Source organism: Salvelinus fontinalis, unplaced genomic scaffold (genome assembly GCF_029448725.1).
Source record: "Salvelinus fontinalis isolate EN_2023a unplaced genomic scaffold, ASM2944872v1 scaffold_0002, whole genome shotgun sequence".
Taxonomy (NCBI): Eukaryota; Metazoa; Chordata; class Actinopteri; order Salmoniformes; family Salmonidae; genus Salvelinus; species Salvelinus fontinalis.
In genome coordinates, this window is record NW_026600211.1 from 673,915 (window position 1) to 745,730 (window position 71,816).

General features: G+C 44.8%; 3 protein-coding genes across 5 annotated transcripts; all 3 read right to left on the reverse strand.

Annotated features, from left to right (window-relative positions):
• Positions 1-6,156: 6,156 nt before the first annotated feature.
• On the reverse strand, positions 6,157-23,119 carry LOC129841862 (threonine--tRNA ligase 1, cytoplasmic-like). The gene is made up of 18 exons (XM_055910195.1): positions 22,889-23,119; positions 22,161-22,336; positions 21,453-21,567; positions 21,204-21,325; positions 20,646-20,754; positions 20,124-20,188; positions 19,911-19,989; positions 16,212-16,358; positions 15,859-15,957; positions 13,142-13,308; positions 12,891-13,053; positions 12,258-12,395; positions 11,716-11,793; positions 11,513-11,613; positions 8,017-8,118; positions 7,841-7,913; positions 6,900-7,014; positions 6,157-6,753 (listed from the first exon to the last, which is right to left on the reverse strand). Exons 1-18 carry the CDS (start codon positions 22,970-22,972, stop codon positions 6,611-6,613), a joined length of 2,076 nt encoding a protein of 691 aa, XP_055766170.1. The 5' UTR covers positions 22,973-23,119; the 3' UTR covers positions 6,157-6,610.
• Positions 23,120-25,642: 2,523 nt separating this feature from the next.
• Positions 25,643-49,412, reverse strand: LOC129841860 (regulation of nuclear pre-mRNA domain-containing protein 2-like). 3 transcript variants are annotated; one of them, XR_008757382.1, is made up of 11 exons: positions 49,135-49,412; positions 33,448-33,577; positions 33,095-33,234; positions 32,919-32,971; positions 32,280-32,406; positions 31,202-31,377; positions 30,793-31,096; positions 30,411-30,689; positions 30,107-30,283; positions 27,743-29,888; positions 25,643-27,543 (listed from the first exon to the last, which is right to left on the reverse strand). XR_008757382.1 is itself a non-coding variant. In XM_055910192.1 (10 exons), the coding sequence occupies exons 1-10, from the start codon at positions 49,319-49,321 to the stop codon at positions 27,823-27,825; spliced, it is 3,642 nt and encodes a 1,213-aa protein (XP_055766167.1). In that variant the 5' UTR covers positions 49,322-49,412; the 3' UTR covers positions 25,643-27,822. The 3 variants fall into 3 exon arrangements, 1 of the variants encoding a protein (XP_055766167.1); XR_008757381.1 differs by having other exon boundaries at positions 30,107-30,286; positions 49,135-49,411; XM_055910192.1 differs by having other exon boundaries at positions 25,643-29,888; positions 30,107-30,286.
• Positions 49,413-49,623: 211 nt separating this feature from the next.
• LOC129841861 (U4/U6 small nuclear ribonucleoprotein Prp3-like) lies at positions 49,624-59,461 on the reverse strand. The gene is made up of 17 exons (XM_055910194.1): positions 59,275-59,461; positions 58,729-58,876; positions 58,387-58,517; positions 57,787-57,954; positions 57,574-57,657; positions 57,149-57,432; positions 56,904-57,025; positions 56,135-56,322; positions 55,791-55,957; positions 55,563-55,645; positions 54,943-55,089; positions 54,708-54,807; positions 54,371-54,484; positions 54,094-54,212; positions 53,786-53,863; positions 50,908-50,963; positions 49,624-50,702 (listed from the first exon to the last, which is right to left on the reverse strand). The coding sequence occupies exons 2-17, from the start codon at positions 58,871-58,873 to the stop codon at positions 50,553-50,555; spliced, it is 2,136 nt and encodes a 711-aa protein (XP_055766169.1). The 5' UTR covers positions 58,874-58,876; positions 59,275-59,461; the 3' UTR covers positions 49,624-50,552.
• Positions 59,462-71,816: the final 12,355 nt, after the last annotated feature.

Sequence of the window (71,816 nt, forward strand, 5' to 3'; positions counted from 1 at the left end):
TGACACTTAATTTAGTATGATATGTTACGTTAGGTTACATCATGAATGGAATTGCGGTCGTTCCATATCATAACACTTTGAGGACGTATAGTATCATACGTTTTAACCAGTCATACAAAAGCATATGAAGCATAGAAGGACATTCTGATGTGGTTTGGTTGGGCTAGGACATTCTGATGTGGTTTGGTTGGGCTAGGACATTCTGATGTGGTTTGGTTGGGCTAGGACATTCTGATGTGGTTTGGTTGGCTAGGACATTCTGATGTGGTTTGGTTGGGCTAGGACATTCTGATGTGGTTTGGTTGGGCTAGGACATTCTGATGTGGTTTGGTTGAGCTAGGACATTCTGATGTGGTTTGGTTGGGCTAGGACATTCTGATGTGGTTTGGTTGGCTAGAAGGACATAGTGGGAAGTTCACTGTGAAGCGTTGACAGACCACCAGTCAGATCCGTCTCCAAAACTGTTTCCCACTTTCTCTCTTTCTCTGCGCTGTCCCCCTCCCTCCACTTCTCAAAAATGTCCCCCCTCTATAGGTCGATGTCACACATTTCCATCGAATATATTCTGTAGCATTCATACAAGCACTTGTACACACACTGATCACTTGCTCCTGTTTTTACCTCCAACAAATGTGGTTATATTATGTCAAAGGTTAAATATGCAGGTGCAAGTGTGTGCAGGTGTGTTATTTGTGCAGGTCTGTGTTATTTTGTCTTCTCTCACTATTCTGTCCCTCTAATCGCCACATAAATCTCCAGTGTCTCCAGCCACGAGTGTGATTTGGAGAGCGACATGAGAAATATCAGATGTCAGAACACGAGGGCTTTCCACACAGGTTGGCACCAGCTCACACAGCAGAATTCAAAACCGATGGCCGCTCTCCTCTCACTCTCCAGTTCTATCTCTCATTCTCTCTCTCGCTCCTTAACCCTCCACTTCGCTCTTTCTGTCTCTTTCATAAAGCCGGAATGTACCTCCAGCTAGCTGCTTCGAGAGGAGTCATACAGTAAATATTTATAAAGAGGCAGAAAGCAGGTTTATTCTCGCCGTCTCCTAAACTAGTCCAAGCCTCCTTGCCTCCTCACCTTCCTCTGAACTGAGAAGAGAACTCGCTCTCCCTCTTGGCATCATCTCACCACGCTGGGGAGAGAAAATAAACCAAACGCCTCTCTCACAGGGTGGTTGGAAAGAAGAGACAGACGGGCCGACGGACACACACACTTTTCAACTTCGATCCTTGCTCCTGTCAAATCATTCTTTCTTTCCATCTCTCCTCCTCCTCCTCTCTCTCTCTCTCTGCTGAGAAGAGGATAGGAAATCAGGTCAGCTGTGTGTTGTTGAACATAGCAGACATATTTGAGAGCAAAGTGAAGCCAGAGCTAGAACTGTACCTTACTGTACCGAGGTGTGTGTGTGTGTTTGTGTGTGTGTGTGGGTGCATCCATTAATGGCTATATGCAGGGCCTCTCCAGACCTGGCACTTTCATTGGGTTTGTGTGTGTGCAAGCGTAAATATGTGTGTGTGTGTATGCCTCCATGGGCATGAAACCTTCACAGATCATGTGTGTTTGTGTGTGTGTGAGAGTGTGTGAGGGTGCATCCATTATTGGCTACAGTGGCTTGCGAAAGTATTCGCCCCCATGGAATTTTTCCTATTTTGTTGCCTTACAGCCTGGAATTAAAATACATTTTGGGGGGTTTGTATTATTTGATTTGAAGATGCAAAATATTTTTTCTTGTGAAACAAACAATAACTGAAAACTTGAGCGTGCATAACTACTGGGTAAAGGTAGAGCCACCTTTTGCAGCAATTACAGCTGCAAGTCTCTTGGGGTATGTCTCTAAGCTTGACACATCTAGCCACTGGGATTTTGCCCATTCTTCAAGGCAAAGCTGCCCCAGCTCCTTCAAGATGGATGGGTTCCGCTGGTGTACAGCAATCTTTAAGTCATACCACAGATTCTCAATTGGATTGAGGTCTGGGCTTTGACTAGGCCATTCCAAGACATTTAAATGTTTCCCCTTAAACCACTCGAGTGTTGCTTTAGCAGTATGCTTTGGGTCATTGTCCTGCTGGAAGGTGAACCTCCGTCCCAGTCTCAAATCTCTGGAAGATTGAAACAGGTATCCCTCAAGAATTTCCCTGTATTTAGCGCCATTCATCATTTCTTAAATTCTGACCAGTTTCTCAGTCCCTGCCGATGAAAAACATCCTCACAGTATGATGCTGCCACCACCATGCTTCACTGTGGGGATGGTGTTCTCAGGGAGATGAGAGGTGTTGGGTTTGCGCGTTTTCCTTGATGGCCAAAAAGCTCAATTTTAGTCTCATCTGACCAGAGTGCCTTCTTCCATATGTTTGGGGTGTCTCCCACATGCATTTTGGTGAACATCAAACCTGTTTGCTTATTTTTTTCTTTAAGCAATGGCTTTTTTCTGGCCACTCTTCCGTAAAGCCCAGCTCTGTGGAGTGTACGGCTTAAAGTGGTCCTATGGACAGATACTCCAATCTCTGCTGTGGAGCTTTGCAGCTCCTTCAGGGTTATCTTTAGTCTCTTTGTTGCCTCTCTGATTAATGCCCTCCTTGCCTGGTCTGTGAGTTTTGGTGGGCTGCCCTCTCTTGGCAGGTTTGTTATGGTGCCATATTCTTTCCATTTTTTAATAATAGATTTAATGGTGCTCCGTGGGATGTTCAAAGTTTCAGATATTTTTTTATAACCCAACCCTGATCTGTACTTCTCCACAACTTTGTCTCTGATCTGTTTGGAGAGCTCCTTGGTCTTAATGGTGTCACTTGCTTGGTGGTACCCCTTGCTTAGTGGTGTTGCAGACTCTGGAGCCTTTCAGAACAGGTGTATATATACTGAGATCATGTGACACTTAAATAAAGTCCACCTGTGTGCAATCTAACTAATTATGTGACTTCTGAAGGTAATTAGTTGCACCAGATCTTATTTAGGGGCTTCATAGCAAAGGGGGTGAATACATATGCACGCACCACTTTTCCGTGCTAGATTTCTTTTTAAACAAGATATTTTATTAATTTCACTTCACCAATTTGGACTATTTTGTTTATGTCCATTACATGAAATCCAAATTAAAATTATAGGTTGTAATGAAACAAAATAGGAAAAATGCCAAGGGGGGTGAATACTTTTGCAAGGCACTGTATATGCAGGGCCAGATGTAAACAGCTCTAGTGAAAGGTGTGAAGTCCACACAGGAGGATTAGAGAGACGACCAGCTGACTGGGAGAGACGACTGGATCAAATAAAGACTTTAGAAAACCTCCTCAACTACTAGATCAGGACAGAAGTTGGGAAATATTGGGGGGGGGGTGTAGAGGGGAGTTGGCTTGTGTGTGTCTAGTGATCAGTGCGGGTGGGCCCATGGTTTGGTGTATATCCAGCAGAATCCTTACAGCTGATTTATTCCCCCAGTCTGTTTCTCAATGAGGAATTCATTTCAAGGGACTGAAGCTGGTCAACTGGAGCGTGTAACAGTGAGCTATACCGCTCCAACTAAGTGTCTTCCATCCACCACACACACACCCGTCAGAAATAATAATAATATTCCCTTCACTAATTGGCTTACCCCTATCCAAACAATACCAGCAAACCCACACCCACACGAGAGAGAGAGAAGAGAGTGAGAGAGAGGGCTCTAGACTGCTAGGTTGTTGTCACTGTTTGCTGCAAAGGCCAACAGACCTCCTGTTATTGTTTTCAGTGGCTGGACTCTCAGTCCACCTGGCAGCAAACTCTCTCTCTCCCTCTCACACACACACTATTGCATTGCTATCCCCATGAGGACCAAATAATTGATTCCCATCCAAAATCTTAACCCTAAATCTAACAACCTTAATTCTATCCCTAATTATAACCCTGAACCTAACCCCTAAGCCTAAAATAGTATTTTTCCTCAGGGTGCCAGTAAAATGGGGACCGGCAAAATTAATTTTCCTTGTTTTACTATCCTTGCGAGGACTTCTGGTGCTCACAAGGATAGTTAAACATACATACACACAATACAGGAAGGTTCTTTCTACAGAGGTGGAGGGGAAAGGGAGTCCAGGCACAGGGGTCTATTTTCAGGTCCCCATCCCACCAATCATTGTCTGACAGGTTCTCAGTGAAACCAGCAGAACAGAACAATACCACCATGAGGACGTCACACCACCGTTCTGTTTGACTTCCTCTGGTCACGGTTACCCTGCCTCCCGGCCCCCCTCCCACAGAAAGGATGACCTGAAACTGGAGTGTGTTCCATATAGCACCCTATTCCCTGTATAGTGTACTACTTTAGACCAGAACCCACCGGGCTGTGAACTACATAGGGTATTGTGTGCCATTTGGGACAGGTCAAAGGGAACATGGTGCCATTTGGGACAGGTCAACGGGAACATGGTGCCATTTGGGACAGGTCAAGGGGAACATGGTGCCATTTGGGACAGGTTAAGTGGGAATAGGGTGCCGTTTGGGACGGGTCAAATGGGAATAGGGTGCCATTTGGGACAGGTCAGGGTTAATATGGTGCCATTTGGGACAGGTCAAAGGGAATAGGGTGCCATGTGGGACAAGTTGGAGGGAATGGGGTGCCATTAGGGACATGTCAAAGGAAACATGGTGCCATTTGGGACTGGTCAGAATTAATATGGTGCCATTTGGGACAGGTCAAGGGAATAGGGTGCCATTTGGGACAGATCCGAATTAAATATGGTGCCATTTGGGACAGGTCAAGGGAATATGGTGCCATTTGGGACAGGTCAGAATTAATATGGTGCAATTTGGGACAGGTCAGGGGAATAGGGTGTCATTTGGGACACCCTAAACAAATTATTTAATTTCATCCTCCTATAGCCTTATTGACATGTTACATTGTAGCCTATAGGCAGTCCTAGGACTGGAGACAGTGATCTATACCTCCTTCAGCAGCTCCCTTTGTTATTGTCTTTAACTTCAAAAGTTCCGCCTCTCTTTCTGCCCCCCAACCCACCTCTCTCTCAACCCCCTGGCTAAAAATAATTTCAGAATGAACTCTGTGCGACTCGAACTGTCAAATGAAGGATTGCTTTGTGTGTTCAGAGAAAGGAACTAGAGAGTAGTGAGAGAAAGAGTAGGGAGAAAGAGATTAGAGGGAGAGAGATAGGGGGAATGAATGCTGTAAGGAGGGGAGAGTGACCAACTGATGGGCTTGTAGTTATCAGTAACTAATGGTTTTGGGAATGTTCACTGATACTAATGGTCCATGTCACCACTCTGGATCTACTGTGGAACACTTACCGGACCAGACAACTCCCCGACTTTAATCATTTCAGAGAAAAGAAGTCATTCAAGAGGGGGACAAGGAATATAAGGCATTTATCCTGCGTATTAGATATAAGCTTCATTCTTTGGCCTGTTCTAAATCGCCTGACCGTTAATCTGTGTGATTGGAACGTGGAGCCAAGTCCAACCTCTCCTCCTCTGGTAATGCTCACGGTCTGGTCCCCCACTTACAGTGTCTGGCTCTAGGGACCGATACACACCAAAAGCCCCCTGGCCTGAACCCAATTCAACTCCTATCGGCCTCCCTCTCTTTCTGTCTCGGCAGTGAAGTGCTCGCGTAGAACTAAGCACACAAAACCGCCACCTTTGGCCAACAGCCGTTTTGTTGAAGAGGTTCTTTGTCCAGTCTGTTTGATCTGTGACCCCCCCTCCCGGGTTATAATGCCCCCCCTCCTCCCTGTCTCTCCTAGCTGTTCTGTCACTGTTGTGACTCATGTCCTTTCCATTCCGTCGCTCCCTCTCTCAATTAAAAAGAGGGAAAAACTTCAAACCTTCCGACCTTCGTTCTGCCTTTCCTGTTTCCACTAAACACAGGGCTCCCTCTCCTATTTTAGTCAAATCCCCCCACGCTCCCTGCGTATCCTGCCCTTCTTATTCCAGTCTTTTAAAGGTAGTGATGACAGTCTTACGTAACAGGGCTGAGCTGATTTGAATATTAACAACCAATCACAGCTGTTGCCTGAAAACCCTGATAAGACTCCTAAAATGGATGTCTCTCCAACCAGTACTGCACAATTAAACACACCAGCCCCATTAACATGACCATGTCCATAATGTCAGTTACACACACACGCACGCACACACAGACAGAAAAGATGTCCAGAAGAGTTTTATAATTTAAGTTATTATATTTTATTACAAAAGTACAGTGAGCAATTCTTCATCCACAACAGGTGTGTGTGTGTTAGAAGTCATCCTGGTTGCTCCGTGTGTCTCGTAGGTGTGTGTGTGTGTTAGAAGTCATCCTGGTTGCTCCGTGTGTCTCGTAGGTGTGTGTGTGTTAGAAGTCATCCTGGTTGCTCCGTGTGTCTCGTAGGTGTGTGTGTGTTAGAAGTCATCCTGGTTGCTCCGTGTGTCTCGTAGGTGTGTGAGTGTTAGAAGTCATCCTGGTTGCTCCGTGTGTCTCGTAGGTGTGTGTGTGTTAGAAGTCATCCTGGTTGCTCCGTGTGTCTCGTAGGTGTGTGAGTGTTAGAAGTCATCCTGGTTGCTCCGTGTGTCTCGTAGGTGTGTGAGTGTTAGAAGTCATCCTGGTTGCTCCGTGTGTCTCGTAGGTGTGTGAGTGTTAGAAGTCATCCTGGTTGCTCCGTGTGTCTCGTAGGTGTGTGAGTGATGCCAGGACCTCCTCTGTCGGTCTCCTCCCTAGCTGCTTCCCCCCTCTGGTCCTTACACTCACCGTGCCACTCACACACTCCTTCTCACCTACCACTGGACACACACACACACACACACACACACACACACACACACACACACACAGAAATAAACAATTATTGAATCAATATGTTTACAAGCTGTGTCAGTTTATTTTGAATCTACAGTAATCTAATCCGTGTTCACCCACGCACTCTTACCAAATATGTAGTTGTACTGGGCCAGCTGTGCAGAGCGGATCTTCTTATTTAAGGTGGCACCCTGGTCATTATCCGCGTCAGCCATGAAGCCGGCCTCGTGGAACTGTCGGACCACCTTAACAAGAGCAAAACACACATCACTCACAGTGGTGGTAGAGGAGACAGGAACCAGGCTACGGTAGAATAATAGTAAGGACGGCACCTTTTAAATTCCACCCTGAGGGCCGAGACACTGGTGGCTGTATTACCTGGCTATGTATCATCATGACAGACCCCAGATCAGCAGTGTTGATAGATTCTCCTCCCCTGGGGCTACATACGCATTACATACAGGAGGATGTATTGGCAATGTTGTGACTGGCAGACTTTTTACAAGACAAGTCAAGAGAGAAATAGGAGCCGTGTCCTGATAAAGGCCTCAGAAACATTACATGTCATCTCCTGTGTCTGGTCTTACCTGCTGCTGGCTCATTCATCATGTGGCAGATGGAACTTGTAGAATATATTGATATGTGAGTAGTGGCATGTACGTGCGTAGCTTTGTTTCATTGTTGGTTCCCATGTGATAAATAAACGAAAACCTGATCACAAAATTAACCTCAAATCAAGTCCTTTTCAGAGTCATGATGAACCGTGTATGGGTACAGTGTTGGATTAGCCTTCGACCTCTGGGGTCACTGAGGGGTACAGCTTTTGATGTGTGCTGAGTCATGTTGTGTTTGGTCACGTGTGTGGGTGTATGAGGGGGGGGGTTTGATTTCAGCCTGCAGTACAAGGGCCATGTGTATAATGTGTCTCAGAGCAGGAGTGCTGATCTAGGACCAGTTTCCTGCTTTCCATTTAATCTTAAGAATTGAGGTCCAAAACTGACCCTAAATCAGCACTCCAAATCTGAGACGCTTGATACATATGGCCCCAGATCTGATTTTATGAGTCCTAACCTGTTGCGCATATGACTCACTACCTCCCCCTACAGGAATAATCATGACCTGCGCTGGAGACAACCACAGAGGCCTGCAAGAGACCGAAAGGAAAGAGAAACTGAGTGAGCAAGAGAAATGTGGGTAACCAAAACGGTATCATTTTAGATTAATCAAATCACAGACACTCTTCTCACCATTTCCCCCCAAAATTCTCAGCCAATATAGCGATCATGCGTTCCAGTGATCCCAGAACAGCTCTGTGAACCATCACTGGTCTGTGGGTCTCTCCATCCCCCCTGAGAGCGAGAGAAAGGGTGAAAGAGAGCAAGGGAGAGAGAGGGTGAGGGAAGAGAGAAAGATGTGGTGAGAAAGGGCTAGAGGAGAGGAGATCACTTCAGTCTTAAAGCTACAATAACAAAGCGGACATCCCACCTCTGTTTTAGTAAAAAGCTAAGGGATGAACCTGGAGAAATGTAACCACTGTGAAATTCAGAGCTATGGATGCAAGGACTGACCATCCATGATATCAACATTTATTTAACCTTGTTATAAGGCTATACAGTGTTTATTTGTGTTGTTTATTAACATTGTCCAGTGTCTGTTCTTTTGCCCAGTCTGAGATATGGCTTTTTCTTTGCAACTCTGCCTAGAAGGCCAGCATCCCAGAGTCTCCTCTTCACTGCTGACGTTGAGACTGGTGTTTTGCGGGTACTATTTAATGAAACTGCCAGTTGAGGACTTGTGAGGCGTCTGTTTCTCAAACTAGACACTAATGTACTTGTCCTTTTGCTCAGTTGTGCACCGGGGCCTCCCACTCCTCTTTCTATTCTGGTTATAGCCAGATTGTGCTGTTTTGTGAAGGGAGTAGTAAACAGCATTGTACAAGATCTTCCGTTTCTTGGCAATTTCTCACATGGAATAGCCTTCATTCTTCAGACCAAGAATAGACTGACGAGTTTCAGAAGAAAGTTCTTTGTTTCTGGCCATTTTGAGGCTGTAAATCGAACCCACAAATGCTGATGCTCCAGATACTCAACTACTCTAAAGAAGGACAGTTTTATTGCTTCTTTAAATCAGAACAATAGTTTTCAGCTGTTCCAACATACTTGCAAAAGGGTTTTCTAATGATCAATTAGCCTTTTCAAATTATAAACTTGTATTATCTAACACAACGTGCCATTGGAACACAGGAGTGATGGTTGCTGATAATTGGCCTCTGTACACCTATGTAGACATTCCATTATTTATTTTTTAAATCCGCCGTTTCCAGCTACAATAGTCATTTACAACATTAGCAATCTCTACACCCTATTTCTGATCACTTTGATGTTATTTTATGGAAAAATGTTCTTCTTCCAAAAACAAGAACATTTCTAAGTGACCCCAAACTTTTGAACGGTAGTGTGTGTGTGTGTGTGTGTGTATATACAGTTGAAGTTGGAAGTTTACATACAACTTAGCCAAATACATTTTACACAACTCCTGATATTTAATCCTAGAAAAATTCCCTGTCTTAGGTCAGTTAGGATCACCACTTTATTTTAAGAGAATGTGAAATGTCAGAATAATAGTAGAGAATTATTTCTTTCAGCTTTAATTTCTTTCATCACATTCCCAGTGGGTCAAAAGTTCACACACTCAATTAGTAGTTGGTAGCATTGCCTTTAACTTGGGTCAAACATTTTGGGTAGCCTTCCACAAGCTTCCCACAATAAGTTGGGTGAATTTTGGCCTATTCCTCCTGACAGAGCTGGTGTAACTGAGTGAGGTTTGTAGGCCTCCTTGCTCGCACACGCTTTTTCAGTTCTGCCCACAAACTTTCTATAGAATTTAGGTCAGGGCTTTGACTTTGTTGTCCATTTTGCCACAACTTTGGAAGTATGCTTGGGGTCAATGTCCATTTTGAAGAACCATTTGCGACCAAGCTATAACTTCCTGACTGATGTCTTGAGAAGTTGCTTCAATATATCCACATCATTTTCCGTCCTCATGATGCCATCTATTTTGTGAAGTGCACCAGTCCCTCCTGCAGCAAAGTACCCCCACAACATGATGCTGCCACCCCCGTGCGTCACAGTTGGGATGGTGTTCTTCGGCTTGCAAACCTCCCCTTTATTTGCTCCAAACATAACGATGGTCATTATGGCCAAACAGTTCTATTTTTGTTTTATCAGACCAGAGGACATTTCTCCAAAAAGTACGATATTTGTCCCCATGTGCAGTTGCAAACCGTAGTCTGGCTTTTTTATGGTGGTTTTGGAGAAGTGGCTTCTTCCTTGCTGAGCGGCATTTCAGGTTATGTCGATATAAGACTCGTTTTACTGTGGATATAGACTTTTGTACCTGTTTCCTCCAGCATCTTCACAAGGTCCTTTGCTGTTGTTCTGGGATTGATTTGCACTTTTCGCACCAAAGTACGTTCATCTCCTCCTGAGCGGTATGACTGCAACTGAGACAAACTGAACAAGTTCCACAGACATGTGAGTAACAGAAATGGAATAATGTGTCCCTGAACAAAGGGGGGCGTCAAAAGTAACAGTCAGTATCTGGTGTGGCCACCAGCTGCATTAAGTACTGCAGTGCATCTCCTCCTCATGGACTGTACCAGATTTGCCAGTTCTTGCTGTGAGATGTTACCCCACTCCTCCACCAAGGCACCTGCAAGTTCCCGGACATTTCTGTGGGGGGGGGGGGGGGGGGGGGGCCTAGACGCAAATCCGACCATCACCCCCTGGTGAAACAAAACCGCAACTCGTCAGTGAAGAGCACTTTTTGCCAGTCCGGTCCAGCGACGGTGGGTTTGTGCCCAAAGGCGATGTTGTTGCCGGTGATGTCTGGTGAGGACCTGCCTTACAACAGGCCTACCAGCCCTCAGTCCAGCCTCTCTCAGCCTATTGAGGACAGTCTGAGCACTGATGGAGGGATTGTGCGTTCCTGGTGTAACTCGGGCAGTTGTTGTTGCCATCCTGTACCTGTCCCGCAGGTGTGATGTTCAGATGTACCGATCCTGTGCAGGTGTTGTTACACATGGTCTGCCATTGCCACTGCGAGAACGATCAGCTGTCCGTCCTGTCTCCCTGTAGCGCAGTCTTAGGCGTCTCACAGTACGGACATTGCATGTTATTGCCCTCGCCACATCTGCAGTCCTCATGCCTCCTTGCAGCATGCCTACGGCACGTTCACGCAGATGAGCAGGGACCCTGGGCATCTTTCTTTTGGTGTTTTTCAGAGTCAGTAGAAAGGCCTCTTTAGTGTGCTAAGTTTTCATAACTGTGACCTTAATTGCCTACCGTCTGTAAGCTGTTAGCGTCTTAACGACTGTTCCACAGGTGCATGTTCATTAACTGTTTATGGTTCATTGAACAAGCATGGGAAACCGTGTTTAAACCCTTTACAATGAAGATCTGTGAAGTTATTCTGGTTTTTACTAATTATCTTTGAAAGACAGGGTCCTGAAAAAGGGATGTTTCTTTTTTGCTGAGATTGTAATATATATATATATAAAATTCATTTATAAGTCCAAAAATGGATGCAACAAATTAGGATTCTAGCTTTAAATTCCCTCAGTCTAATAACGTTGCCAGCCATGTGCAACCCAATTAAATGTACCATCAGTTAGATAAGAGCAGAAGCTGCATCAGGGAACATCCCAGAACACACAGGTTGAACTGACATAGATGAGTGACTCACCCCACATACTGCAGGTCAAATCTGATTGGTAGCTGGAAGTCCAATTGGATGGTGGCACACTGGTGCTGTCGACCAATGGCGTCCTTGATCTGGATGTCAATCTAGGACAACAGGAAGATGTGTGAGTGTTGATAACATGGCTCTGGTCAGGGCGGGTTGCAGCGTTACACAACGTTCAGACAGAAGGGTCTTGTGTAACTGACCTTTGGCCCGTAGAACGCTCCATCTCCTGGGTTGAGCTGCCAGCGCTCCCCAAACTGCTGCAGACTCCTCTCCAACTGCTGCTCAGAGAGAAAGAGACAGAGAGAGGTAGAGAGAGGAGAGCGGGGGGGACAAGAGGGAGGGGAGTGAAAGAGGGAAGAAAGTGGGAAAGAGAAAAACGGAAAGAAAGGATCTCATTTCTTCATTGAGCTTCTCCTCTCTGTGTTAATTTCCTGAGCTCCACAGAGGAAGAGGCAGGGAGCATAGACAGCAGCCACAGAACAGACAGGGCTTTGAGTTGGTCACATCCACATGGCCATATATCAACACTGATTGGATCAGTGTCCCTCATTACGTGATGTAATTATGATTACAATAGAGGCTGTGTGCTGGGATTTATAGACATCACTTGTGGGACAGTAAACACACATTTACACAGCTGGCTCTGTGTGTGTACATCTGTCTGTATGTTGTGTGTGTGTACATCTGTCTGTATGTTGTGTCTGTATGTTGTGTGTGTGGTGTATCGGTGTGGTGTGTGTACCTGCTCAGCGTGGTCCCACAGTGCAGACTCTCCCAGGCAGGGTGTAGGTCGGGTGGAGAGGAGACAGTGGAAGGAGAATCCAAAAACTCGATACACACTCCTCACAAAGTCCAAACACGCTATGATCTCCTCCTCCAACTGACAGAGAGAGTGTGTGTGTGTGTGGGGGGGGGGGGGTACAGGAAGGGATTGGGGGGCAGGAGTCCAGCCAGAAAAGGAGGACAGAGTGATGGAGACAGAATAGAGAATGTAAATCCAATATTGTAAAAGACAGTATAAATAAACAGATGTGAAACTGGAGAGTCCAGGGCTTTCGGGGTTAAGGGTTAACTTAGAGATGAGTCCAGAGGTTAAGGGTTAACTCAGAGATGAGTGAGGAGGAACAGTTGATGTATAGACTTGCACCAGTGATTGGATTAGCCAAAGTGGAAAACAAACCTCACAATATCATGTGAATCAGTGTGTGTATAAGCATAAGTGTGTGTGGTTTAATGGGAAAGGGAATCATTGGGGGAGTCAGGGATACAATCCCACTTTCTGCTGTCCTAGGAATTCCAGGGTGGAAAATGTGAGACAAAAATCCCAAAAGGTTCAAATGACAGGAATCGTGTGTGTGTGTGTGTGTGTACACACCTGCTCAGGAGTGCAGAAGATGTGTGCGTCGTCCTGGCAGAACCTGCGGACCCGGGTGAGACCACCCAGAGCGCCGGACAGCTCGTTCCGATGCAGTGCCCCGAAATCGGCCCAACGCAACGGGAGCTCCCTCCATGACCTTACACGCTGCTCAAACATCAGACTGGAACAGAGAGAGCTGTTATTGAGATGTCCTGAACAGTGTGTGGGGCAGCGTATGAGAGAGAATGTAGGGGTGTGTGTGTTCTCACCAGTGTGCAGGGCAGTTCATGGGTTTGAGTGCATAGGTGTGTGTGTCACCGGTCACAGTAAACATGTTTTCACTGTAGTGTTCCCAGTGACCCGAACGCTCCCACAGTGCAGTGCTGTATAGAGTAGGGGTCACAACCTCATGGAAGCCACGCCTCCTGTACTCAGTCTGGGGGGGGGGATGGAGAGAAAGGGAGGAACAGAGGGATGTAACAACTTAATAATTACAGACAGAATTCTTCTCTGTGCGTGTCATCCAGGGTTATTTGGAAAACAGACAGTCACAGTGTAGTAATTGGGGTGATTTCCTGACTACAACAGGAGTGTCCTGAGGTCACCGTCAGGGTAAAGATGTCTGAATGAGCGACTGTGTGTGTGTGTGTGTGTGTGTGTGTGTGAGTACACACGGAAGCGTACTTGGCTGATTGTCTTGGCCATTATATTCTAAAATCATAAAAATTACAAAGGGGGTGTTAATAAATTCACTCTGGAGTTCCAGTGTGCTCAGAGAGTGTTGTCAGATTCTCCATTCGTAAATTCAGAGTGTTGTCAGATTCTCCATTCGTAAATTCAGAGTGTTGTCAGATTCTCCATGCGTAAATTCAGAGTGTTGTCAGATTCTCCATTCGTAAATTCAGAGTGTTGTCAGATTCTCCATTCGTAAATTCAGAGTGTTGTCAGATTCTCCATTCGTAAATTCAGAGTGTTGTCAGATTCTCCATTCGTAAATTCAGAGTGTTGTCAGATTCTCCATTCGTAAATTCAGAGTGTTGTCAGATTCTCCATTTGTAAATTCAGAGTGTTGTCAGATTCTCCATTCGTAAATTCAGAGTGTTGTCAGATTCTCCATTCGTAAATTCAGAGTGTTGTCAGATTCTCCATTCGTAAATTCAGAGCGTTCCACTCTAAGAGCTTTCAGAGTACACACTGGACACCCTGACCGAGGAGTAGGGTGGATCGAGCGTTCTGAACTCACAACGGCAGTTAATCCCTCAAGCTAACTGGCTAAAGTTGGCTTACTTGCTAGCTACTTCCAGACACAAATGAGAGAACACCTCACTCTGACCATTTTACTCACCCTAGCAGAGCTGGTTAGGCAGTTTGCATGTTATCCAGAGTGTTGGTGACTAACTGTGCTGCTTGCAACAATTAAATAAAGTTTTTGACAACGTTTACTTACACCGGTCATATTCAACGGGTGTTGCGCGTTCGTTAATTCATCAGTTATTCTGCGCTCTGGCACACTCAGACGAGAGTAGATAGCCAGAGTGAATTAACTAACACACCCTAAGTCAACCAAAGCAAAGTTGGTAGAATGTTTGAATTTGGAATGTTTGGCTGATAAGAGTAACAGTGTTGATTTGAAACTTGTTCTATTTCCTTGCCATGGTCATTCTATTCATAAGAATACTTACATTTGAATATGATGATCTCACAATTGAAAAGAGCAACTTTAGAATGTTTGATAGGCACCAATGTTGATATGGAACTGTTTTGGTGGCATCAACACCAAGACGAGGGACTTGTTTCTGCCAGAGCCATATATGAAGATATTTCTGCCAGGTATTAAAACAGCTGACATGTTAGCACCTTATTCTTGACATGATGGTGATGTAACAATACGAGAGTGTCTGACAGTTCCCTATGAAATGACCCGCTGTAAACAAACAAAACAGTGCAGCGATTAGCATTTGGGATAATGTGTATCCAAGTCGGTATTGTGTTTGTGTCAACAAATTACATCTTCATCGGTTTTCAAAACTATCAGAATTAAACAGCATAATGTGGAAGTGTCAATTATCACTTAGCAACGGCTATAGAGGAGAAAGTGGTGCTCTCGGAACGTGCAGACAGAGACCACATTGGCCCAACTCTCTAGACTGTTTACTCTGGTTTCCGCCATCTTAGATGATCAAGTTTTCAACTACATCCAGCGATTTCACCCGTCTGTAACATGGATGGCACTGAGACATCAGTATCTTCCTGCAAGACCTTCAAATCCCATCATCAATGGTGCGAATCATGGTGTATTCTCACGAAGATTTGGTTCATTGTTGAGTTTGGTGTACTTCTCAACATTCCTTGTTTGGCATGCATTTGGGTACATATAGAACTGGTTTTGTGTGTGAATTTAGGTCTGGTCCTGACCGAGTTTCTCAGAGATCTTGCAGTGTGAGTGGCACTGGAAGCCCCCAAACATGGCCAGCTGCTGGCATCACAACCAGCACCTGCCTGAGCAGGAGAAATGACATCAGTTTCACAAGCACATGGAGCTGAAGCACAAGGTGGAGTTTTACAGGAGAGTTAGGAGGGGGTTTTACGAGCAGCGTGTGAGCTCAGGGCCCAGTTCTGGATTTGGCCTGTCAGATAGTGTTAAATGCATAGAAATAGAATGAATAGAACTGGACTCCTAATTCAAGTTAATGGTTTGACCATTCTATTTCTATGCATTTAACACTATCCGATAGACGAAATACAGATAGACAACTTGTGAAAACTGGGACCAGGAGACCAGTTGCATTTTTCTGATGGAGAAACTACAAGCCATTCCGGGGGTGTTGGAGTTGGCTGCAGAGATAGGTTTCCTGTGAATATCTGATCTATTTTGTAGAAGCAGTAGCTAGTAAGATAGGATTGGTAAGTTAGTCTATTTTATATCAATAAAAATAAACAATATTTCAAGCATAAAAATTGTGATGCGTCTGTGTGTGCGTGTTACCTTGATAAAGTCAGCGAGTGTGTTGTAGATGTGAGCTCCTTTAGGCAGGAAGAAGCAGCTTCCAGGACTGACGTCATTAAAGAAGAACAGCTCCTGGTCCTGGAGGCAAAACACACACACACCTCCCCCATATCAATATACGCTCCATTTGAGACACCGTCGCACTTGCCTCACAGTTAGCCAAGATGCTAAGCTAGCCTGCTAAAATAGGTTTGTTCGTTTGCAATAGTTTCTACACTACTCGGCTAGCTACAGTAGCGCTGCCGTGCCAATAATAACCTGTCTCCAGTTGTTTATATTTCTATGCGTATTGGGCCTAGATCTTTTTTCTTCCCTCTCCCCGTCAACCTCACCTTGCCGATGCGTCTGTGGTCTCTCTTCCGTGTCTCCTCCTGTTCCCTCTCCCACTCCTCCTTCTCCCTCTCTCCTGGGAAGGCCACACCCATCACACGCATCACGCCTGACGTGCCAACAGGATTGGTCAACGTTACGGGAGACACCTGAACAGAAAGAGGGGGGACAGAGAAGACAGAGTGTGACAGAGAAAGAGAGTAGCAGAAAAGAGAAATATACTGAACAAAAATATAAAAGGCAACATGTAAAGTGTTGGTCCCATGTTTCATGAGCTGAAATAAAAGATCCCATAAATGTTCCATACTCATAAAAAGCTTATTTCTCTCTATTTTTGTGAACAAATTTGTTTACATCCCTGTTAGTGAGCATTTCTCCTTTGCCAAGATAATCTATCCCCCTGACAGGTGTGGCATATCAAGAAGCTGATTAAACAGAATGATCATTACACAGGTGCACCTTGTGCTGGGGACAATAAAAGGCCACTCTAAAATGTGCGTTGTGTCGCACAACACAATGCCACAGATGTCTCAAGTTTTATAGGGAGCGTGCAATTGACATGCTGAATACATTTTCTGGCAACAGCTCTGGTGAACATTCCTGCAATGTTAATATCTCTACCATAAGCCGTCGTTTTAGAGAATTTGGCAGTAAGTCCAACCAGTCTCACAAATGGTAGTTTAAGGTATCTGTGACCAACAGATGCATATCTGTATTCCCAGTCATGTGAAAACCATAGATTAGGGCCTAATGAATTTATTTCAATTGAATGATTTCCTTATATGAACTGTAACTCAGTAAAATCTCTGAAATTGTTGCGTTTATATTTTTGTTCAGTATATATAGTAAAAATAAAGAAAAAGCCTTGAATGAGTAGGTGTCCAATATATACAGTACCAGTCAAGAGTTGACACACCTACTCATTCAAGGGTTTTTCTTTATTAGTACTATTTTCTACATTGTAGAATAATAGTGAAGACGTCACAACTATGAAATAACACATGGAATCATGTAGTAACCAAACAAAAGTGTTAAAACAAATCAAAATATATTCTAGATTCTTTAAAGTATCCACCCTTTGCCTTGATGACAGCTTTGCACATACTTGGCATTCTCTCAACCAGCTTCACCTGAAATGCTTTTCCAACAGTCTTGAAGGAGTTCCCACATATGCTGAGCATTTGTTGGCTGCTTTTCCTTCACTCTGCGGTCCAACTCATCCCAAACCATCTCAATTGGGTTGAGGTCGGATGATTGTGGAGGCCAGGTCATCTGATGCAGCACTCTCTCACTCTCCTTCTTGGTAAAACAGCCCTTACACAGCCTGGAGCTGTGTTTTGGATCATTGTCCTGTTGAAAAACAAATGATAGCCCCACCAAGCCCAAACCAGATGGGATGTATCGCTGCAGAATGCGGTGGTAGCCATGCTGGTTAAATGTGCCTTGTATTCTAAATAAATCACAGACTGTCACCAGCAAAGCACCCCCACACCTCCTCCATGCTTCAAGGTGGGGACCACACATGCGGAGATCATCCTTTCACCTACACTGCGTCTCACAAAGGCGGTTGGAACCAAAAATCTAAAATTTGAACTCATTAGACCAAATTACAGATTTCCACCAGTCTCATGTCCATTGCACGTGTTTCTTAGCCCAAGCAAGTCTCTTCTTCTTATCGGTGTCATTTAGTAGTGGTTTCTTTGCAGCAATGTGACCATGAAGGCCTGATTCACGCAGTCTCCTCTGAACAGTTGATGTTGAAATGTGTCTGTTACTTGAACTCCGTGAAGCATTAATTTGAGCTGCAATCTGATGTGCAGTTAACTCTAATATACTTATTAGCAGAGATAGCAGAGATAACTCTGGGTCTTCCATTCCTGTGGCGGTCCTCATGAGAGCCAGTTTCATCATAGAGCTTGATGGTTTTTGCAACTGCACTAAGGCAGTATACCTGTTATTTAAAATGCATTCCAGGTGACAACCTCCTGAAGTTGGTTGAGATAATGCCAAGAGTGTGCAAAGCTGTCATCAAGGCAAAAGGGTGGCTACTTTGAAGAATCTCAAATATAAAATATATTTTGATTTGTTTAACACTTTTTTGGTTACTACATGGATTCCATGTGTTATTTCATAGTTTTGATGTCTTCACTATTATTCTACAATGTAGAAAATAGTAAAAATAAAGAAAAACACTTGAATGAGTAGGTGTGTCCAAACTTTTGACCGGTAGGTAGTGAGTATATATATATCCCAGCCATCTTTGTTCCATAGCCACCATTTTGGAACCACTGCTCTACAGATAATGGGCAGGGGCTGCGTTTCCCCTTGGGACAATAAAGATTGGCAGGATTTGACTTGGCGGGGGCAGGAAACTGGTCACTGACAATCACAACATCCTGTGGCTATTGCTCTCCCAGCGTGGAAAGTGGAAATTCCATTCTGACCAGTACAATACCAGTATGGAAAATTCCACTTTGAAAGCAAACAGTAGTGCTGAGCGATTAACCGAAATGTTGGTTTTTAAAACAACTAATTGACCAACGTCATTTCAATTATTTGAATTCGATTTAGTTCATTATTTTTTCTGTGAGCTCGATGCGCAGTTTCTCTAGAGCCAAACCAGATCATCAAACCGAAACCGAACAGACCTCAAGCAGTAATTGCTCAGCACCAGCAAATAGGTCATCACGGGCTACCAAGCTACAGTTCTAATGCTTCTAGGAAAAAAACAAGCAGCATTTTGTTTCACAGGTCTTCCATGTGACATGTTGTTCTGACTTGTTAGTCTCCAGTGCGTCGTTTAACTGGCTAGTGACTGCCAAGTGATTGTCATTTACCAGTAAGGAATTTCCAGTGTGACCTGTGCAGTCCCAGAACACATTAGTATCAGGAAGAGGTCTGAGTTAATGGCTATAATGCATGGTAATGTCACAGCCCATGTTATGAGTTAAAAAGTAACCAGGTTTCCATCTAACCTTTTTATGCGAGTAAAGAACATGTTGAAAAAAAAAAAAATCATGACAGGCCAGATGGAAACAGCAAATTTGTCGGTAAACTTTCCAAATGTAGACAAAATACACTTGACAAGGTGGGATCTTTTAGTGTCTAAAATTAAAATGGCAGTGGAAATGCTTTTATGTGCAAATATTTATATAATAACCATCACAACGAAGTAAACTTGGAGTCACGCGATGACAAGTCTGTGTGGTCCTCCCACTACGACACGTCAGGAAAGCATGCAGTTTACTAGAGTACAGATGAAATAAGTCATTATGAAGTTCAGGGTGGTGAAAACACAAGGTGGTGAGCTTGATGCTCCTTTCCAAATACAAATACTGTATCAAGGATCTGATACTTGGCTGCCTTTTGACAACAAAAAAAAATCTCGCTCTTTTGTCCATAATAATCTCATCATGTAGGCTATACACACACTATGTGCCAGCTGTTGGCTACAGCACGCGTGCCAGAACCAGAGTGCGAACATTCGCTACATAACTCAACATGATTTGTGACAAAACCATCAGTAGAGATGAAAATGCAATGGAAACCCATTTTAGTGTTGTTTTTTATCCTGTACATTCAATTTTTACATCCAGCGTAGTTTAGATGTCATGAGGAGAAGACAAGAACTGTATATTCCTCACTGAACTGATATGCAGACAGGAAGGCAGGCAGGTTGACAGACACACAAACACACATACCTGCAGCATCTTGAAGACCTTGAGGAGACCAGTGTGAGGGAGGAGAGGACCATTGCAGACTCCTATGCTGTCTCCACACCTGATCCACGCACGGAACAGGAAGAGATGGACATGTCATCCTAGCGTACAGTCATTTATCCATAAAAACAGACCATGACTGTAACATTACCATGTGGTGTCTTTTATCAGGCTGTGAGATGCTGAGCAACAAACCTGTAGACTGTGACAGTAGGACCACTCATCTGTTCTTCAATCAACTGGAGTCTCAGAGCATTGTCCTAGATGACAGAACACACGCAGTTAGTACACATACACACTAGTGTATCACAGCCACACCCCTTGAATTACAGACATTCCTAGATGACCATTACAGTCAGAGGTTAAAGACAACACATGTAAACAGTCATTCCACAAGCTGCTACAGGTAGGAGCAAAGCAACACACCTACATTCTAGAATACTGTGGGCCATAACCGTAATGCCATCTAATGTCTCATTCTGTACCAACTTCATACTATCCCTGCGTCATTACACCGATTAACCAAGCACTAAGCCAAATACATTTAGTGCAGGTAAGGTACAAAATAGTACTGGTATTGATCCAAATGCCTGTTTCCAACCACAATGGCTAATGTCCTAAATGGCACCCTATTCCCTATATAGGGAACTACATAAGAAATAGGATGCCATTTCAGATGCAGCCAATGACAGACAAACAGGGCCAATGACCTCTGACCTGGAAGAGCTCTGTAACTTCCTGCCTGTTCAGCTCCAGTATGGAGAGAGGAAGCTTCTGGCCAGCGGCCTCCTTACATCTCTCCTCTAGCTCAGCTAGGGACAGGGCACTGGGAGAGAGACCAGGGGTAAGTACGGTTTCTCTGTGTATATAGTGCATTCGGAAAGTATTCAAACCACTCAACTTTTTCCACATTTTGTTACGTTTCAGCCCTATTCTAAAATTGATTCAATTGTTTTTTCCTCCTCAATCTATACACAATACCCATAATGACAAAGCAAAAACAGGTTTAGACATTTTAGCAAATTTATTTAAAAAAACACAGAAATATCCCATTTACATGATAGCTCCTCCCAGGGGCTGTTAGAGAACAAATGCATCCTTCCTTCCCTCTCTCCCTCCCTCCCTCCCTCCCTCAAAGCAGCTTTTCTGTCTTAAAGGAGTGTCATAAGGTGAGGCTGATGGTTAGTGGGGTAAAATGTAATGACTAGGTTGCTTTGGATAAAAGCATCTGCAAAATGGCAGATATTATATTACAAAGAGCGGGAGATGTCTTACCTGTTCTCCAGGAGGTGGTCACAGTAGAGGCCGGACTCTGACACGCCCTCTCTGCACACATCCACCCCAAACACCCTCTCTAACACCCACCCCACAACACACACTCCTGTCCTCCACACCGCCTAGAGGAGAAAGGGAGAAAATGAAAGAGATGAGCGAGAGGAGATGAGAGAGAAGAGGTCAACCTCTGCCACTGACTGCTCTACATGTAAGATCTTCTAGATGAATGAGAATGTCCTTAGTAAGTACCTGTTTGCCCTCTGTGGTGTCAAAGCCTAGCAGCTGTAGTTCACAGTCAGCCTCCAGGGGGCGAAGCAGCTCCCACAGCTCTCCATTCACCCTGCACACCAGAGCACCTTTCACACTGCACAGACATGGAGAGTTGGAGGGTTAGAGACAATGTCAATATGTTTGCTTACACCTATCCAATTTCACAAAATTCCAATCTGAAAGCAAAGAGATTGGACACATAGGTGTCCCAGGGACTGAGAAAGGCCTGTAGGACTCTGCAGGGAGTTACTAAGGCTGCATTTAGACAGGCAGCCCAATTCTGATATTTTTTCCCCACTAATTGGTCTTTTGACCAATCAGACCAGCTCTGAAAACAACCTGATGTGAAAAGATCTGATGAATCAAAGGACCAATTAGTGGAAAAAAATAAGACTTGGGCTGCCTGTCTAAACACGACACGTGTTCTGAGGGATAAACGGTGCTTGAATTGGACAGAAGCTCAATGGAGCAGAGTACCGGCACCTCAACATTTCTGCTGCTTGAGTTCCTGCACCTCTTATAGAATATTAGCTCAAAAGTACTTCAGAGTTCCTTTACCTAAATAAAAAACAGTACCAGCACTCAAAATAAGTGCAAGCACCTATTGAATTCCAAGTCAAGCACTGGGGATAACCCTTCCCTGACTTTTAGGATTCTGAATAACACACACACGTCTGAGAGGCTAACCGTGCGTTTTGAGCGATGATTGAGGGAGTGGTCACGCCTGTGGTGCCATTCATCGTCCTGCCATCAGCCAATCGGACGCTGAAGGCCTGTTTCGTGGCGCCGCTTGTCCTCTGCTGTCCCTGCCTCTCTCTGAGAGACTCAAAGACCCGCACACGCTCAGACAGAGCAGGGGATGCCTGTATATAAAAGGCAGAGGGGAAGAAATGAGGAAACAAGGGAATAGGAAAGAAGAGAGCACAGGGGTCATTATGAACAACAACAATACAGACAAGAGTATCATACTATTACCATGTAATCGTTTTAAATCAAATCTTAGCACAATATAGCATTTTCATAACAAAACGTATGGTATTATGATCATACATACATTAGTAGTTGCATATTTCAGAGAGAGAGAGAACCCAATAAAATGCTTAATTGAGAACTGTCCACTCCCACCAAACACCCCTAAAAAAATATATAACCATGTGGTCACACACAAAGACACAAGTGACATCACAGTTTACAGCGCAGTCTTGTTTGGCCGTCAGAACACATTCAGGGCTATTCATAGATCCATCCAATGGTTTGTCAGAGGACACGCCCACACCTATGTACCTGAGCGGTCATAGGACAATGCTACACCACCGATTTGGAGAAGGCTGGCTACACAACCCAATTATACTGTACTCAGCAGGCCAGTACAGCTACATTTCATTACAGAAAACGGTTTAATAAAGGTTGCACACCTTGCTAAAGGGCCTATGACAGTGAAGCACTGTCCGAACTGACGACCGACAGACGGGATACCGTAACATCACGGTCACGAGCATCCTTAATCCACCGAAAACTTTTCATAAACATAACATTTCACACTCGTTGTCCCTTACACTGCAAGCGGCCATAATACCGGAAGAATGAAGTAGATGGGGAAGAAAAGTGATTGGCCAGTAAGGGAAGAGGGCGGAAACTTGACGTTGGCAAGTGCGCGCACGTCGGTGAGCTTCAACAATGAAAGCGCGCTCACCGTTCATTTATACACCTCAGTGGCGCCCACTAATCTGTACTTAACATTCGGATAGATCACTTTCAGGTACACGAGAATAACTTCACAGCATGAATCTAAAACGGATTATCCATGAAAATGACCTGAATCTATTTAACATAGGTATGCTCAATTCCTACATTTTGTCAAATTACGCCCAAGATCAAGAGTGTTCAAGAAACCCATCCCAACATGAGTAGATCACTGCATCTGTGCAGCGCCTGAAGAGAATTGATCAACGGTGAGGCAACCGGGTTGGTCCCTGTGAGCCAGCCAGTAACACACATCCATTCATTGATTGGCCGCATGAAGAGAGAGGAACAGCAGAGAATATTGTAGCTCAGAGCACCGTTATTAGGCTATTACACACACATAGCTCAAAAGTACTCGCCTCTGATGTGGGGCAGAAATTAGGCTACTTTCAACAGACTTCTGGAAGGAATAGTATGAATAGCCTATTTCGTTTACATTGTTTTAATATAAAGTAGGATATAACTAGGATTAGTTTGAGAAGCCTTGCCACTGGCATCTCAATTCGTACATTCAAAACACCAGTAACGAGCGCATGGTGATATAGGGTTTCGTTATTTCTTTCTACATAAGGTATATTGGTTCAAAGTTCATAGTGGTTGTAGACGTCTTTGTGTATAATAGTTAAGACATAACTTGGTCATTTTATTTTACCGATATACACGTAAATATGCTTTCGTTTATCTACATAAATGTAAATAACTTAAGTAAACTATACTTCAAAGAGTTACATAGTGTTGATATACTAACAAACGTCAATATGATTTGAAAGAAAAGGGGATTTGCAAGTGACGCAGACTGGCTCGTATAAGAAAAAACATTGAAAGAACGCTTGGGGGCGCTAGAGTCATTTAACTGGGGATTTAGGACCACCTGTAAAGTGTCACTGAAAATACACTGAAATGGGTAAGTCCCTGGGTATAATGCCCCAGAGGGACCTTGGACCTTCTCCTCAAATATTTGAGGAGGGGTGAGGAGATAGGACACAAGCAATCACAGAAAGACAAATTGAGTTAAAGCCCTAGAAATCAGGTTGCTCTAAAATTCACAGGTTACCCCAAATACTGATTCCAAAATCTCATTAGGGGTAAAACTCCAAAATGATATTAGATCAGTGTCTAGGGGATATGTCCTTCTCATCGGCTACTACCTGAAATATGGACCATTATGAAGCACAATTAAATACTTGTTCACCGTCAATATATCATACTTGGAACCCCACCACCACACAGATAAGAGACGTGTGTGCTCTCATAAGGTGAAACCTATTTATGTTTGTATGAAGAGCATCTCATGGCTCTCATCGCATCCTTTCCTTCATCTACACTGATCTGAATGAAGGAAACTGGTGAAATAAATACTTTTAGCACGCTTTCACCTATGTGGTAATATTACAATATGATCTCAACTGCCTTTCATTAAATGGGATAGGGGTGATACATTTAAAGTACTGTGCAGTGATTGCACTGAATATTGGGTGGGTGGGTTACAGACTTCAATGCTTTCAATGCCAGACCGTGAAATCAGTCAAGGTGCGTCATACATGCAGTGGACTGGTTTGGGAGGAACTATGGATGTGACAGCAAAGACATGTGGACTAGAGCTCTGTGCAAGGATGAGAGCTACACAACCAAGAAAATCAGTGTCAATCGAAAAGGTTGAATGCAGATGGGTTTGGTAGATGCTGTTGGATTGAATCACGTGTGTGTGTGTGTGTGCATAGAAAACAATAAATGTTAACCCACTTCTGGGTTAGGATCTTCAGACTCAATAATATAACTAAACTCACAATGGGTGTAATAGCATGGCAGTGATTACCTCGGTCAACCAGAGGAGGCTGGTGAGGGGAGGACAACTCAATGGATGGAATGGTATAAAACACATGGAAAACCAGGTGTTTGATACCACTCAATTTATTCCGTTCCAGCCATTACTATGAGCCCGTCCTCCCCATCTAAAGTGCCACCAGCCACCACTGGTCTTAGCCGATATGGTCCAGTACTGTCTTCATGTCAGTGCTCTGTGGCCTGTTCCAGTCACCAAATCAACCCCTAGTCTCTACTACACACTTCACGGATATGAAAGGATTGGATAGGTGCAATACGGTAATAGCTGCACCATGCCTCTGATTGGCTTACACATATGTAATCCTCCTAGATTGACAAGTGCCTAAAAGGTAAGGCCAAGGGGTTGAGATTATGAATTGAATATTCATAATTGCAGATGCCGTCTTTAAAACAAAAACACATGCAGTAGGACTCCATGGAGTGTGGTTTAAACTGTAAAGTCTTAATATGAAGTAAATGCCTGGCTGTATGTCTAAATTGTGACAGTCATAGGTAAACATAGTAAATCCCTGAACTACAGGACGGCTCAGTGGTAGAGAGAGGAGAGCAGTAGCATCGGAAAGGATTGGACACTCAAAAGATTAATGATAGAACATCATTGATGATCATAAAAAGAATAGCAATGCATCTAAACAAGGAGAACACAACCACCCCCTTCATGACTGAATCATTACATAGTTAATGCATACTATACACACACACCATTAGATTCCTCAAATCTTAAGCATTTTCACTCAAAGGTTATTCAAACAAACATATTTCAAACTCAAGAGTACATTGAATGACAATATTATTTAAACAAACTGTTCAAAGAAAATGATTACATCTCTGAATCCATCCTGGTGGCTATCTCTGTCTAACTGAGGTATGAGTTAGAAGGGAAGTCATTAGTCTACTGTACAGCAGGGAAATGTGCACAAACCAACCTGCCTGCGTTAATCTGGTCATTATCAGCAGTGACAGAGAGAAGCATCACATCATACAGTCAGAGTGAGAGTAGGATCTGCTCTGTAGCATTGATTCAGAACAGCATGGCTTCCATTCAGAAATGTATAGCAGAACACTATAAAACTGATAAACCATCACTGATGGGAAATTTAGAGGAGCATTTACATAGTTTTCCATTATGGTAATGAGTAATGAATGTTTACAGATAATTCACTCATCACTTCTTCATTGGTGTTATTTGGTATTCTACAGTTGTAAATGTACAGCGTCAGAGGAAGGAAAAAAGAGACTAAATCTAGGAAAGGTAGCGAAGGGAAAAGGTCAAAAGTAACAAACAAAAAAAACTTCTGGACTGGACACAGTGCACTGCACATGCGAGTATAGATATTTTACATCTGACATGAAGTTACAGCCACAACAAAAATCACAGCAAGAAATCCAAAACAACTCAGAACAAATGAGCAGTTAGGGGGAAAAAATGACATTGTTTGTACTGTTATAAGTAATGTTTCAGCATTTCAATTCAGCTTTGAATAACTAGACCAAAATAACATCTATCATACAGCAGCAGCCATGACAACTGCTGCGACTGGTCTTACCGGTATCCATGACAGTATCAAAGAAAGTAGTACCCTCCCCTTGGTTGGGTTGAAACTGGATTTTATTAAAGACAATACAGGTAGCGATTGCCTAGTAGAGACACAGCGGGTTCATAGTTCAAACTTCTAAAGCACCAGCTTCAACTACTGAGAGTCTCCACAACCCATCATTATCAGTTAAATGCGTCTTTACACTGGACGATTCTTCACTCTCCTCCCCCCTCAGATTGGAGAAATGGAGATGGACAGAGTGGTGTTTTGTTAGAGCAATGAGAAGCACGAACATCTCTGCCTTGGTAAATAAAGCTAAGGCTTCTTCACAATGGCGTCAATCACAAGTTAGCGAATAGCGATGACTCTGCTCTTTACACAAACAACTGAGGTTTAATAGTCGCAACACAGCCAACTCATTCAGTCTATACATTTAAAAGCTGAGAAATATACAGAGGGAAGAGAGACTTAAGCATGAAAACCTCTAGGAGAGAAACAAGGTTATTATTTCCAATACGATGCACTGGGAGCACGTTGGGGTTATGGTGGAGAAACTCCACAACAGCACTGATCATAAAGTCAGCACTCATTTGGATAACCAAATCCTATTGAGAAAAATGGTTGTATTTAGGACATACTCTCAGGGAGCAACTTTGTTCCTCAATCAAACCCCCTCCCATCTATCCCTCCCTCCATCCATCCCTCCAGCCCATCCCATTTATCCCTCCCTCCAGCCCATCTCATCTATCCCTCACTCTCTTTCTCTCTGAAAGTGTTTATATCAGCTTATTCACACAATACCGGAGGTAAGTAGAATTTTAGTGAAATAGAATAACCACCTGTTTCTGTTTCTATTTGATCTGTGCTTGTCGTCTTCCTTCTAGTTCACACCTCCGTTACTCCCTCACTGCTTTAGTGAGGGGAAGCAGAGAACATTGTCGCTCCTGGGGATTGGAGGAGGGGAGGGGGAGGAAGATTTGGTTTGGTTACCCATTTCATCCATAACACTGTGCATAATTGCTAAGCTGGTACTGTATTGTGGTGAGGTGACGAGCTAGTTTGTGTCAAGGTGCGATCAACTAAATGTAGTAAAACAAATGACTCCACTAGGATTAACATAGTGAGGACAGACTGGGCTCATACCATAAGGGTTCTACACATCTTCTCCCCGTGTCGGGTAGCTAGGTGTGTGGGTTGCTTTTCATTCAGCATGGGTTAACATTTCAATAGCGTGGGGGTAAGAAAGGTCTCTTGGGGGGGTAGAAGGAACCTCCTCGGCCCCCGCCGAATGGAGGGCCAGGACGCTTGCCCCCGTGGAACATGGGTGGATCTCGGTTTAGGTGCGGGTGGACAGGGGGGCCGCGGGGGTGGAGTAGAGGTCTCTGGGGGATGGAGTTGATTGGGGGGCGGGGGTTGGGGGAGGGTAGGCGAAGGAGGGGGGGCGAGGGACGGTGGGGATGGTTGGGGTTGGGGTGTCGGGGCTGGGCAGGCGGGCTAGCTGGAGGGTGCTGGAGCGGAGGAGCTTGGGGGCGAGGAAGCAGGGGGTCGCCTGAGGGAGAGGGAGGGGTGGAGGAGGAGGGAGAGGGGGATGGAGGAGGAAGGTTGATGCCATCCTTGACACGGCCCAATAAGGGAGGCGGGGCACCGGGGGTGCCGGGGCGGTGGAGAGGGGGTGCGTGGCGGGGAGCGAAATGCTCTTTAACTGTGCCGGGACGAGGCATTTTAGGGGGCTCCCCTAACAGAGAGGACATGAGGGGAGTGGGGCCACCTTTACCCCCCCTGGGTCCCCCTCCCATCCCCCCTCGGTCTCCTCCTCCGTCTGGGCGGACCTGGGGAGGGAGGGGCAGTTGGCGGTCAATTGGGACTAGAACCCCACCTACCATGACTGCCGAGGGAGGAAGGAAGTTGCGCGGGGGTGGAGGGAGCTGGGGCATGGGAGGGGGTGGAGGGCGTGGGATGGGTGGAGGAGGGGAGTTGAAGAAGGGAGGAGGGGGGTGATGGTGGAGGTGTGAGGGGAGGGGACCCTGGGGGTTCTCCCCATGGTAGGGGGGCATCTGAAACTGGGGTGGGGGGCCGTGCGGATGAGGGTGGGGAGGGTGATTAGAATGAGGATGAGGAGGAAGGTGGTGGTGTGAGGTCGGGGGAGGCATGGTGGGTGAAGTCATGTCGTCAGAGCCGCCCTGAGGGGAAGGTGAGGGGGGCTGGGCATCCAGGTACCCTTCCTCATCGTACCACATCCCTCCGCCTGGCCTCCCCCCTTCTCCTCCACCACCGCGACGCAGCCCTTGGCCAATCACGCGGATACTTTCCACCGTCTGGATGCGCTCTCCGGTTGGCTGGCGGTTTGAGAAGCCCCCCAGTGATTGGAAAGGTGCTGCCTCTGTGCAAGGCGACACCAGAGTCTCGATACGGTGGTACTGCCCCCCCTCCCCGTCAGATGAGCCCCCACCATCATCTCCTCCCCTCTTTCCCTTTTCATCCCTCGTTCCACTCATTCCTCCCTCCTCTGACCCGCTGCTGGTCTTGCGAGAACCTATGGACGCTCTCCTCTCTCCTTCGACTGATCTGTTGTTCCCGTGACTCTTTCCGTGACTGTTCTGTCCATCCTTCTTGACCTTGCTGCTTCCCAGTGATGAAGAGCTAATCTTCCTCTTCGAATCTTCCTCCTTCAGCTTGGCGGCCTTCTTCCCCGCTCCGTAGCCTTGGAAACGAGAAGAGGAAGAGAGGAAGTCCACGTCGCTGCTGCTTCCTGTTGGGGTGATGACGGCGTCCCAAGGGTCACTGCGGTAGGCTGTGGGTGAAAGATCATGACCTATGGATGAGCCTAAGCTCTTGGGGTCACTGTTGAGGCCAAGGGGGTCGGAGGAGACACCCCCTGGTGTGTCCATGATTTCGTCCTGGGTGGGGGTGCCCCCGCTCTCATCCCTGACGGGGGTCCCGTCTACCCCGTCTCCCCCCAGCAGAGGGCTCCCATCCCCCAGGCCCAGACTGAACCCTGGGTTCCCCTGGAGGAAACGGTTGATCTTAGACTCTAGGCTGGGAGGAGACACAGAGCGGCTAGGGAGAGAGGGAGGAGGAGGAGGAGGGGAAGCCTCTCGGTTTTTCTCCCAATCCCTGGCTCCTCTGCTCCTCTCAGGTGTGTCTCGTTTGAGACTGTTGGTCAGGGGGGGTTTGGTGTTGCTCGGAGTGGTGGGTGTGGGGGGGCCCTTGGCTGCTGAGGAGTCTGGGGAGGCATGGGAGGAGGGGGCAGAGGAGGAGGAGCTACCAGACCTCAGCAGAGAGGACAGACCTGAGGAGAGAGAAGAGAAGATGGAGAGAAACAAAGATATGGGGAGGGAGAGAGAGAGAGAAAGTGGGGTGGGTGGAGATAATTACACCAGCAGATACACAAGTTACTCAACATAAAAAGTGCCCTACAAAACAATTCCAACAGAAGCCTTGCATATCCCATCTCAAAGTCTGTCTATAAATCTGCCTGTCTGGTTTACTATCTTATGTGTGTCTCACTCTGTGTGTGGGTCTTTGACAGGGCGTTGAGGATGCCTTCAGGGGTGACGTTCACTCTGGACAGGATGCTGGCCAGGGCTGGGCTAGGAGGGGTGGGGCCAACTGGCGTTTTGGAGGAAGATGATTGGCCAGAGGGGGTGGTGGGAGTTCCAGGGGAGGGGCGAGACACAGGGCTGGCTGCTGAGAGAGACAGAGACACACAGAGAGAAAGAGAGAACAATCTTATGCAAACATGTTATAACATTTCTGTACCAGTGTGTTACAGAATCCATATATTAACTTAAATCCATACACACACACACACCTGTGTTCTTCATGGCTGATGTGATACTGCTCAGTATGGAGCTGATCTTGCCTAGGTCCACGTTGGCCAGGTTCATTCCCAGAGGAGCGGTCGGACCGCTAGGACCACTCACACCCGCACTCGTAGGGGTGCTGGGGGTCACTGGCGTGGGGGTAGACGAGGCTGCCTTTTTGAGAGGGGATTCGGTGGAGGTTCGAATGAGTGTGACAGGGGCGGGTTTCGCTGCGGTCTTGGAGCTGGTCACCTTGGAAACGGTGGCTGATGACGACTGCTTCTCAGCTGATGGAAACACAAGGGGTTAACGTGTTTATTTTGACACGGGGTTAACGTGTTTATTTTGACAAGGTTTAGTCTCATTGAGAATTCCCTACTGCCATCTCACCTGTGTTGGCTATCTCCATGTCCTCCTCAGACAGATCCATGTCCTCCACATCTCTGTTGTCCCCCTCTCTCACAACCCCCACGTCCCTCTCGTCCATGGCACTCCCATCCAGGTCCGGGTCAAAGCCCAGCCTACCCCCTCTGCCTCCTCCCAGCCCCAGGAAGGGGGAGTCAGAGCCGGTGGGTGAGGGAGCGTCCTCAGAGGGGGAGGGGATGGGAGAGTCCTCGGGACCGGGAAGGGAGGACTTGAGGGCATCCAGTTTACGTTTGAGGTTGACCACACGGTTGGCAAAGGTTTTGTAGGCCTTGAAAATTAGAACCATAGAATTAGATGTATTAGATTTTGATTAGATTATTTATTTGATAGATGACGATCAGATTGATTGCCTGAATGATTGGTTGATACTCACGCTGGCCACGATCTTGACTTCCTTGTATTGCATCTCATAGAAGACGTCTGCGTTTCCCAGAGCCTCCAGCAGAGGGGGCCCAACAGGCATCTGGTTCTCCAGGAAACTGACAAACTCCTGCAGCTTCTGACTGCCCTCTTCAAAGTCCTTGGCAAACTTGTTCCCTCCGGCCTTGTCTGGGGTAGAGATGGACGGAGAACAAGAGGAAAATAAGTAATTTAAACAAGAGTACACAGAAGCCAGCCGCACCAATATGTCGGAGATAACACCGCAAAGCTGGTGACTGAAGTCAGCGTGCATGTGCCCGGCCGCCACAAAGAGCCGCTAGAGCGCGATGGGACAAGGATATCGCAGCCGGCCAAACCCTCCCCGAACACAGACAACGCTGGGCCAATTGTGCACCGCCTCATGGGTCTCCCGGTCGCGGCCGGCTGCGACACAACCCGGGATCGAACCCGGATCTGTAGTGACGCCTCTATCACTGATCAGTGTCTTAAACCGCCGCACCACTCAGGAGGGCTACTCTGATTGTAAAGCAAAGCAATGTGCTTAATATTAGGAAATTTGAGAAATAAATATAGGAGGCCTAGACTATAGAAAGCGGATGGGATTCTCCTCTTTTTATTAGAGGCCATCAGAACTCTGTTTTCTCACGCAATTGAATAGCATAGCCTATAGAAATGTTGTGCAACATGGGCTTATAGGAACATGTACTTTATTCTATGCATTAACCAGCTATGAGCTTACTCTTGCTACACTACGGGTGATCCTATTCCCCTCAAACTCTAAACGCCAGGGCTCTCATGAAGTGTTCCATTTGATTTTCCATTGCATTGATGTCGGAGTGATTTGAGGGTCAATAGAGCGCTGAGTACCAGGCCATTAGCACGTTTGGTAGGGTACTAATGACTATAGGGGACATCAGAGCACAGTTTTGGAGACGCCTAGTTACTGTGATTCAACGGTCACATGGAATTTGACTGCAGTCATGACTCGTGACTGCCGGTGTGGCGGTAATACGGTCACCGTAACAGCCCTAGGCATGAACCCTGGCCTTAAGCCTGTTTTGACCACTGACCTTTGAGTCTCTTGAGGGCCTCCGTGCTGCAGACGTCCACTCTGAGAGCTGTCAGCTGGGTCTCTCTCAGCTCCTCCTCCTCCACCACCCGTTTGAAGCCCGCCAGCTGCTCGATGAACGACTGGGGCTGGAGAGAGAGGGGGAAGGAAAGAGGGAGGGCGTGGGGAAGGAGGGAAAGAGTATTATTGTGTGCATCTCCATCGAGGGCCAATCATCAGTTGAAACAATGAAGCATCATCCCCGCCACTGTTTGGGTAATAAGCTGAGGGATAGGGCTGAAGAAATGTAACCACTCAAATTCATAGACAGAGCTATGGATACAAGGACTGACCATCCATGATATCAACATTAACGTTTTAGGCTACATTATGTTTGGAGGCTATATAGTGTTCGTTTACATAGTGTTCGTTTACATTTGTTGTTTACAAATATTGGAGTAAAACAAGCTTATATTTGGGGTTCTGATGGGGTGTGACAGTTGAACTAAGCTCATGAGGCATTTATAAAAGTTATATTCTTCAAGAATCAATGGGTACAAATCATTCATTTATCAAAACCAAAAATGGATGTAGCAACTGCAGATTACCCCTTTAAAAGGGTAAAAGCAATTTAGCAGAGGACAGAAAAAAATACACTTACTATGAAATCAGCCACAATCTTGGACTTCAGGGCAGCTTTGGGGTTGACTGGGGCTACAGGACAAAAGCACAACACACTGACCTGTTGACTCATACAGACTCAGAGGTTACAGAAATAGAGAGAGACAGCAAAAGGAAAAGATGGTGACAGAGGAGAGAAAGAAATAGGAGACTGACCTGGTGGAGGAGGCTTCTCTTTCTCCCTCTCCTTCTTGGCCAGGTTGGCTTTGAGCTGGGTGATGAGTTCCTCAGGATAGACGTTCCTCTCCTCCCAAATAGTGAAGATCCGCTCCACTGACTTACGCACCTTCGGGTCTCTGGCAAGACAACAGGTTAAAGGGCAAGAGGTTAGAAGGGCACAGATTCAGTCAGCAAGAGATTGGTGGTCAATTTCATCATACATGGGCTAATCCTAACTTCCACCTAAATCAGATGTTCACTTAGTCTCCCCATTGACAATTAAAACGTGCCTCAAATGGAAGTTAGGATATGCCTCACAATATTCATATAATCCAGCGCAGCTCACTCACTTGACCATTAGTGCAGCGTTGGGGAGCACCTCAGCGAAGGCTGAGCGGTAGACGATGGCGTTCTTTCTCTTGCAGTTCTGGATTACATCATTGGCTAGATAGAACAGATTCAGACGGTGGTTGGTGTCCGCTGATGGAGAGAAGGGGGAGAGGAAGACAGGGAAGAAGAAGAATAGGTGGGAGGAGGAAGAGGGTTAGTGGGTCCTCAGAAGCCTGATGTTTAACCACATCAAAAACCTTGACCAGCCTAAGCGTAGACCTAAACCTAGTCCCGTGGATGACCTGCCTAAACCTAGACCCCCCAGTGGATGACCTGCCTAAGCCTAGACCCCCCAGTGGATGACCTGCCTAAGCCTAGACCCCCCTCGCCCAGTGCAAGACCAGCCTAAACCTAGACCGCCCAGTGGATGACCAGCCTAAACCTAGACCGCCCAGTGGATGACCAGCCTAAACCTAGACCGCCCAGTGGATGACCAGCCTAAACCTAGACCACCCTAGCCCAGTGGATGACCAGCCTAAACCTAGACCACCCTAGCCCAGTGGATGACCAGCCTAAACCTAGACCACCCTAGCCCAGTGGATGACCAGCCTAAACCTAGACCACCGTAGCCCAGTGGATGACCAGCATAAACCTAGACCACCCTAGCCCAGTGGATGACCAGCCTTAACCTAGACCACCCTAGCCCAGTGGATGACCAGCCTTAACCTAGACCACCCTAGCCCAGTGGATGACCAGCCTTAACCTAGACCACCCTAGCCCAGTGGATGACCAGCCTAAACCTAGACCACCCTAGCCCAGTGGATGACCAGCCTAAACCTAGACCACCCTAGCCCAGTGGATGACCAGCCTAAACCTAGACCACCCTAGCCCAGTGGATGACCAGCCTAAACCTAGACCACCCTAGCACAGTGGATGACCAGCCTAAACCTAGACCACCCTAGCACAGTGGATGACCAGCCTAAACCTAGACCGCCCAATGGATGACCAGCCTAAACCTAGACCACCATCGCCCAGTGGATGACCAGCATAAACCTAGACCACCCTCGCCCAGTGGATGACCAGCATAAACCTAGACTGCCCTGTGGAAGACCTATTAGCTCATGCATGCATTTGCTAATCAATTCTGGAAATTAGAGGTTGACCGATTATGATTTTTCAACGCCGGTTAAATCGGACAATTTTTTTAATTTATTTGTAATAATGACAATTACAACAATACTGAATGAACACTTATTTTAACTTAATATAATACATCAATAAAATACATTTAGCCTCAAATAAATAATGAAACCTATTCAATTTGGTTTAAATAATGCAAAAACAAAGTGTTGGAGAAGAAAGTAAAAGTACAATATGTGCCATGTAAGAAAGCTAACGTTTAAGTTCCTTGCTCAGAACATGAGAACATATGAAAGCTGGTGGTTCCTTTTAACATGAGTCTTCAATATTCCCTGGTAAGAAGTTTTGGGTTGTAGTTATTATAGCAATTATAGGACTATTTCTCTCTATACGATTTGTATTTCATATGCCTTTGACTATTGGATGTTCTTATAGGCACCTTTAGTATTGCTAGTGTAACAGTATAGCTTCCGTCCCTCTCCTCGCCCCTACCTGGGCTCGAACCAGGAACACATCGACAACTGCCACCCTCGACCATGCCACGCCACCCACCACCCATGCAGAGCAAAAGGAACAACTACTCCAAGTCTCAGAGCGAGTGACGTTTGAAACGCTATTAGCGCGCACCCCGCTAACTAGCTAGCCATTTCACATCGGTTACACCAGCCTAATCTCGGGGGTTGATAGGCTTGAAGTCATAAACAGCAGAGCTGCTGGCAAAACGCACGAAAGTGCTGTTTGAATGAATGCTTACGAGTCTGCTGGTGCCCACCATCAGTCAGACTGCGCTATCAAATCATAGACTTAATTATAACATAATAACACACAGAAATACGAGCCGTAGGTCATTAATATGGTCAAATCCAGAAACTATCATCTCAAAAAACAAAACATTTATTCTTTCAGTGAAATACGGAAACATTCCGTATTTTATCTAACGGGTGGGATCCATAAGTCTAAATATTGCTGTTACATTGTGTAACGGATGTAAAATAGCTAGCTAGTTAGCGGGTACGCGCTAGTAGCGTTTCAATCAGTTACGTCACTTGCTCTGAAACCTAAAAGTAGTGTTGCCCCTTGCTCTGCAAGGGCCGCGGCTTTTGTGGAGCGATGGGTAACGACGCTTCGTGGGTGACTGTTGTTGATGTGTGCAGAGGGTCCCTGGTTCGCGCCCGAGGTCGGGGCGAGGGGACGGTTTAAAGTAATACTGTAACATTGATGCTGTTGACCCGGATCACTGGTTGCTGCGGAAAAGGAGGAGGTTGAAAGGGGGGTGAGTGTAACGGATGTGAAATGGCTAGCTAGTTAGCGGGTACGTGCTAGTAGCGTTTCAATCAGTTACGTCACTTGCTCTGAAACCTAGAAGTAGTGTTGCCCCTTGCTCTGCAAGGGCCGCGGCTTTTGTGGAGCGATGGGTAACGACACTTCGTGGGTGACTGTTGTTGATATGTGCAGAGGGTCCCTGGTTCGCGCCCGAGGTCGGGGCGAGAGGACGTACTAAAGTTATACTGTTACAATTGCACAACCTTCAATGTTATGTCATAATTACGTAAAATTCTGGCAAATTAGTTCGCAATGAGCCAAGCGGCCCAAACTGTTGCATATACCCTGACTCTGCATGCAATGAACGCAAGAGAACTGACACAATTTCACCTGGTTAATATTGCCTACTAACCTGGATTTCTTTTCGCTAAATATGCAGGTTTAAAAATATATACTTCTGTGTATTGATTTTAAGAAAGGCATTGATGTTTATGGTTAGGTACACGGAGCAACGACAGTCCTTTTTTGCGAATGCGCACTGCATCGATTATATGCAACGCAGGACACGCTAGATAAACTAGTAATATCATCAACCATGTGTAGTTATAACTAGTGATTATGATTGATTGATTGTTTTTTATAAGATAAGTTTACTGCTAGCTAGCAACTTACCGTGGCTTCTTACTGCATTCGCGTAACAGGCAGACTCCTCGTGAGGCAGGTGTTTAGAGAGTTGGACTAGTTAACCGCAAGGTTGTAAGATTGAATCCCTGAGCTGACAAGGTAAAAGTCTGTCATTCTGCCCCTGAACAAGGCAGTTAACCCACCGTTCCTAGGCCGTCATTGAAAATAAGAATGTGTTCTTAACTGACTTGCCTAGTTAAATAAAGGTGTAAAAAATATATATATATAAAAAAATAGACAAAGTCTACCAATTTCTGATTGTTATATAAACTTGAAATCGACCCGAATTAATCGGCCATTCCGATTAATCGGTCGACCTCTACTGGAAATATAGCAAAACCAACCAGTGTCGATGGGAAACTTCACTGAAATGACAAATAATGCAGTGCTTTTACAAAGTGACAGTCAGATGTCATGACAAGCTGATATTCACTTTTCTATCTAAAGCATAATTAACGCACAGACAAAACATCATTACTGCAGCGCACACTTTTTTCAACTGACAACTTCTCCAACTAAAGCCCTGTGTTACAGGCAAGGCTAAGACGTGGAAACCAAATAGGCTTGTCATGCAGGTAAATGGAGTCCAACATAAATGAAGCCTGGTGGTTGGGGGGGAAAAACACAGCTTGAATGGCAATATAAAGGCTCTTACATCTCCCTCCCTGAATATACGAAGATCCAGTTGAACATGTTCAAAGATGCAGCATGCAACACGGTAGTCACAATGTCAATAATAATGTTCAGCACGGCCACCTATTCATTCATGACACATTGTTTTCAGACAGATGAACAGAGCAGACAGCGTTGTCACACTGACACAAGACAATGTTCATGACATTCATGTAATTAAAAAAATGTAAATGACTCAAAGCTGGAGAATGTCATACATTCAAAAGCCTGCACACCCAGAGTTTAGGTATTTCAAAGTGATCAGCTGATGGAATAGGGAAAACGGACACAAATCAAACACAGATCAGGTTCTGATCCAGACAAGACTAGAAGCGGTATGTACGAGTCCCACAATATCAATTAGGGTCATTGAAGCCATATTGATAAACTGAAAGTGATATTAGCCTACGCCCTACAGCCTCAGCATCTTGTGCAGGACAGCTGTGATGACTAGTGTAAATCAACTGCGTAGGTAGTAAACCAACCTTAGTAAATGATAACAAAATAAACAGAGATACATTACCACTTTTTAACATAAAATAACAATGCAGAAGCCTTTCATACATCTCAGTTGAGTCCAAGTGGGGAACGGTTGGCAAGTCAAAGGAGAGAGAAACGTCCCCCCTGACTCCCCATGGGAAGATGCATTCAGGGAGGACGAGTTGAAAAGTATACAACCAGGGGAGGAAGAGATGAAGACTGAGCACAGAACAGAAAACAACAAGCTCTCTGCTGTCTACAGTACGCAAACCAAACAGCATGGGCTCCCGAGTGGCACAGCGGTCTAAGGCACTGCATCTCAGTGCAAGAGGCGTCACTACAGTCCCTGGTTCGAATCCAGGCTGTATCACATCCGGCCGTGATTGGGAGTCCCATAGGGCAGCACACAATTGGGCCAGCGTGGTCCGGGTTTGGCCGGGGTAGGCAGTCATTGTAAATAAGGATGTGTTCTGAACTGACTTGCCCAGCACTGTGGATTGAATCGAGCCCCAAGATATCCAAGGAATGTAACAATGAGTTCTAATTCATATCCTAAGTTCATTACATGAAACGGCTCTTCTTCGAAAAGATCCTGGAGTCAAAAAATAGAACTTGCTGAAGTCTAGGCCTAACTAAGTCTGAGTGGTGGGGAAGGGGAAATTTGCCCAAAATATCAAATAAACAATCTCTTTCAATAGCAACAGGTCCCAGCTTCCTTCCCTGGCCTAAGCTATATTCTAAAGATCCTTGCAAATCTTCGGTTGAGAATATGGACTAGGAATGATTATGGACTAGGACATGTGATTGGGTGTAGATGTTGGGCCTTGAATGGAACACACAGGAGTGTGTGACTGAGCATCACTGTTCTACTACAGCTGACACTGACTAATTTCAACAGACACACTCAAGGCCACCCGCTCTCCGGTCAAACTATCCACGTCTGGGGGTTTAAAGTTACATATCAGGATATTCTTTTTGATGATATTTCTTACCGTTTTGACAATGTTGCAATATTATTTTGGGCTAGTTGGCTGCACCTGCAACAAAACTCCAGTATTTTTCCTTAGCTTATTCTCAATTATTTTAAATAGGGAACCAATTGTTTTCAGCACTTATTTCCATGACTGATCAAAACTTTCTCATGGACCTCTAGTGCCTCTGCAGCAGACATATGCTGAGCAATATGTTTGGAACTTCAAATCGCAATACACATAGTATCAGCACCAAAGTATGGAGATAATATAGTATTGTGAGGTCCCTGGCAATTTCCAACCCTCGCAGTCTGCTTGGCCAGGCCGACTGTGATGCCACGTAAACCATCAGACAGCAATCATGGGCAAATGATGCAAGTCAAGTGGCATTACAACAGCATTAGGCTTAGCGTACCTCTAAGAGGCACAGCCCAGTTTGTAGAAATTGGTTCCCGAAACCTTTTCTGTTCCGTGACCAACATAAAAGCTTTTGAGTACCACCACCAGGGGGACCAGTGGTTCCTCCTGATCCAACACAGAAATCACTGACCTAGTACAAGCCAGCCAGGACCAGATATTTTGGGTACCTAATTAGCACGCTTTAAGCCTTCCAAACCAAACTGTGATGAACTCAAGTTGTAGTGGTAAAATATGTACCACTATCTGCACCAGCTCAGGTACAGTAGGATTCATTTTGCAAGTGGAAAAAAGGTATGTGTTCAGAAACGGAACATCACATAGGCCCCTACTACTGTAAACAATAGACACTTATGTGTTTTCTCAATCTCATAGCAGAAACACATGACCGATATTAACCAACAGATAGTTATTTCCAGCTGGTCAGGCAACACATTACAACAGTATTTTCTCTGGAATATTTTTTTGCATTGGGGGGAGACCCAATAACATATGTTTAAATGATTTGAACTATTTGACCATGCATATAGCGTATGCATGTCCATATGATCAGGTATGCTATTAGCAATAAGCATTATCACCTGTAGCCCAACTGATGCAGCATAGTGGCTAGAAATAAATAGGCTGAAGCATGGGGTTGCTTATCTGCATTTACCCTATTGGGCTAATCATTAGCTAGATCCCAAATGTAATCTTTTAACTAGTTAGCATCCCATTAGTGAAATGTACGTTCCAAAGAACTTGCATAAATAGTGAATATAATGTAGCCCTGCCTACCTGTTAGGGTAACTTAGGGTATTCCGCCACCCGGGGTAACGCAACCCCCCTGCCTCTACTTCTCACCGAAACCACTTCATGTCCCCCCCAACACTTTCCCTGGTTGCCACTGCTCTTGCTCAACTAAAAATGGCATCTGTTTCAGCACAATTGTTTTTGTCACCCCCCAAAACAAGTGAGGTAGGGTGGTGTTTCACCCCAAGGTACCTTACAATTGACTGTGTTACATTTAGCCCCACTCTCCCCTATACAGTCACAGCAAATTACAGTGATAATGTGCTTAACCATGATGCTGCTAAAACCTCTGTGGTGCAGTTCGCACATATTCAGGAGTTAATAAATAAATAAAGTAGGAATGGAAAGCTGGCAACATTCTCTTTTTAACAAAGGCCATTAAAACGGCTTTTCCCTGCGATTGCAATAATTGTTGTGCATCCGTTTGTCAGAACGCAGGTTTCACTCCCTATAGCACTCATAACATGAATGAATCTCAAGAGGGAAATAGATTAACTATTCTACTATGTGGTTATCTGATTTGTCTAGTCATTACATTTTGTTTGCAGGGGAAAAGTAAATCAAAGTGTGCTTCGACAGAAATATTTATGTTTCATATTTTTGCGGCGTGGCGGCAATGATCTTGCCATGGCACAGCGCCACAGTTAAATGAGTGCAGCGGAAACACTGCATTACAATACAACCCTAGGAGCTGAACTGTTAACACGGCCATCCAACATTCCGTGAAAATTAAAACATTTGAGTTGAAAGTTTAACCTTGACAACAAAGCCTACAACTCACCAAGTTTATCTTTGGTTGACTGAGTTCAAAAGCTAGTTTGAATGTTTCAGAACATCATACACAATGCACAGCACTATAGACAACAGATATACATGTGGTTGAGCCAATGACAGGGACAGAGCGAGATGGGAACACATGCAACCCTGCAAATGTTAAGTCTACTGCAGTGCAATTAATTTTAAATTAACAAACTGCGCAGGGCAATGAAAGCATTGAAAACCAGTTAAACCTTTATAGCTGGAGGCAAGGAAATTGGGCAACATCAGTTTCCATAAACAACAAAACACTGGCATATCTATATCCATAGCATATCACACCATGCACTTCATAAAATAACCCCTCAAAAACACAATGAATGACAGTCAAAGTTTAGGTCGAGGCCTACTCTAGCTAGCTAAGAATTAACCCCAGTGTTTGACAAACATAGACAGCTATGCCAAACACTGGAGTTAAGATCTTAGCTAGGCCTACCCAGGGGCATTGCGAGGTGCCACCCCTGAAATATGATTGGCCACCCTTAGTGTCCTGCCATTCTCATTGGGTCAGAGCGCTGTCAATCTGGCTCACATTGGAGAGAAAGGACAGTGGGTTTCTTCTGCCGGGAAGGCTGTTTGATTGGCTGGCTGGCTTTTTTGGGACTACGGAGAGCCCAGCATGACTTCTCTCTTAGTTGAGTTGATGAAAGCAGTGCAGAGGTGGAAAATTGCTAGGTAACTGCTGTTTGACTTGACAGCAAACTAAACTAGTTTCCCAGTGTATAGCCAGTAGAGGTCGACCGATTAATCGGAATGGCCGATTAATTAAGGCCGAGTTCAAGTTTTCATAACAATCGGTAAATCGGTATTTTTTGGACACATTTTTTTTTTTTACACCTTTATTTAACTAGGCAAGTCAGTTAAGAACACATTCTTATTATCAATGACGGCCTAAGAACGGTGGGTTAACTGCCTTGTTCAGGGGCAGAACGACAGATTTTTAACTTAATGTTAGATCCCTCACTTCAAAGGCAGTCATAGTCAATGAACTAATCACTGATCAAAATCTTGATGTGATTGGCCTGACTGAAACATGGCTTAAGCCTGATGAATTTACTGTGTTAAATGAGGCCTCACCTCCTGGTTACACTAGTGACCATATCCCCCGTGCATCCCGCAAAGGCGGAGGTGTTGCTAACATTTACGATAGCAAATTTCAATTTACAAAAAAAAAATGACGTTTTCGTCTTTTGAGCTTCTAGTCATGAAATCTATGCAGCCTACTCAATCACTTTTTATAGCTACTGTTTACAGGCCTCCTGGGCCATATACAGCGTTCCTCTCTGAGTTCCCTGAATTCCTATCAGACCTTGTAGTCATAGCAGATCATATTCTAATTTTTGGTGATTTTAATATTCATATGGAGAAGTCCACAGACCCACTCCAAAAGTCTTTCGGAGCCATCATCGACTCAGTGGGTTTTGTCCAACATGTCTCTGGACCTACTCACTGCCACAGTCATACTCTGGACCTAGTTTTGTCCCATGGAATAAATGTTGTAGATCTTAATGTTTTTCCACATAATCCTGGACTATCGGACCACCATTTTATTACGTTTGCAATCGCAACAAATAATCTGCTCAGACCCCAACCAAGGAGCATCAAAAGTCGTGCTATAAATTCTCAGACAACACAAAAATTCCTTGATGCCCTTCCAGACTCCTTCTGCCTACCCAAGGACGTCGGAGGACAAAAATCAGTTAACCACTTAACTGAGGAACTCAATTTAACCTTGCGCAATACCCTAGATGCAGTTGCACCCCTAAAAACGAAAAACATGTCATAAGAAACTAGCTCCCTCGTATACAGAAAATACCCGAGCTTTGAAGCAAGCTTCCAGGAAATTGGAACGGAAATGGCGCCACACCAAACTGGAAGTCTTCCGACTAGCTTGGAAAGACAGTACCGTGCAGTACCGAAGAGCCCTCACTGCTGCTCGATCATCCTACTTTTCCAACTTAATCGAGGAAAATAAGAACAATCCAAAATTTATTTTTGATACTGTTGCAAAGCTAACTAAAAAGCAGCATTCCCCAAGAGAGGATGGCTTTCACTTCAGCAGTAATAAATTCATGAACTTCTTTGAGGAAAAGATCATGACCATTAGAAAGCAAATTACGGACTCCTCTTTGAATCTGCGTATTCCTCCAGGGCTTAGCTGTCCTGGATCTGCACAGCTCTGCCAGGGCCTGGGATCGGGAGAGACACTTAAGTGTTTTAGTACTATATCTCTTGACACAATGATGAAAATAATCATGGCCTCTAAACCTTCAAGCTGCATACTGGATCCTATTCCTACTAAACTGCTGAAAGAGCTGCTTCCTGTGCTTGGCCCTCCTATGTTGAACATAATAAACAGCTCTCTATCCACCGGATGTGTACCAAACTCACTAAAAGTGGCAGTAATAAAGCCTCTCTTGAAAAAGCCAAACCTTTACCAAGAAAATATAAAAAACTATCGGCCTATATCGAATCTTCCATTCCTCTCAAAAATTTTAGAAAAAGCTGTTGCGCAGCAACTCACTGCCTTTCTGAAGACAAACAATGTATACGAAATGCTTCAGTCTGGTTTTAGACCCCATCATAGCACTGAGACTGCACTTGTGAAGGTGGTAAATGACCTTTTAATGGCGTCAGACCGAGGCTCTGCATCCGTCCTCGTGCTACTAGACCTTAGTGCTGCCTTTGACACCATCGATCACCACATTCTTTTGGAGAGACTGGAAACCCAAATTGGTCTACACGGACCAGTTCTGGCCTGGTTTAGATCTTACCTGTCGGAAAGATATCAGTTTGTCTCTGAATGGTTTGTCCTCTGACAAATCAACTGTGCATTTCGGTGTTCCTCAAGGTTCTGTTTTAGGACCACTATTGTTTTCACTATATATTTTACCTCTTGGGGATGTTATTCGAAAACATAATGTTAACTTTCACTGCTATGCGGATGACACACAGCTGTACATTTCAATGAAACATGGCGAAGCCCCAAAATTGCCCTCGCTAGAAGCCTGTGTTTCAGACATAAGGAAGTGGATGGCTGAAAACTTTCTACTTTTAAACTCGGACAAAACAGAGATGCTTGTTCTAGGTCCCAAGAAACAAAGAGATCTTCTGTTAAATCTGACAATTCATCTTGATGGTTGTAAAGTCGTCTCAAATAAAACTGTGAAGGACCTCGGCGTTACTCTTGACCCTGATCTCTCTTTTGACGAACATATCAAGACTGTTTCAAGGACAGCTTTTTTCCATCTACGTAACATTGCAAAAATCAGACATTTTCTGTCCAAAAATGATGCAGAAAAATTAATCCATGCATTTGTTACTTCTAGGTTAGACTACTGCAATGCTCTACTTTCCGGCTACCCGGATAAAGCACTAAATAAACTTCAGTTAGTGCTAAATACGGCTGCTAGAATCCTGACTAGAACCAAGAAATTTGATCATATTACTCCAGTGCTAGCTTCCCTACACTGGCTTCCTGTTAAGGCTGGGGCTGATTTCAAGGTTTTACTGTTAACCTATAAAGCGTTACATGGGCTTGCTCCTACCTATCTTTCCGAGTTGGTCCTGCCGTACATACCAATACGTACGCTACGGTCACAAGACGCAGGCCTCCTAATTGTCCCTAGAATTTCTAAGCAAACAGCGGGAGGCAGGGCTTTCTCCTATAGATCTCCATTTTTATGGAACAGTCTGCCTACCCATGTGAGAGACGCAGACTCGGTCTCAACCTTTAAGTCTTTACTGAAGACTTATCTCTTCAGTAGGTCATATGATTGAGTGTAGTCTGGCCCAGGAGTGTGAAGGTGAACGGAAAGGCTCTGGAGCAACGAAGCGCCCTTGCTGTCTCTGCCTGGTCGGTTCCCCTCTCTCCACTGGGATTCTCTGCCTCTAACCCTATTACAGGGGCTGAGTCACTGGCTTACTGGTGCTCTTTCATGCCGTCCCTGGGAGGGGTGCGTCACTTGAGTGGGTTGAGTTACTGACGTGATCTTCCTGTCTGTGTTGGCGCCCCCCCTTGGTTTGCGCTGTGGTGGAGATCTTTATTGGCTATACTCGGCCTTGTCTCAGGATTATAAGTTGGTGGTTGAAGATATCCCTCTAGTGGTGCGGGGGCTGTGCTTTGGCAAAGTGGGTTGGGTTATATCCTTCCTATTTGGCCCTGTCCGGGGGTATCTTCGGATGGGGCCACAGTGTCTCCTGACCGCTCCTGTCTCAGCCTCCAGTATTTATGCTGCAGTAGTTTGTGTCGGGGGGCTAGGGTCAGTTGGTTATACCTGGAGTACTTCTCCTGTCTTATCCAGTGTCCTGTGTGAATTTAAGTATGCTCTCTCTAATTCTCTCGTTCTCTCTTTCTTTCTCTCTCTCTGAGAACCTGAGCCCTAGGACCATACGTCAGGACTACCGGGCATGATGACTCCTTGCTGTCCCCAGTCCGCCTGGCATTGCTGCTATTCCAGTTTCAACTGTTCTGCCTGCGGTTACGGAACCCCTACCTGTCCCAGACCTGCTGTTTTCAACTCTTAAATGATCGGCTATGAAAAGCCAACAGATTTATTCCTGATTATTATTTGACCATGCTTGTCATTTATGAACATTTTGAAAATCTTGGCTCTCTCTAATTTTCTCCTTCTCTCTTTCTTTCTCTCGGAGGACCTGAGCCCTGGGACCATACGTCGGGACTGCCGGGCGTGGTGGCTCCTTGCTGTCCCCAGTCCGCCTGGCCTTGCTGCTGTTCCGGTTTCAGCTGTTCTGCCTGCAGTTATGGAACCCCTACCTGTCCCAGACCTGTTGTTTTTCAACTCTTAATGATCGGCTATGAAAAGCCAACTGAAAATTATTCATGATTATTATTTGACCATGCTTGTCACTTATGAACATTTTTGAACATCTTGGCATAGTTCTGTTATAATCTCCACCCGGCACAGCCAGAGGAGGACTGGCCACCCCTCATAGCCTGGTTCCTCTCTAGGTTTCTTCCTAGGTTTTGGCCTTTCTAGGGAGTTTTTCCTAGCCACCGTGCTTCTACACCTGCATTACTAGCTGTTTGGGGGATTTGGGCTGGGTTTCTGTACAGCACTTCGAGATATTAGCTGATGTACGAAGGGCTATATAAAATAAACTTGATTGATTGATTTTTACCTTGTCAGCTCGGGGATTAGTTTTTGCAATCTTCCGGTTACTAGTCCAACGCTCTAACCACCTGCCTTACATTGCACTCCACGAGGAGCATGCGTGGCAGGCTGACTACCTGTTACGCGAGGGCAGCAAGAAGCCAAGGTAAGTTGCTAGCTAGCATTAAACTTATCTTATAAAAAACAATCAATCTTAACATAATCACTAGTTAACTACACATGGTTGATGATATTACTAGTTTATCTAGCGTGTCCTGCATTGCATATAATCGATGCGGTGCCTGTTAATTTATCATTGAATCACAGCCTACTTCGCCAAACGGGTGATGATTTAACAAGCGCATTTGCGAAAAAAGCACTGTCGTTGCACCAATGTACCTAACCATAAACATCAATGCCTTAAAATCAATACACAAGTATATATTTTTAAACCTGCATATTTAGTTAATATTGCCTGCTAACATGAATTTCTTATAATTAGGGAAATTGTGTCACTTCTCTTGCGTTCCGTGCAAGCAGTCAGGGTATATGCAGCAGTTTGGGCCGCCTGGCTCATTGCGAACTGTGTGAAGTCCATTTATTCCTAACAAAGGCCGTAATTAATTTGCCAGAATTGTACAGAATTATGACATAACATTCAAGTTGTAGAATGTAACAGCAATATTTAGACTTAGGGATGCCACCCGTTAGATAAAATACATAACGGTTCCGTATTTCACTGAAAGAATAAACGTTTTGTTTTTGAAATGATAGTTTCCGGATTCTACCATTTTAATGACCAAAGGCTCGTATTTCTGTGTGTTATTATGTTATAATTAAGTCTATGATTTGATAGAGCAGTCTGACTGAGCGATGGTAGGCAGCAGCAAGCTCATAAGCATTCATTCAAACAGCACTTTCGTGCGTTTGCCAGCAGCTATTGCGCTTTTTATGACTTCAAGCCTATCAACTCCCGAGATTAGGCTGGTGTAACCGATGTGAAATGGCTAGCTAGTTAGCGGGGTGTGCGCTAATAGCGTTTCAAACGTCACTCGCTCTGAGATTTGGAGTAGTTGTTCCCCTTGCTCTGCGTGGGTACTGCTGCTTCGAGGGTGGCTGTTGTCGATGTGTTCCTGGTTCGAGCCCAGGTAGGAGAGAGGAGAGGGACGGAAGCTATACTGTTACACTGGCAATACTAAAGTGCCTATAAGAACATCCAATAGTCAAAGGTATATGAAATACAAATCGTATAGAGAGAAATAGTCCTATAATAACTACAACCTAAAACTTCTTACCTGGGAATATTGAAGACTCATGTTAAAAGGAACCACCAGCTTTCATATGTTCTGAGCAAGGAACTTAAACTTTAGCTTTTTTTTACATGGCACATATTGCACTTTTACTTTCTGCTCCAGCACTTTGTTTTTGCATTATTTAAACCAAATTGAATAGGTTTCATTATTTATTTGAGGCTAAATGTATTTTATTGATGTATTATATTAAGTTAAAATAAGTGTTCATTCAGTAGTTGTAATTGTCATTATTACAAATAATTTAAAAAAAATAGGCCGATTAATCAGTATCGGCTTTTTTTGGTCCTCCAATAATCGGTATCGGCGTTGAAAAATCATGATCTGTCGACCTCTAATAGCCAGTGTAGCTGTTTATTGCTGTAGGCTATGGCATGTTTGTTCTAGAATGTTATGCATGTCCCTTATTGACTGAGGTGAATGAAGCTACAGCAGCCAAAGTGATAATGGATGGAGGTATTTTTGTCATTCCCCAAATAGCATTTTAGAGCTTTTAAATTATATAGAAACATACATCTTAAACTTTAAAAATGTCTTGGATGGGGGAGTTACCACTGGACATGGTGGTAGTATCTAACTTGAATACGGATCAATATGGATCACTTCAAATGTATTTATTTTAATACATTTGGGCAGATACAAATTAACAATTGAAACAGCAGAGGTGGCAACAAGTCTCAGAGTGGTAGGGCACATCTTTTCCACTGGGCCTGGAGTTCTTCCTGATCTGGTAACCTAACCAGGTAAAACACCAGACCTTATGACAGTGATCAGGTCAGAAAACTCCTGGCCCTGAGGAGGATGAAAACCCTGTCAGACTGCAGCAACCTTCTACTTGTTCATATGAATTATGTTTTAAAACACAGACGGAGACCACTATGATTGGACAATAGAACTCCGGGCTGAGCTTGCTTTATACAGGTTTGTATCATGTAGACCTACGCAACTGTAGACCAGTAATAAAAATACGGACTCTTATCACATACAGCATACCAGATCGCTAATGTTTAGGTGTAGGATGCTGCAACATTCATGTAAACAGTTTAATTGTCTGTCGGGGCTGGTGTGTTATCACATTTGCTAAATAAATAGACCTATGCAGGAAAGCTCTGAGTGCTTTGGTAGATGTGCCTTGTGCCCGGCCTGTGATCTCCCTAATCTGATTGGTCAAGACACACACAGAACATGCAGTGTTCCGACGTCCAGGACAGCAACTGTGTGCGAGTTAACGAATCATGAGGAAAATTTGCCCCCCCCCCCCCCCCCCCCACGAAAAAATTGTTAACCCATTTTGTCCCTCTTTTGAATTATTTCGTCGATATTTTGTATTAAACTAAACCAGCTAGCCACCCGTTTGCCGTCGTGTCTGAAACAGTTATGCAATACAATGCGTCGTATTTTAAGCCAATGTAACGCTTTTTGTTAAACAATTTGCTAATTTCCCATGGCCGTGGTGTTGGCCCCATCTTTGCCACCCCAACAACCATACAATCGACCCTGGGCCTAACCCAGATTTCTTCCTAAAGGCCGGTTTTTCAGCCCACTTGTTTACCCAACAACATGTATCACCTGTGCTCTGTCAACACTACCCCCATTTTAACTCTAATTAAAACACATTTGATAGCTTGGCTAGCTAGCTAATTACCTGGATCCTCTATCCTCTGCAGTTCTGCAAAAACATAGCGCGTGCGATGCGCACAAAACAGGTGCAATGTCGAACCATATGTGTAGACAGGTCAGGTTCGAGCGAACTAGATTGATCACACGTCGCTAACTAACGTTAATATACATAACGATATGCTGAACTGTAGTTACTGGTAGGTACTAACTACCTTACTATAACTAGTTAGTTACATTAGCGTGCAATGCAGCTAACTATAAGTACAAAGCACAAGTTGTATTACCCATCTTATTTTAGCTATGCATGAACTTTATGGAGTCAACATTTTTCGGTAACACATTAGGAACATCATTGATTAGTTAACGTGTGTATAGTAGTAGGGAAAGCTAGCTAGCTAACGAATGACAAGCTAACGTTAGCTACTCACATTTCTTGAGCCACTTCATCCAGTACCGAACGATAAGGCTGTGATACTTTTTATTTTCAATGCACCAGGTCGACAGTCCCTGTATAGACTCCATAGTGTTGGATACTCCTTGGAATCTGCGGTCCAGGGTGGCCTCCAAAGCGCCGCGGCCACCATGGCCGCTAACAGCTCCAGAACCCGCCGCCATTTTTCCAGTTCTCTCTGGTACTGCAGACACGGACACCGCAATGAGTCATGAAGGTAGCAAAAGTGTGACAGACAGGCGAAAGGAGACACGCCCCCTACAGATCTAGGGTCAGATTCGGAAAACTGACCTAATAACAGTTGGAGGGCCAGGCAACTTCAACAGTTTGACCAATATTTACAAACCGAAAGGGGCCTGCCTGTATGTTAAAAGTTGGTTGCATCCAATCGCAAGCATTATAAAATGGCAACAACTGTTACAAATCCAATGCAGCAGCTGAAAATAATTGTAAAAGTGCACAAAGCTTTCATTTTTCATTAAAAAGTATTGTCCTGCATGTGTTTATTGGCAACATATACAGGATCAAACATAAGGGGAAGACACTTTATCTAAAACAAACATCTCGAAAGAAAACAATTTTGGGTCAGTCAATATTTGACTAAATGTGGTCATTCCACAAAAAACTAGTGTGTCAATTTTCTTTAAAAATAAAATAAAAGGCCAAAAACATGACACAAAAACCATAGTTAAATGAAACATACATTTCAAAGTCTTTAGTTACTTCAATGCTGATAGGTTGGTTTTTGTTTATTTGAAACAGAGCTTTTGCTTGGGAATAGTACATTGCGGCAATATTTCAGAACTGTATTTGGACCACAGCTGGGCTTACACTCAGGAACTGTAGTCAGGTTGAAAAGCCAATAGCAAGCTATAGAACACTCACACAGTGGAGAGATGTCAGACATAGTATTAAACACTGACACACAGCAACTGACAGCCTGAATGACATCCTAACTACTAGAAAGATGGTATCACAGTTATCAACTCTTCCACAAAATGTGATTGCAGAACAGTACAAAATCAGTGCTCAATATCTATACACACCATATATCCCTCCTAATCTACGCCCTCGCCCTCATCCATTCTCTAACCAGCACTTCCTTTCATCCATTCACTCCCAATCCGTCTCCCTCCCTGTCTTAAGTCAAGTCACCACACAATAACAGGCAGGCAGTCAGCCATACAAGGCTGGGTTGGGGTTGTGAATGTATCTGTAAGAGGGGTACAATCACCCCTGACCTTTGCATGTCTCTGGTGCACGAGGTAACAATGCACTTCACCACTGATCCAGGATCAGATAACTCCTAACCATTATGAGGATGAACAACTATCGGACCCTGGGTCAGTGGTAGGGGATCCTTCTGCCTCCTCAGCTCTAGTGATGCTCTTCCCTTCAGTCATCAGTGCTCTCCAGCACGCTCTGGCTCAGAGCCAGGTCCCAGTAGTGTTCTGTTCCGTGCTTCTTAAAGTGTTCTCTAGCCATGTTCTCTGTAGGACACTGCTTAAACTTAATCTCCCCGTAGTTACGCTCCTTAGCCGTGCCCTGGGAGGATGGAGGAGGAGAGGGGACAGATGGAGGCAGGAGAGAAAACAGCAGGGGAAGACAGAGAAAGACAAGGTTAGATCAGTCTATACAATCAATCCATTTTAAAGAAGCCAGTTGTCCAAGATGAACATGATTATTATACGAAGCATGCATTACACCCCTGGAGCATTAGTCAAATAAGATGTAATGGTTAACCACTCACCTCCCAGACCAGGCTGCATCTGTTGTTCTTCTTGGTCTCATCGTCTGCATCTGGATCTGACAGACAGAGGAGAAAGGAAAACGGATTCAGAACCACAACAACTACAGTGAAGTATTATGTAATATAAACAGTAAGACATACAGCGTGGATCATCAACTAGATTCAGCTATGGGCACATTTTTTCTTGAGCAGATGGTCAGAACATAATTACAAATAATTTGCAAATTGACCGCAAGAATCCCATACAGGTAAAAATTTGACTACAACAATCATTTCAAACCATGCTTACATTTGTATACGATCACATACAGTGGCAAGAAAAAGTATGTAAACCCTTTGGAATTACCTGGATTTCTGCATAAATTGATAATCAAATTTAATATGATCTTCATCTAAGTCACAACAATAGACAAACAGTGTACTTAAACTAATAACACAAATAGTATTTTTGTTGTCTATATTGAATACATAATTTAAACATTCACAGGGTAGATTGGAAAAAGTATGAACTCCTAGGCTAATGACTTCTCCAAAAGCTAATTGGAGTCAGGAGTCAGCTAACCTGGAGTCCAATCAATGAGATGAGATCAGAGATGTTGGTTAGAGCTGCCTTGCCCTATAAAAACAACTCACAAAATGTGAGTTTGCTATTCACAAGAAGCATTGGCTGATGTAAACCATGCCTCGAACAAAAGAGATCTCAGAAACCTAAGATGAAGAATTGTTGACTTGCATAAAGCTGGAAAGGATTACAAAAGTATCTCTAAAAACCTTGATGTTTATCAGTCCACGTTAAGACAAATTGTCTATAAATGTAGAAAGTTCAGCACTGTTGCTACTCTCTCTAGGAGTGGTCATCCTGCAAAGATAACTGCAAGAGCACAGTGCAGAATGCTCAATGAGGTTAAGAAGAATCCTAGAGTCTCAGCTAAAGACTTACAGAAATCTCTGGAACATGCTAACATCTCTGTTGACGAGTCTACGATACGTAAAACACTAAACAAGAATGGTGTCCATGGGAGGACACCACAGAAGAAGCTACCACTGTCCCAAAAACATTGCTGCACGTCTGAAGTTTGCAAAAGTGCACCTGGATGTTTCACAGCGCTACTGGCAAAATATTCTGTGGGGAGATGAAACTACAGTTGAGTTGTTTGGAAGGAACACACAACACTATGTGTGGAGAAGACAAGGCACAGCACACCAACATCAAAACCTCATCCCAACTGTAAAGTATGGTGGAGGGAGCATCATGGTTTGGGGCTGCTTTGCTGCTTCAGGTGATGCAACAGGACAATGACCCAAAACACAGAAGTAAATCAACAGAATGGCTTCAACAGAAGAAAATACGCTTTCTGGGGTGGCCCAGTCAGAGTCCTGACCTCAACCCGATTGAGATGCTGTGGCATGACCTCAAGAGAGCAGTTCACACCAGACATCCCAAGAATATTGCTGAACTGAAACAGTTTTGTAAAGAGGGATGGTCCAAAATTCCTCCTGACCGTTGTGCAGGTCTGACTACTACAGAAAACGTTTGGTTGAGGTTATTGCTGCCAAAGGAGGGTCAACCAGTTATTAAATCCAAGGGTTCACATTCTTTTTCCACCCTGCACTGTGAATGTTTACACGGTGTGTTCAATAAAGACATGAAAATGTATAATTGTTTGTGTTATTAGTGTAAGCAGACAGTTATTGTCTATTGTTATGACCTAGATGAAAATCAGATCAAATTTTTTGATCAATTTATGCAGAAATCCAGGTATTTCCAAAGGGTTCAAATACTTTCTTGCCACTGTATACATCTCGTATGTTCGGACTACTTTGGAACAGATTTGCAAAAATTACAATCACTTGGGAGTTGATTTGTTGCTGTTTTTAGTATTTTATGAGCCAATCAGTTGTGTTGTGACAAGGTTGGTGGGGGTATACAGAAGATAGCCCTATTGGTAAAAGACCAAGTCCATGTCATGACAAGAACAGCTCAAATAAGCAAAGAGAAACGACTGTCCATCATTACTTGATGACATGAAGGTCAGTCAATACGGAAATTAAGAACTTAGAAAGTTTCTTCAAGTGCAGTCGCAAAAACCATCAAGCGCTGTGATGAAACTGGCTCTCATGAGGACCACCACAGGAAAGGAAGACCCAGAGTTACCTCTGCTGCAGAGGATAAGTTCATTAGAGTTACCAGCCTCAGAAATTGCAGCCCAAATAAATGCTTCACAGAGTTCAAGTAACAGACACATCTCAACATCAACTGTTCAGAGGAGACTGCGTGACACTGGTGCTGGTGACACGGTCAGTGATTTATTTAGAATTCAAGGCACAGCATGGCTACCACAGCATTCTACAGCCATACGTCATCCCATCTGGTTTGGGCTTAGTGGGACTATCATGTGTTTTTCAACAGGACAATGACCCAAAACACACCTCCAGGCTGTGTAAGGGCTACTTGACCAAGGAGAGTGATGGAGTGCATCAAATGACCTGGCCTCCACAATCACCCAACCTAATTGAGATGGTTTGGGATGAGTTGGACAGCAGAGTGAAGGAAAAGCAGGCAACAAGTGCTCAGTGGAAACTCCTTCAAGACTGTTGGAAAAGCATACCTCATGAAGCTGGTTGAGAGAATGCCAAGTGTGCGAAGCTGTCATCAAGGCAAAGGGTAGCTACTTTGGAGAATCTAAAACTTAAAATATATTTTGATTTGTTTAACACTTTTTTGGTTACTACATTATTCCATATGTGTTATTTCATAGTTGTGACGTCTTCACTATTATATTTCAATGTAGAAAATAGTACAAATAAAAGAAAAACCCTTGAATGAGTAGGTGTCCAAACTTTTGACTGGTACTGTATATATACATTAAATTCTCACCATCTCTCTTGGAGTTGTGTTCTTCCCATTTGATTCTGCTCAACATGAGCCTCTTGAACTTCTTCTGGGCTTTGGGACCTGAGAGAACAGTACATGCATGCGCAGTCATGTAGTTAACTCTGGGGTAAAGAAGAACCCATTTACAGCAACAAGTCATAAGAAATGTTATGAGATTTTCATGAGTAATTCATGGTAATTAAAGGCAACTTGAATGGTTCAGACTCAGTGAAAGTAGACCCCATTTAAAGAGACTAATATGGTCCCTCTCCCCTCACACCCTTCCCTCCCTCCCTCCACCCCTCTCTCACCTCCCTCCACCACCACCATGTTGACGTCTCGGTGTAGCACCACGGTGCCCGTCAGGTACAGCTGGTTGGCGTTAGCTTCCACCTTAAACTTCTTAGCCGGGTTGTGGAGGTTACGGATCCTGAGGGAAAGCGAGGGGGTGAGCGAGCAAGTACGAATGAGTAGGAAAGGCACACGGACACACTATGCTGTAAATAGTTACATGTGCACAGAGACTTACCTAAACACTATAACATGCACACAAATCCTTACGCTATCCAAAGACAAACCCTAACTCACCTATAGACTGAAATGTGAACTCCAAGACTCAGGTCCTCTTTCAGCTTCTTCACCTTCTTCTCTTTTCTCTGCTCGGTTGTGAGCTTCCGGGCTGCATTGGCCTCCTCATGGGCCCTGAGGACAAACACACAGACAGCTGGTTATGTAGTGAGAGATGTCATATGGGGAAGGGGGAAAAATGGTGAGCCAGGAAGTTGGTGAAATAGGAGCAGTGATAGATGGGAGGCAGAAAAGAGAGAGGAGGGAGAGAGAGCGAGGAATAATTGGTTAATATATGAGGGAGGGGTAAGAGAAAGAGGGGACAATACAGAGAGAAATGTGTAGTGGTTTGACTTACTTCTGTCTCTTGGCCATCTGTGCTCTGACGTGGGCCTCTACCTTAGTGGGATCCTGTACTGCCTCCGTACCTAGCACTCTCATCAGGTTAGAGATGCGCACTGACGGGACAAACACACTCAAGGTTAGAGATGCACTAAAACGGGGAGGAACACAGGCCTCAAACAGGACTACCACTCAGTAAAACGTCGAAGAGAAAAGCAGCATTACTTCAACAGCCCTGGTCTCGATCCTACCCTTAGGTTCTGGGGGGGGCATGAGCCCCAGTCGGACCTTCTCCTGTAGCTCTTTCTGTCCCTCCCTGCGAGTCTGTCTCCTCAGCTTCTTCTGTTCCTTCTTAGTCAGGTACACTCCCAGAGTCACTCCTGGCTTGTCTGTGTCCACTGGAGAGAGGGAGACCAACACTTAGAGCGGCCTTCTCAAACTGAACAGTAGTCTACGCCTACGGTCAGGTTGTCAACAAGGCGGCATGGCGCATCGTTCAGAAACATACATCTCTTTTACATCAAATATGTTTGAATTTTCAAACTAGTTTTCATCTGGAAGGCAGATAAAGGGTTTCTATCAAAACCAAACCCTTTGTCATGTGAAAACAGAATCCTAGTCATTACTCCACACGCTTAATTAGGTCACTTTTGTTTTGAGCTGACTTCGCCGTGGGCTTTGAACAGGTCCCCTGGGTCACACCTGGGCGGCAGCCCCGTTCCATATCGAACGCAGTCAACTTTCAGCCCATGCAAAACACGCCTACACGGGCGACCGGGTGAGATGAATCTTACCCCCTGACTAATATCCAGGAGCCCTTATTGGGACCTTGACATAAAAGTAACATCAAAGAAGGGATGTGTGTGGTTACCTGGGGGGCTGATCTGAGCAGGGTGCTCCACCAGGTTTGTGACTCCAAACAACTCCATCGCCACAAAATTGGTATCTGTGGATCTGAGAGAGAAGAGATGTGATCAGCACAACAAGAAATATGGAAAATGGTGGAGAGAGGACTTTCATGACAATTCTTCAAAAGGTATACAACTTGGATATAGATGTTAGGATGACTAAAGTGGGGATTAAATGTGTAAAGACTCACAGGTCAATGTTGGAGGGGAGGATGTACGAGTCCCACCACTCAATGATGGGCACCTGCCCGTCCCCCAGCATCTTCTTGGGGGCAAAGAGGGCCAGCTTGGTGGAGGCCTGGATCCCCGTCTTCTTGGCTGCCTGGGCGATCTCTGTCTGCAGCTTCTCCAACTGGGCCTGGACAGGGGACGGAGGTGGTTTTGGTTGTTTCATTTCCATTTTGCAGTTAATGTTACACTCTAGAAATAGTTTTTTCCTCTCTGTGTATTGATGAATTGTTGTGAAACGCTTTCAAAATAATAAAAGGCTATGGTGAGAGGTGGAAGGTGACAGGTCAGGGGTCAGATTTGGTACCTTGGTTCTGATCCTCTGGGCGATCTTCTCAAAGCGTCCCTGCTCGTGGAACTTGAAGCCCTTCTTGGCTCGCTGGGCGGGTGCTATGTTAACACGCCCGTCAAAGTAGATAGTGGACTCCAGTTCCTCGCCAGGCTTCTCCTTCAACTGCTGACGGAACTGCTCCCTCTTCACCGCACGGATATTAGCTGTGGAGAGGAGATGAATGAACACAGTCAGATATTAGCTGTGGATGGAGATGAATGAACACAGTCAGATATTAGCTGTGGATGGAGATGAATGAACACAGTCAGATATTAGCTGTGGATGGAGATGAATGAACACAGTCAGATATTAGCTGTGGATGGAGAGGAGATGAATGAACACAGTCAGATATTAGCTGTGGATGGAGAGGAGATGAATGAACACAGTCAGATATTAGCTGTGGATGGAGAGGAGATGAATGAACACAGTCAGATATTAGCTGTGGATGGAGAGGAGATGAATGAACACAGTCAGATATTAGCTGTGGATGGAGAGGAGATGAATGAACACAGTCAGATATTAGCTGTGGATGGAGAGGAGATGAATGAACACAGTCAGATATTAGCTGTGGATGGGGAGGAGATGAATGAACACAGTCAGATATTAGCTGTGGATGGGGAGGAAATGAATGAACACAGTCAGATATTAGCTGTGGATGGGGAGGAGATGAATGAACAGTCAGACAGGTGACTGAAGATCGGGGAATAGAGCATGCTGATTGTGACAGTAGAGGAGAGTGTTGTACCTTTGAGCGTGGGCATGCGGTGTGTTAGCTCCACCTCGTTGCCGCTGGCATCCACTGTCCGACCCATATCATCCAGAATCAGAGGGGCCGGCTTGTTTGACTCACGGGCCTCCGCCACCTTCCTACACCCAACATACACACAAACTCAGATGACATACGTGTTAAACCTCCCTGTAGCATGACATGTATTTGTGGAAGTGTCTAAAGCCGGGTCTGTGCTATATGCCGGGTCATGCTATACTCACGGTGGTGCTATCCCCATGGCGTGTAGGTTGGCCAGCGCCACCAGGTTATGAGGTCCTCCAGTGTTCCCAATGGCTCCCAGTATACCAGGCTTCATGGCTAACTGCGACTGGATGCGGGCCTGCAGCTCTGCAGCCTTCCTAGCCTTCTCAATGGCATCGTTCATGAAAGTAGCTGCCTGGGAGGGAGCGATGGACTGGGCCGAGCCCGAGGAGGGGGCAGAGGGAGCAGGGAGAAGACGAGAGGCAAAAGGAGGGTCTGGCTGGGGAGTGGGCAGTGGCAGCCTCTGGAGGGGGACAGGAGATTGTGATAAGACAGTAACAACACTAGTCCACAATATCTGTCAGACATCTACACTTTTCATTTATAAGGAGGAGAAAAGCCAATACTTCAAGAGAGGGGGAGAGTGGAGGAAGATTAGTCTCACCTGCTGGGAAGACACTGGGACGAAGCTCAGCTGTTTCTTCCTCTCCTCTATCTGTCTGGTGGCAGCCTCCATCATCTGTTTGATCTGAGGACAGAGAGAGAGAGAGAATGAACACATTGATTCATTTCACAAGGATCGTGACACGTCTGTATGTGAAGCAGGATCTTGGTACATGTGTGTTTCATATGGGAAACAGTGTGTATGTGTGGCTACCTGTATCTTAGTGAGCATGCCAGGGCTCTCAGTAGGGGGTGCAGGTAGGACCTCTGGTTCCTCCACCTCCTCGAAGCGGGGGACACGTTTCCTCTTCACCGGCACACCATCTCCTGCCTCAGGGACGTCCCGCCTCGCACCCACTTCCACCTCATCACCAAAGACATCCTGGGGGAACATCAGTAGGCGGCAATGGCCTGAGGCTTAGCCAGAGGCACAGCCAAGCAATCTAACCACTGCAATAATTTAAACAACCTCCTGGGGAATATCCACTCACTGTTTCCTGCTCCCAGGGGAGATATGTATGACACTAACATATTAAAGATCAAGCCTTGAGACAATGACTTTATGTAGATAAATGAGTTACTGGGTTGAAATATCTGATAATGGTAGAAACTCACCTAGCCTATTGTTTATACCCATTCAATCCCTTCTGATATCTGTTCCATCTCCATGGTCTAAACATGTAGGTAGCTACTGGTTACAGGCTAATGTGTTCCATCTCTATGGTCTAGACATGTAGATAGCTACTGGTTACAACCTACAGGTTAACATGGATCGTGTGGTACAACAACAGCAGCAGTGTGTGGTGAGGTCTACCTTCAGGTCTCTCTTGCGGTTCCTCTCCCCAGCACCCTTGTTCCCACGGGAATTGCGGCTCTCCTCCAGGGCCTCAAATAGTCTCTCCACGAACCCACCGGCAGACTCATCCAGGAATGGACGCAGCTGGTCTGATGGGTCAAAGGTTAGAGTCAAAGTGTCAAATACAAAATTTAAAGACTGCTGAACAGTTATCTGTTTGAGTCAGACCCACAAAAAACAGACGTCTGGAAAAATAGGCTAACAAAACAGATAGACAGCGTACAACACAGCTTTTCTGCCATCATTTCTGTGTAACATGTCACACACCAACTGCCCTCATAATCCCCCTCTCACACACACCTGTGGTCTTCCTCTTGTCCAGGCCCTTGCCTACACAGTGCAGGGCCGCAGTGACGACTGTAGGCTCAGAGAAACCCAGCACCTTCTTCACGGTCCGTTCCACCCAGGGCCGCAGCTCCTCCACCTCCCGTTTAGGAAGAGACATCGTCTACAACACAATGGTAGTCGGTAAAGAAACAAACACACAGGAACAGACAAACTTCTTAGCTAGCCAAATAGCTAACCTTAGTGGCATGGATATGTGATCAGCAAAGTTGACAAACAGACCAACGTCAGGTGTATCTGCCCAGCTAACGTTTAGTTAAGTTAGCTACTAAAAGTTATGGTTAATTTACTTGCCAAGTTAACACTTGCTGTTTTTGTTTCACTTGCCTGTTCACATTTCACCTGTCAACACAGATTTTTGCCAGTGTTGGCTAGCTAACTAGTTAGGACTCAACTACTAGCTAACTTGCTAGCTATGTCTCAACTACTAGCTAGCATTGAACCTTGTAGCTAGCTAGCAAGCCACAAGTCTGATTCCCCCGTGCGGTGAGATCAACTTACCAACCAGACGATTTCGTCCTTAACATGTAAATATATCCTCTTATATCAATTATATTCTAAAACATTAATATTAAAAGATTGAAATATATAATAAATCCAAGCCGCTGTGAACAAACTTTCTGTTAGACGCGGCGTTCACACGACGTAAAGAATTCAGAACCCGGAAGCGGAAACACGTGTGGGATCTTCTTCTACTGCTAGTACTTGTTCGTTGTTGCCGCCTATCGTAAATTAATCATAAAATCAACATGTTAATAATAGTTTTTATTTATTTAACTAGGCAAATCAATTAAGAACACATTCTAATTGACAATGACGGCCTACCAAAATGCCTCCTGCGGGGACGGGGGCTGGGATTACAAATGTACAATAAAATATAGGACAAAGCACATCACGACAAGAGAGACACCACAACACTAAACAAAGAGAGACCCAAAACAACAACATAGCATGGCAGCAACACATGAAAACACAACATGGTAGCAGCACAAAACATGGTACAAACATTATTGGGCACAGACAACAGCACAGAGGGCAAGAAGGTAGAGACAACAATACATCACGCGAAGCAGCCACAACTGTCAGTAAGCGTGTCCACAATGTAGTCTTTGAATGAAGAGATGGCGATATAACGGTCCAGTTTGAGTGTTTTGTACAGTTTGTTCCAGTCGCTAGCTGCTGCGAACTGAAGAGGAGCGACCCAGGGATGCGTGTGCTTTGGGGACCTTTAACAGAATGTGACTGGCAGAACTTGTGTTGTATGTGGAGGATGAGGGCTGCAATAGATAACAAAAAGAGTCTATGCTGCAGGCAGAGTACTTTCATCAAAATACAGATTTTCCAGAGGTAGTCTACAATTTTACCACTCACCGTGCATTTGACACAGATGATTGTCTTGTTGTTTCTATATTAGTACCGAGTCGATATTCAGGGGTATACGGTCATTGAGGTAGATATGTACATAATGTATAATAGGAATAAAGTAAACAGTAGCAGCAGCGTTGGCTATGTGATAAGTCAAAATAAGTTAGTGCAAAAAGGGGCAATGCAGATAGTCTGGGTAGCTATTTGATTAACTATTTAGCAGTCTTGTGGCTGGAGTCTTTGGCCGTTTTTATTGAACAGACTTTGAGGTACGTTTGCTCCGTTTTTGTGGGTTTGGCTTAAAGCAATGAGTGACGTGTTTAAAGAGAAGCCAAGCATTTTCATTCACAACCCCTCCCCGTATTTTAATTGGTCGTTCAGTACCCCCGTTTCCGTTTAATTGAACGTTACTCTACTTCTTTTTCGTACTGAACGCAGCCCAATAGTAGGCAACGCTACTTTATTGCAATTTGGATTGTCGGCCACCAGTCGGGAGTAGAGTGACGTTATAGGCTACAGCCTAGGTCGGCCTTGTCAATTGAACTTGCATTTCGAATACAATATATACACTGAGACATAGATACAACTGCATTAATGCGTTTTTTCAATCACTACGTGATGCGTAAACAAACTGACATGCATTCATAGAATTGGTTGAAAACACTGGATAATGTTGAAGATGTCGCCTTGTTTATTTGGTTATTTCCTTTCCGCGCCCCCTTTTCCTATTTTCCTCCAGGCCCGTGATGTAGGTCATCTGAGTCCAGTAGTAGTAGTTTGAGCACGAGAGCTGCAGTGTGAGCCGGGGGCTACCCCCGTCTGCCGGATTACATGTAACGCTCTCCCGCTCTTCTCCACCCTCTAGTCTACTCCCTCCCTTCCCTCTCCACCTCTCCCCGTCCCTAGTACTACTACTGGGGTAGTGTTTTAGAACCCTTGCACTGCTGTTTTATAATGATCTAGGCCTACTACTGTAACTGTACTGTGCTGTACAGCCAAATAGTACAAACACCACTCTTTTTCTGTGGAATTCTGTTTTTCATTATTTACTCTCTCTTTCATTCTCATTCCACCTCTTTTTATATCGCCATATTTCTCTCACTTTCACAGGGCTTTCTCACACACAAAGCACAAACATCTTTCCAATTCACCCTCCTCACATGCAGGGATGGACTGACTAAATGCCCTGGCAAAAAATTAGTTTGGAAAAAAATGACACTTTTTTTTAATTTTTTCGCCTTTATTTAAACAGGTAGGCTAGTTGAGAACAAGTTCTCATTTACAACTGTTACCTGGCCAAGATAAAGCAAAACAGTGCGACACAAACAACAACACAGAGTTACACATGGAATAAACAAACATACAGTCAATAACAATAGAGAAAAAAAGTCTACATACAGTGTGTGCAAATTATGTAAGATAAGGGAGGTAAGGCAATAAATAGGCCATAGTGGTGAAATAATTACAATTTAGCAATTAAACACTGGAGTGATAGATGTGCAGAAGATGAATGTGCAAGTAGAGATACTGGGGTGCAAAGGAGGGAAAAAAAAATAACAGTATGGGGATGAGGTAGTTGGATGGGCTATTTACAGGTGGGCTATGTACAGGTGCAGTGATCTGTGAGCTGCTCTGACAGCTGGTGCTTAAAGTTAGTGAGGGAGATATGGGTCTCCAGCTTCAGTGATTTTTGCAATTCGTTCCAGTCATTGGCAGCAGAGAACTGGAAGGAAAGACGGCCAAAGGAGGGATTGGCTTTGGGGTGACCAGTGAAATATACCTGCTGGAGCGCGTGCTACGGGTGGGTGCTGCTATGGTGACCAGTGAGCTGAGATAAGGCAGGGCTTTACCTAGCAAAGACTTATAAATGACCTGGAGCCAGTGGGTTTGGCAACAAATATGAAGCGAGGGCCAGCCAACGAGAGCATACTGGTCGCAGTGGTGGGTGGTATATGGGCTTTGGTGACAAAACTGATGGCACTGTGATAGACTGCATCCAATTTTCTGAGTAGAGTGTTAGAGGCTATTTTGTAAATGACATCGCCGAAGTCAAGGATCGGTAGGATAGTCAGTTTTACGAGGGTATGTTTGGCAGCATGAGTGAAGGATGCTTTGTTGCGAAATAGGAATCCAATTCTAGATTTAATTTTGGATTGGAGATGCTTAATGTGAGTCTGGAAGGAGAGTTTACAGTCTAACCAGACACCTAGGTATTTGTAGTTGTCCACATATTCTAAGTCAGAACCGTCCAGAGTAGTGATGCTGGACGGGTGGGCAGGTGCGGGCAGCGATCGGTTGAAGAGCATGCATTTAGTTTTACTTGCATTTAAGAGCAGTTGGAGGCCACGGAAGGAGAGTTGTATAGCATTGAAGCTCGTCTGGAGGTTTGTTAGCACAGAGTCCAAAGAAAGGCCAGAAGTATACAGAATGGTGTCGTCTGCGTAGAGGTGGATCAGAGAATCACCAGCAGCAAGAGCAACATCATTGATGTATACAGAGAAGAGAGTCGGCCCGAGAATTTAACCCTGTGGCACCCCCATAGAGACTGCCAGAGGTCCGGACAACAGGCCCTCCGATTTGACACACTGAACTCTGTCTGAGATGTCTGTCTGACATCCCACTAGCCAGCCCATTATATAACAGCATCATGGCACAATGTGACTGTACCGCACACAGACCCCTCAACCCATCTCCCCACACACTCACTCACGCACACAATATCACAAATACCCTCTCCCCATACACACTCGACCCCCCCCCCCCCCCCCCCCACAAAACACACACGCAGACTCTCAATGGTGTTTTCATAGTACTCAGTAGCACCCGCAGTGCATGGCACTATTTTGTGGTCGCTGTTTGAATGGAGGGGCTGTGTATGAATGCAACCTCTATCCTCTGGTCTGGTTTGAGAAAAAGCTTCATCCTTATTCATCAGATAACATTACTGTCAGTGTTGTGTTTTATTCTACAATGTTTTCATTTGAAGGGCACATAAACTGAGTATAGCAAACATTAGGTGTATTTACCTAATATCGAGTTGCACAGGGATGCTGGCCCATGTTGACTACAATGCTTCCCACAATTGTCTCAAGTTGGCTAGATGTCCTTTGGGTGGTGGACCATTCTTGATACACACGGGAAGCTGTTGAGCGTGAAAACCCCAGCAGCTTTGCAGTTCTTGGAACAAACCAGTACGCCTGGCACCTACGCCTGGCACCATGCCCCGTTCAAAGGCACTTAAATATTTTGTCTTGCCTGTTCACCCTCTGAATGGCACACACACACAATGGAATGGAATCAAACTATGTGATTCCCCAGCCCAGCAGATCAGGTGGCATTTCATCATTCTAACCCAGTTGTAGTTCTGTGTGTCTGACAGTGGCTCTAAATCATTCTAGAAGTTTCCGGTACCAGGGGACTCTGGGTCACGCTGCTGTATACACTTCTCCAAACCCTGTGTGTATGTGTATGTGTGTTCACTTCACACCAAACTGAGCTGCATGCCACAGCACTGCGCCACGGGCCCTAATACACACACAGATGGGCAGAGTGTATCAGTCCTCAGTGTGTGTGGGTTGTCAAGGTACATGCAAAATAACTCTCATTTACATACTCAGCGGAAGCACGCCAGTTTATACCTCTTTCACCCTTTCACCATTTCTCTCTCTCGCTCTCTCTCTCTCTCTCTCTCTCTCTCTCTCTCTCGTCCCACCTTTTTCTCTTTGTCTCTCATTCAGTCACTCTGCTTCAATAATTGAGAAGCCATGTAAGATGGTGTCACCATGAGCATCATAGCATGACTCTTCCCCAAATATCCCCACATTGTGTTATGAGAGACTTCTGTGTCCTTGAAAATATGGTCCACATCATGCATTGTAGTCTGCCCCCTGCTGATGACATCATAATGGCCACCAAGCAAGGACAACATTTGATATGTCTGCTATCTAAATATTTGAATCCTTTAAAATGTTTATCTATATATTCCTTAAACAGTAGGTTCAGTAGTGTGGAGGTTAACTCTATTCCCTCTCTTGGTATTGCAGTTCATAGGCAGGACTAGTGTAGTAATGGTTAACTCTATGCCCCCTATTGGCAGTGTGCATGTTTAATGCAGATCAAGGTTGTTTTGAGACTAGTCAGCATTCAGCCCTGGGGGGGGGGTGCGTGTGTGGTCAGTAGTAGAGTACAGCATGGCTTGCCTCGCGTGACTTCTAATGGAGCACAGTGAATGAACACAGCAGGCGCAGAGAGGGATAGAGAGACAGAGAGAGGGATAGAGAGACAGAGAGAGGGATAGAGAGACAGAGAGAGGGGTGGAGAGACAGAAAGAGGGGTGGAGAGACAGAAAGAGGGATAGAGAGACAGAGAGAGGGATAGAGAGACAGAGAGAGGGATAGAGAGACAGAGAGAGGGATAGAGAGACAGAGAGAGAAGTGGAGGGTTCCAAACCAGCCATGTTTCTCAAATGTCAAATTTTGAAGTGTTTCGGGTTAAGTGTAGGCATTAACTCCACATTTTTAAGGTTAGGGTTAAGGTTAGGCATTAACTCCAAAATCATAAGGTTAGGCATTATCTCTGAATGGTTTTGGCACCAAAGGCAGATACTTAGGCATTAATTACGAATTAACTCCAAAATCTTAAGGTGAGGCATTAACTGAGAATGGTTAAGGTAAGGGTTAAGGTTTGGGATAGGCTTAAAACAAAAATAACTTTCTATTGCTGGATTTGAACATGTAACTTTTGGTACCAGAGGTAGATGCTTATGTATGGCACATAACAGCTAGGACAAAAACCAAAACATTTACCCCTTGGCGTACCCAGGACCGGGTTTGGTCAACACTGCCCTACATACCGGTCTTGACGAGAAGAAAAGAAAAGAAAACTGTCGGGAGGTTCTCTTCTGCACTGTTCAACCAATCCAGTAACTGTGGAGGAGGAGTTGACATGGAGTGTCGCCTTGTTAGCGTCCAAAAGCAGAAGTCATGTCACAGGCTCTCTTTCCATTTCCCCTGAAAACCGGAACATCCGGTCGTTGGGGACTTGGCAGAGGCTACACAGCTCTAGTATTACTACGGGGGGAGGGGTTTGGCTGAGAAGTGTTGTACACACTGAAACATTTTAGAAATCACAATTTGTATATTCACCCTTTGCTGACTGTTTTATTTTTAAGACAATGCTGAGCTGATCTGTGTTGGGATGCTCTGTCTGGCATAACATTGGAGTTAATTCATTCTAGGCTGTGTGGTGGGTGGGGGAGGAGGTTATCTTTTGACTTTCTTTAATTCAAATGTTCAAAGTAAGGAATACAACTAAACACACACAAAATAAATACTAAATTGTACTTCTTGGTTCCCTAAACCCCACTTAGCAGTCATGTCATCCTGTTTCCTCTATGTGCCCTCTACATATCCACTCCTCTTTCTCCCCCTCCTCCCTTCCTCCTGCCCTTGCTAGAGAGGGAGGGAGGGAGGAGGCAGGGGCTTCTCTAGCTAAAAACTGCATGGATACAAGGGGGGCTGTGGAGGGAAGCAGGGGGGAGGCGGTCTTTGCGGTTGTAGCTTAGAACCAGTCAGTGTGTCAGAAGAGATTGGCCTGGTACTGAATCAGCCAGTCACTATGTCAGGGATGTGTGCGTGTGCACACCTGAGTTTTGTTACTTGTATGTGTTTTTGTTTGTGAATGTTGGTTGGTGGAGGATGGGATGGCAGTGCTTGGAGAACCACACCCTCTTAAATTTCTGCTCTCTAACTCAACGTTCAACTCCATGGATACGCTGCCTGTTGGGGAGAGGCAGGGATGGAAGAGTCCAGCACATCCGCTGAATTTAAAACGGAGTTAAAGACATGGCACACAGTAACTCAATGGGTGGTTGTTAATGTTTTTGACAAATTACAACTTCAATAGCAATAATAATAACTTAATAAAAAAAACAAATAAAAAAATAAACTTTAATAGGTATTCAGTTTTGTTATAAGAAAATAAATAGAGTTTAATTTATAATTGGATGTTTGTGTATTTGAATTAAACAGAATGTTCAGTCTCCATTGTGACAATGTCAGCATGGAAGGTGTCATGGTTAGGGCCCTGTGTTTTGGACAATCATCTTTAGTTAAAGCTTTTTCATCAAACTGTCCCCTTTTCTTTTTATATCAGATGGTCCAGCACCATCCTCAGACAATTTCTTTACTTTTTGATGTCATTCAAATTCCTGGGAAAGGCTTCAAATAAAGGTTAAAATCTAGGTCCTGTGACATGATTACCCAAAACACAGGGGCTGCGTTCCAAACACATAAAAGACACACCCTCCTCCACTTACCCTCACCTTATGCCCTTGGGGGAATCCCCGCAGCCATCTTTTCCATCGGTCCAAACAATTAGCCAAGCAAGCAAAGTTGGCAATGTAAGCCCCTCAGAGCCCTCGTTTGCGATTGAGTGTGCGAGTGTACAATTCTGTTCACTCCGGGGCCTGAAACACCCCATAATTCAATTCGCGATGATTGTACATCCGCTAAGAAAAGTGAGCCAAAATGTTCAACCAACATTAATATGGAGAAGTCAACATACAAGTGTAAGTGAAAACGAATGGAAATAAGTTGGACATTTTGCTACTAATGCACATGACGGCAAAACACGTATGGTAAAAGTAATGATGTTTTTGTTTGGTTAGCTTTTGGAAACAATAGCTATCACATACAACTTTCCCTGACATCGCAATATAATAATTTTCGATTTACCTGATATCGTCAGATGGCTAGTATTCGATGTCTGCGGAGGTGTTGTCTTCTAGCCAAGATATGAAATGCAATCATAATTGACTGTAGCGCATATAAAGCACACACAACAGCTACCGGTGGTTCCATGATGACTGACACAACAGCTACTGGTGGTTCCATGATGACTGACAACACAACAGCTACTGGTGGTTCCATGATGACTGACAACACAACAGCTACCGGTGGTTTCATGGTGACTGACAACACAACAGCTACTGGTGGTTCCATGATGACTGACAACACAACAGCTACCGGTGGTTCCATGATGACTGACAACACAACAGCTACTGGTGGTTCCATGATGACTGACAACACAACAGCTACCGGTGGTTCCATGATGACTGACAACACAACATCTACTGGTGGTTCCATGTGACTAACAACACAACAGCTACTGGTGGTTCCATGATGACTGACAACACAACAGCTACCAGTGGATCCATGATGACTAACAACACAACAGCTACCGGTGGTTCCATGATGACTGACAACACAACAGCTACTGGGGGTTTCATGATGACTAACAACACAACAGCTACTGGTGGTTTCAAGATGACTGACAACACAACAGCTACCGGTGGTTCCATGATGACTGACAACACAACAGCTACCGGTGGTTCCATGATGACTAACAACACAACAGCTACTGGTGGTTTCATGATGACTAACAACACAACAGCTACTGGTGGTTCCATGTGACTAACAACACAACAGCTACTGGTGGTTCCATAATGACTAACAACACAACAGCTACTGGTGGCTCCATGTGACTAACAACACAACAGCTACTGGTGGTTCCATGATGACTGACAACACAACAGCTACTGGTGGTTTCATGATGACTAACAACACAACAGCTACTGGTGGCTCCATGTGACTAACAACACAACAGCTACTGGTGGTTCCATGATGACTGACAACACAACAGCTACTGGTGGTTCCATGATGACTGACAACACAACAGCTACTGGTGGTTTCATGATGACTGACAACACAACAGCTACTGGGGGTTTCATGATGACTGACAACACAACAGCTACTGGGGGTTTCATGATGACTAACAACACAACAGCTACTGGTGGTTCCATGATGACTGACAACACAACAGCTACTGGTGGTTTCATGATGACTGACAACACAACAGCTACTGGGGGTTTCATGTGACTAACAACACAACAGCTACTGGTAGTTCCATGATGACTGACAACACAACAGCTACTGGTGGTTCCATGATGACTAACAACACAACAGCTACTGGTGGCTCCATGTGACTAACAACACAACAGCTACTGGTGGTTCCATAATGACTAACAACACAACAGCTACTGGTGGTTCCATAATGACTAACAACACAACAGCTACTGGTGGTTCCATAATGACAAACAACACAACAGCTACTGGTGGCTCCATGTGACTAACAACACAACAGCTACTGGTGGTTCCATAATGACTGACAACACAACAGCTACTGGTGGTTCCATGTGACTAACAACACAACAGCTACTGGTGGTTCCATAATGACTAACAACACAACAGCTACTGGTGGTTTCATGATGACTGACAACACAACAGCTACTGGTGGCTCCATGTGACTAACAACACAACAGCTACTGGTGGTTCCATGATGACTGACAACACAACAGCTACTGGTGGTTCCATGATGACTGACAACACAACAGCTACTGGTGGTTCCATGATGACTGACAACACAACAGCTACTGGTGGTTCCATGATGACTGACAACACAACAGCTACTGGGGGTTTCATGATGACTAACAACACAACAGCTACTGGTGGTTTCATGATGACTGACAACACAACAGCTACTGGTGGTTCCATGATGACTAACAACACAACAGCTACTGGTGGTTCCATGATGACTGACAACACAACAGCTACTGGTGGTTCCATGATGACTAACAACACAACAGCTACCGGTGGTTCCATGATGACTAACAACACAACAGCTACCGGTGGTTTCATGATGACTAACAACACAACAGCTACTGGTGGTTTCATGATGACTGACAACACAACAGCTACTGGTGGTTCCATGATGACTGACAACACAACAGCTACCTGTGGTTCCATGATGACTAACAACACAACAGCTACCGGTGGTTCCATGATGACTGACAACACAACAGCTACTGGTGGTTTCATGATGACTGACAACACAACAGCTACTGGTGGTTTCATGATGACTGACAACACAACAGCTACCGGTGGTTCCATGTGACTAACAACACAACAGCTACTGGTGGTTCCATGATGACTAACAACACAACAGCTACTGGTGGCTCCATGTGACTAACAACACAACAGCTACTGGTGGTTCCATGATGACTGACAACACAACAGCTACTGGGGGTTTCATGATGACTGACAACACAACAGCTACTGGTGGTTTCATGATGACTAACAACACAACAGCTACTGGTGGTTCCATGATGACTGACAACACAACAGCTACTGGTGGTTCCATGATGACTAACAACACAACAGCTACTGGTGGCTCCATGTGACTAACAACACAACAGCTACTGGTGGTTCCATAATGACTAACAACACAACAGCTACTAGTGGTTCCATAATGACTAACAACACAACAGCTACTGGTGGTTCCATAATGACTAACAACACAACAGCTACTGGTGGCTCCATGTGACTAACAACACAACAGCTACTGGTGGTTCCATAATGACTGACAACACAACAGCTACTGGTGGTTCCATGTGACTAACAACACAACAGCTACTGGTGGTTCCATAATGACTAACAACACAACAGCTACTGGTGGTTTCATGATGACTGACAACACAACAGCTACTGGTGGCTCCATGTGACTAACAACACAACAGCTACTGGTGGTTCCATGATGACTGACAACACAACAGCTACTGGTGGTTCCATGATGACTGACAACACAACAGCTACTGGTGGTTCCATGATGACTGACAACACAACAGCTACTGGTGGTTCCATGATGACTGACAACACAACAGCTACCGGTGGTTTCATGATGACTGACAACACAACAGCTACTGGTGGTTCCATAATGACTAACAACACAACAGCTACTGGTGGTTCCATGTGACTAACAACACAACAGCTACTGGTGGTTCCATAATGACTAACAACACAACAGCTACTGGTGGTTCCATGTGACTAACAACACAACAGCTACTGGTGGTTCCATGTGACTAACAACACAACAGCTACTGGTGGTTCCATGTGACTAGCAACACAACAGCTACTGGTGGTTCCATGATGACTGACAACACAACAGCTACCGGTGGTTCCATGATGACTGACAACACAACAGCTACTGGTGGTTTCATGATGACTGACAACACAACAGCTACTGGGGGTTTCATGATGACTAACAACACAACAGCTACTGGTGGTTCCATGATGACTGACAACACAACAGCTACCGGTGGTTCCATGATGACTAACAACACAACAGCTACCGGTGGTTCCATGATGACTAACAACACAACAGCTACTGGTGGTTCCATGATGACTGACAACACAACAGCTACTGGTGGTTCCATGACGACTGACAACACAACAGCTACTGGTGTTTCCAAAATGACTAACAACACAACAGCTACTGGTGGTTTTATGATGACTGACAACACAACAGCTACTGGTGGTTCCATAATGACTAACAACACAACAGCTACTGGTGGTTTCATGGTGACTGACAACAAAACAGCTACTGGTGGTTTCATGATGACTGACAACACAACAGCTACTGGTGGTTCCATGTGACTAACAACACAACAGCTACTGGTGGTTTCATGATGACTGACAACACAACAGCTACCGGTGGTTCCATGATGACTGACAACACAACAGCCACTGGTGGTTTCATGATGACTAACAACACAACAGCCACTGGTGGTTTCATGATGACTAGCAACACAACAGCTACTGGTGGTTTCATGATGACTGACAACACAACAGCTACTGGTGGTTCCATGATGACTAACAACACAACAGCTACTGGTGGTTTCATGATGATTGACAACACAACAGCTACTGGTGGTTTCATGATGACTGACAACACAACAGCTACTGGTGGTTCCATGTGACTAACAACACAACAGCTACTGGTGGTTCCATGATGACTAACAACACAACAGCTACTGGGGGTTTCATGTGACTAACAACACAACAGCTACTGGTGGTTCCATGATGACTAACAACACAACAGCTACTGGTGGTTTCATGATGACTGACAACACAACAGCTACTGGTGGTTCCATGATGACTGACAACACAACAGCTACTGGTGGTTCCATGATGACTAACAACACAACAGCTACTGGTGGTTCCATGATGACTGACAACACAACAGCTACTGGTGGTTCCATGATGACTGACAACACAACAGCTACTGGTGGTTCCATGATGACTGACAACACAACAGGTACTGGTGGTTTCATGATGACTAACAACACAACAGCTACTGGTGGTTTCATGGTGACTGACAACACAACAGCTACTGGTGGTTCCATGATAACTGACAACACAACCATGGGACTGACGAATTTCCGGGCAAGGGCGGTCCATTTAAAATGTATTCATTCCTCCCTCACCCCTTGCTCTGCAAGTGTCAACTCATCAGACGTCATGATTCATCATCAGAAGTGTCCACTTAATTTGAAGCCTGAGGGGAGAGGGTGTGTCTTTTAAGTGTTTGTAATGCAGCCATGGCCAAAGTCATGTCATGTGCCATCAGTTTCACAGTGCACTATCTCTGATCATGTGTCCACAGTGAGTGTTTGTGTATTTTCAGTTCTTCAGAATATCTGGGATAGTATATGTGTGTCTTTAGGCAGACATATTTAAATTTGGAGGGGTACCTCATCTGATTTAGGTCTGTGTGTGTGTGTG

Bases quoted from the DNA above. Each gene is read 5' to 3' on its own strand.
- LOC129841862 (XM_055910195.1), bottom strand. From the start codon at position 22,972: ATGCTCGTGACCGTGATGTTACGGTATCCCGTCTGTCGGTCGTCAGTT. The intron at 7,914-8,016 runs GTGAGAAGAGTG...GGTCTCTTGCAG, and splicing joins GAGAATTTTGGGGGGAAATG to GCCTCTGTGGTTGTCTCCAG. The intron at 6,754-6,899 runs GTAAGAGTGCGT...GTGTGTGTCCAG, and splicing joins CCAGTACAACTACATATTTG to TGGTAGGTGAGAAGGAGTGT.
- LOC129841860 (XM_055910192.1), bottom strand. From the start codon at position 49,321: ATGGCGGCGGGTTCTGGAGCTGTTAGCGGCCATGGTGGCCGCGGCGCT. The intron at 31,378-32,279 runs GTCAGTGGTCAA...TCTCTACCCCAG, and splicing joins GGCCCTCAAGAGACTCAAAG to ACAAGGCCGGAGGGAACAAG. The intron at 30,690-30,792 runs GTGAGATGGCAG...TGTTTCCATCAG, and splicing joins CATGGAGATAGCCAACACAG to CTGAGAAGCAGTCGTCATCA.
- LOC129841861 (XM_055910194.1), bottom strand. From the start codon at position 58,873: ATGTCTCTTCCTAAACGGGAGGTGGAGGAGCTGCGGCCCTGGGTGGAA. The intron at 57,955-58,386 runs GTAGACCTCACC...ATGTTCCCCCAG, and splicing joins ACCGCAAGAGAGACCTGAAG to GATGTCTTTGGTGATGAGGT. The intron at 54,213-54,370 runs GTGAGTTAGGGT...GCTTTCCCTCAG, and splicing joins GTTCACATTTCAGTCTATAG to GATCCGTAACCTCCACAACC.